General features: G+C 43.0%; 2 protein-coding genes across 3 annotated transcripts; both read left to right on the top strand.

The window, feature by feature from the left end:
* Nucleotides 1-30,223: 30,223 nt before the first annotated feature.
* On the top strand, nucleotides 30,224-31,183 carry LOC137519374 (proto-oncogene Mas-like). Its single transcript, XM_068238329.1, has one exon. It carries the CDS (start codon nucleotides 30,224-30,226, stop codon nucleotides 31,181-31,183), a length of 960 nt encoding a protein of 319 aa, XP_068094430.1.
* A 5,618-nt stretch (nucleotides 31,184-36,801) lies between these two features.
* On the top strand, nucleotides 36,802-66,004 carry RPP40 (ribonuclease P/MRP subunit p40). Of its 2 annotated transcripts, XM_068234612.1 has the most exons (8): nucleotides 36,802-37,009; nucleotides 48,091-48,235; nucleotides 48,990-49,058; nucleotides 52,135-52,230; nucleotides 52,313-52,438; nucleotides 57,398-57,590; nucleotides 60,088-60,222; nucleotides 65,101-66,004. In XM_068234612.1, exons 1-8 carry the CDS (start codon nucleotides 36,893-36,895, stop codon nucleotides 65,297-65,299), a joined length of 1,080 nt encoding a protein of 359 aa, XP_068090713.1. In that variant the 5' UTR covers nucleotides 36,802-36,892; the 3' UTR covers nucleotides 65,300-66,004. The 2 variants fall into 2 exon arrangements, with proteins under 2 accessions (XP_068090713.1, XP_068090714.1); XM_068234613.1 differs by lacking the exon at nucleotides 48,990-49,058.
* Nucleotides 66,005-72,089: the final 6,085 nt, after the last annotated feature.

The raw sequence follows: 72,089 nt of genomic DNA, 5'->3' as shown, positions 1-72,089 counted from the left end.
TTTCCTGGAAAGTTCCTAGCAATATTGCTGTTTGGATTTGTCCCATACTTCCCAGATACTGTCTATCTGGTTGTTTTACCAGCGCATTTAAATATTTGAGAGTCATTTGACAATTTTGAGGTCTCTTATGCTCACAGCATTCCCCTTTGGCTGGAACTTTATGTTTGTCAGGAGTCACAATAATGCATTCATTACGTCTTATGAATCATTTTACCATAGGGGTGGCCAATTGGTTACTTAGGTGGTTATGAGGTGTCCAAATACAGGAATTTTTCCATGTTCAATGTTCCCAAAACTGCCTATTTTTGACCTTATACTAAAAACATGGTTGAAAGTTAGAGCTCTCCAAAATTTCACAGGTTACACCCACTTCACCTGAATTGGTAGGTAACATTGGTGTTGATGCATGAAGCTGCAATAATATTGCTGTGCGTACTGTATTGCACAGTGCGCAGCAATATTACCGTTACTACTGGCAGCAGGTTACCGCAAGTTATGCTACTAGAGTGACTCGCAATTCTCTAGTAACATGAGGGTTGCTATGGTAATGGCCTTATTCATTATTATTATTGATTTATAAAGCAACAACATATTCCATGTACCTTACCATAGCAATGCTTGCAGTACTCTAGTACTGCGGATCATGCTAATAGCGTAACTTGTGGTAACCTGTTGCTGGTAGTAAAAGTAACATAGCTGTCTGCTTCATGCATCAACCCCATGATAAGATAAACATGTGTCAGTAAAGTCCTAGTTCTACTTAGAACTAGGCTGTGAACATATTTTCCTTTTTCTCATTGTAAGGGTGAAGAATTCAAGGCCTCTTTGCAGTTGTACTGCAGTGAAATGGAAGCGTGTACGTTTCACTGATAACTAGTGGCGCTATATAGCGGTTAAAGGTCAGCGTGGCTAAGAAGCACTTCTGAGCGCACAGGACGGATCAAAAAAGTTCAAGAGTTCAAATTTTGTCTGTGTGGGTGCTAAAATACATTTTAAAAACTGTTGCCATTCACAAGAAAGTAAAATCTTTTTTATTGTGATATTAAATCGATTAATTACAAGAAGGTGTCTACACTTTTACAAACTTATGCCTGCACATTAGTATGCATCAATGCATACGAGTGGATGTGGCAAATCACATCCCGTGGCCTCTTTGGGTCTGTACTCACTGGGCCCAACAAGCGATGAACTCAGTCGATCTCAATGTACGTGTCCTGTTGGTTGCCCAATAGCATATTGAATATGCCCATCAGGGAAGGAATGAGATCCATAGCTTTGGTTGCCTCCGGTAATCCGTGGTACCGATTCTCCTGATCATCAATTTTAATGACGATTTCTTGAATCTGAGATGAATAAGTATCTAAGACTTTTTGATGTTCTTGCTGATGTTGCTCCAATCTCTCTAGGCTGCACTCCATCTCTTCCACTCAATGGCCTACTTATTTTATGTGGCGCGTCACATCCTCCAGCTCCCTACGATAGGTGACCTCAATCCTGCTAACATATTGCTTGCAGTTGTCTTTGGTAGGAGGGGCGTTGCTAGCTCCATAGATCAGTGGCACATGCCTCAGATCTATTCTGGGGTGCCCCTAATGTCCCCCAGGCAGAGTCAGCTGTGTTGCCTTAATGGCAGGCATGCTGCAAACTGGGGACATCAATCAGGGGTATGTTGGGTGTTGTGGTGCCTCTATGTGGGCATACTGGGTGCTGTGTTGCCATGTTGGGCACTGTGATGTCTCTATGGGAGCACGCAAGGAGCTGTGGTTCTTCAATGGGGGCATGCTGGGAGTTGTGGTGCATCAATGGGAGGCCAGTGGGAGCATGGGAGTGGGTCCACTAGTAGGTCGGGTAATGCTATGAGGGGACTGCCAGACAACCTGGCAGCAGGCAAGACCAGCCAGCACAGAAGCCAGGTAACTCTGCCTAGTTATGTTTGTTAGACTGCCTATTTATGTGATATACTTTTTGTTTTTGAAGAGGGTGCGCCATCCAACATTTTGCTTGGCAGGCCTACTTAGACAGCTGTTAAGTTCATGTACGTTTGGCTCCACCTGTGACCACACCCACATTATGGTGTGTGGACACACCCATTTCCCGGCAGGAGTGCCCCAGATCTCTTAGGATCCTAGAAACGCCCCTGCTTGGTAGGTAAGGTTTGTATGTAATACATATTGTATGTATGCTGGTACACCTCAATCACAGATTCAGCACCTTCCGAGTGATCAGGAGAAAGCTGGAACAGAGGTCTAAAGACAGGCTGAGAGGATTTGCTAGGAGAGGATGTTGAGGCCCTCTCTGAGCTGGGATGCTTCAGCACCATTTTACGTGTATACAAAGATATTGTTTAGGCGCACGTCACATCCTTCTATATAGTCAGACTTTGCTGTGCAATGATTCCACATACGGTCCAATCACTATAGAGGTTGCAAGACCACCGCCAGGGCACCCGTCAGGGAACAAACTCACCCAATGGATATATGGTAACCGCTGTTAGACTAGTCAATATAAAAGGACATCTCTCAATTAAAGCATCCTACCCGAACTGTGCATCCCCAACATCATGCATACTTGCATATTTGTTAGGGAGTGCTAACTCTGGACTAGCTTCCCTAAGGCCCCTTTTACACTTAATCAGTTGGTGTGCGTTAGTACGCATTGGTACGCGTTAGTACGCGTTTTTTCCATAGCAGTACATTGGGAAGAAGATTTCAGTTAAACCGCGTTAAGTATGAAAGGTGCCATAGGGAAACATGAGCATTACTTTGAAAATCATTTTTCTTTCAGTTATAACTGAGAGCAACTGATTAAGTGTAAAAGGGGCCTTACACTTTTTCCCCTTCTGTTTCTTACTGTGACCCATCTACCAACCTCACTATCCTGACCCACTGCATTCATATTAAATCTTCTGAACAACTTTCAGTTCTTTGTTACTTGGCTTTGCTGACATGGAAGAATCCATTGGTAAAATGAAGGACTTCTCCCAATGTATCCTAAGGCCAGAATAGTTACCGCCATTTTCTACTATGTGTAGAGGTGAGTCAAGAGATGCTCCATCATCTGTGAGATACAGCAACTTGTTGTCTGCATATAAAGACACCTTTTCTCCCCTGCTACCTACAGTTATGCCTTAAACTACAGAGCTGCTGTGCAATCAAATAACAAGATCCTCTATTATGAGTACAAACAGGGCTGGGGACAACAGATAACCCTTGACCTCTTTGGAGGTCAAATGGGGCCAAGATCTGAGAGCCAATTCTTGACTCTAGCTGTTGGGGCTGTTGGGGAAGTGTATAGAAATTAAACCCAACATATGAACCAGTCAAGGAACCAGAATTTTCTTAGTACCTCCCACATAAATGGCCAGCTAAACATATCAAACTCTTTTTCAGCATTGAGTGAAATGATTAGTGGTCCCATTTGGGTGTAGGGGGCATCCAAGTTTGTCATCAGTCTATGGAGAGTAATGTCTGTCCTGCAAGAGCTCCCCATTGGTCCACGGTCCATTGGTCTATTAAACTGACCAATGGAAATCCACCTCAGGGGGGATTCTTATTTCAACAGCCATAACCAGAGTTTAGCATTTATGTATTGCCTAATTTTGTGCATGGATTAATATATTTTTCATAAATTTTGTTCAAATTCTTAGACTGTTAATGGTAAGGTTTTCAAACCTGGTACAGTTGGTCATTGTGTTACTGGGGTTCAAATTCAGAAAAGAGGGTGGAGCCATAAACAGCCAATCAGATGTGTTTCATTCAATGCAAATTATTGATGCCAAAGACCACAAAGCTCACAAACTTGGTCATTGAGTAATTGTGTGTTAAGGTGGCCACTAACGGTCCAATTTCTAGCAAAAAAATCGTTAGAGCGATCAGAAATTCAGATCGGAAGAAAAATCGTTCACTACACCATCAACGATCCAATCTTTGCTTCCTATCAATCACAACCAATCAAGAAAATCCAAATTTTGGTTTGACAAAAATCCAATTGGACGACTATTTTTTTAATCGTTCATAATCGATTGTGCCCATCAAATGAGATTATTTTCAACCACTCCGATCAGAATTTCTAATCACTCGAACAATTTTTCACTAGAAATTGGACCGTTAGTTACCTAGCAACGCCACGGTCATCACTGGGAAGAGACAAATACAAATTTCACTGGGAAAATGTAAGCTGCAGCCATTCTTATGGTGGCCACTAACGATCAAATTTCTAGTGAAAAATCGTTCGAGCGATCAGGTAATTTTGATTGGAAGAAAAAGCGTTCACTACACCATTAACGAAAAAATCTTTGCTTCCTATCTATCACAACCAATAAGAAAATCCAAAGCTCACAAACTTGGTCATTGAGTAATTGTGTGTTAAAGGGAACCTAAACTGAGAGGGATATGGATGTTTCCTTTCAAACAATACCAGTTGCCTGGCAGTTCTGCTGACCTCTTTGGCTGTAGTAGTGGTTGAATCACACCTGAAACAAGCATGCAGCTAATCCAGTCTGACTTCAGTCAAAGCACCTGATCTGTATGCTTGTTGAGGGGCTGTGGCTAAAAGTATTAGAGACACAGGATCAGTAGGATAGTCAAGCAACTGGTATTATTTTAACCTCCTTAGCGGTATGCCCGACACTGTGTCGGGCATACCGCCGGCTGCCCCCAGGAGTCCCCCAGTATAATTTTTAGACATCGCATTGTTTTAATAGCTTCAGCTAGCACTAGGCTAGCTAGCAGTGGTGGCCGGTATCCCCTGATCACTTTTGATCCCCCCCGATCGCCGCTAAATACATAGCTCCCCCTGGATCCAATGATCACGCAGCCTCCCTGCACATCTCCGGTCCTCTCTATGGAGAGGATCAGATCTGCGCATGACATCATGTTCGATCCTCCCCATAGAGAAGAGCGGAGCTGTCCGGGGAGGCTGCGCCGATCGCTGGATGCAGGCTGGGTAATGTATTTAGCGGTGATCGGGGGGATCAAAAGTAATCAGGGGGTGCCGGCCACCACTGCTAGCTACCCTAGTGCTAGCTGAAGCTATTAAAACAATGCGATCTCTAAAAATTATACTGGGGGACTCTCGGCTGCAAACCCTCCTGAGCGGCGTAACGTAAAAGGAAAAATCCATATCCTTCTCAGTTTAGGTTCCCTTTAAGGTGGCCACTTACGGTCCAATTTCTAGAAAAAATCGTTCGAGCGATCAGAAATTCTGATAGGAAGAAAAATCGTTCACTACACCATCAACAAACCAATCTTTGCTTCCTATTTATCACAACCAATCAAGAAAATCCAAATTTTGGTTTGACCAAAATCCAATCGGGCGACTTTTTTTTATAATCGTTCATAATCAATTGTGCCCATCAATGGAGATTATTTACAACCAATCTGATCAGAATTTCTGATCGCTCAAACGATTTTTCACTAAAAATTAGACCATTAGTGGCCACCCTTTATTGAGGGAACCATGAATGCCAACATGGATTGTGACATACTGATGCAAAGCATGATTCCCGCCATTCGGACATGATAACGACCCCAAACATACCTCCAAGACGACCACTGCCTTGCTGAAGAAACTGAGGGTAGAGGTGCTGGATTGGCCAAGCAAGTTTCCATTCCTAAACCCTACTGAGCATCTGTAGGACATCCTCAAACAGAAGGTGGAGGACAAGGCAGTGCTGGAAAATAATGGTAGGCACACCAAATATGGACACTTTGTGCACAATTTTGACATTATTCACCTAGGGGTGTACTCACGCTTGTTGCCAGTGGTTTAGAGATTAATGACTACCAGTATGTGTGGAGTTACTTTGATGGGACAGAAAATATGCACTGCTATACAAGCTGTACACTGAATACTTTATATTAAATCAAAGTGTCATATCTTCAGTGTTGTCCCATGAAAAATTGTGAGCTATCTACTGTATCTATCTATCTATCTATCTATCTATCTATCTATCTATCTATCTCTCTCTCTATATATATATGTATATATATATATACAGTGCTGTCCATCATTATTTACTTTTATTCAACCAGCAAGTAATTTTTTGATGGAAAATTACATAGGTGTCTCCCAAAACATAATAAGACAATGTACAAGAGGCATTATTGTGGAAAAAAAAACATTTCTCAGCTTTTATTTACATTTGAGCAAAAAGTGTCCAATCCAAAATTATTCATACCCTTCTCAATAATCAATAGAAAAGCCTTTACTGGCTATTACAGCAATCAAACGCTTTCTATGATCGCAGACCAGTTTTTTGCATGTCTCCACAAGTATTTTTGTTGCCCATTCATCTTTAGCAATGAGCTCAAAATCTTTCAGGTTGGAGGGTCTTCTTGCCATCACCCAGATCTTTAGCTCTCTCCACAGATTCTCAAATGGAATCAAGTCAGGACTCTGGATGGACCACTCCAAAACGTTAATGTTGTTGTCTGCTAACCATTTCTTCACCACTTTTGCTGTGTGTTTTGGTTCATTGTCACGCTATCATGTCCACTGCTGCCTAAGGGCAAGTTTCTCTGCAGACTACCTGATGTTGTCATTGAGAAATCTCATGTATTGCTCTTTATTCATGGTGCTGTTTACTGTGATTAGGTTCTCTGGTCCACTGGCTGAAAAACACCCCCAAACCAGTAGGTTCCACACCACCATGTTTGACAGTGGGGATAGTGTTCTTTGGGTTAAAGACTTCTCCTCGATTTTTGTTTCATCTATCCATAACACAGAAGACCAGAAGTCTTCTTCTTTGTCCAGATGAGCATTTGCAAGGGCCAAGCGAGCTTTTGCGTGCCTTATCTGGAGAAGTGGCATCCTCCTTGGTCTGCATCCGTGGAACCCAGCAGTGTGCAGTGTCCGTTGGATTATCTGCCTTGAGACATTGTCACCAGCAGAGCCCAGATTTACCAGGATGGCCTTGGTGGTGACCCTTGGATTCTTTTTCACCTCTCTCACTATCCTCCTGGACAGCACAGGTGTCACTTTTGGCTTCCGACCACATCCTTGTATTTTTTTAATAATACTTTGTACTGTAGCCACTGGAATTTGAAAACATTTAGAAATGGTGTTGTAGCCCTTTCCTGACTTGTGAGCAGCCACAGTGCACAGCCGCAGGTCCTCGCCAAGCTCCTTTGTCTTAGCTACGGCTGTCCACAAACCAACTGCAGAGAGCTGCTGTTTTTCACCTGTTGAGTTGATTAAAATAGCTGTTCATAATTAATGAGGGTAATTAGGATGCTTTAGAACAGCTTGGACTATTTGGAATGGTATAGAACTTTGGATTTTCCCACAGACTGTAACAGTTTGTGAAGGGTATGAATAATTTTGGACTGGACACTTTTTGCTCAAATGTAAATAAAAACTGAGATTTTTTTTTTATTGCACAATAATGCCTCTTGTACATCGACTCTTGTACATCTTCAAGTGTGCAATTGTTAGACACATTCCCTTTATTACCCTGTGCTAAGCTGTTGCCTTTTAGTATGCAGGTTTTTTTTTACAGTTTAGACTCACTTTAAAATATTACAGTTTATTAGAATCAATCTAAAGATATCATATCCTATGGTTTATGACTGCTATAGCTATCTCTGCACATGAAGCATTTGGTTCACTTAATTACTTCCTGTGACTTTAGCCTACTGTTATTGACTTATGTAATCTTGTTTTTTCCACTGCCTAGTAAACAAAATAGGGCGATAACAAGCTAATTCTGTGTTCAGCGTCTGAAACTGATTTGGATGGAAACATATGCTGTATTTCTGATTTCACTTTTGTTTGATTGCTCTGGACAATTAAAGTGGTCATATACCTGGGTAGAGCTCGAGGAACAGCAAGTTCCTCAATCCCGTGACAAACAGCTGTAGCACTGCAAATTCTACTCAGCATCTGTGATAACACATTTCAAACAGTGTTCTTTGCATCCTCCTTATGTCTGAACAAAGGGATGATATACATGCACATGCTACAGGGTCATTTTGGTAAACTGTTAAAAAAAAGAGATTTAAAGCTTTAGTTCAGGCTTGTGTTTTGTATGCAATTTGTGTGGAATATACCATAGTCTGCAATCCACAAACGTTTGAAAATTGCATTTTGTTAAAGAATTTTTATTGAAAATGTTTACTTGATATTACAGATACCCCCCCCCCCCCATGCAACCCTCCCACCCCCCCCCCCCCCCCACACACACACACACACACACAAACACACACACCCTCCCTACATCCTCCTCCTGAAACTGCTGGACCCACGATAATAGAACGCGTAGCAAAAGATATCCTACTCGTTATACTCAACTAAAAGGATGACCTAATTTGGCATAAAATGGAAAATTGACATGTCAGGCATTATCTTAATTAGACCATCATTGTGTTCTCTCATAACCAGAACTGGTTACTTAGTACCACCATTACAAATGTATATTATATATCTTGACACACGTATATATACTATATATATATATATATATATATATATATATATATATATATATATATATATATATATATATATATATATATATATATATATATATATATATATATACAGTGGTGTGAAAAACTATTTGCCCCCTTCCTGATTTCTTATTCTTTTGCATGTTTGTCACACTTAAATGTTTCTGCTCATCAAAAACCATTAACTATTAGTCAAAGATAACATAATTGAACACAAAATGCAGTTTTAAATGATGGTTTTTATTATTTAGTGAGAAAAGAAACTCAAAACTTACATGGCCCTGTGTGAAAAAGAATTTGCCCCCTGAACCTAATAACTGGTTGGGCCACCCTTAACAGCAATAACTGCAATCAAGTGTTTGCGATAACTTGCAAAGAGTCTTTTACAGCGCTCTGGAGGACTTTTGGCCCACTCATCTTTGCAGAATTGTTGTAATTCAGCTTTATTTGAGGGTTTTCTAGCATGAACCGCCTTTTTAAGGTCATGCCCCAACATCTCAATAGGATTCAGGTCAGGACTTTGACTACGCCACTCCAAAGTCTTCATTTGTTTTTCTTCAGCCATTCAGAGGTGGATTTGCTTGGGTCATTGTCCTGCTGCAGCACCCAAGATCGCTTCAGCTTGAGTTGAGAAACAGATGGCCGGACATTCTCCTTCAGGATTTTTTGGTAGACAGTAGAATTCATGGTTCCATCTATCACAGCAAACCTTCCTGGTCCTGAAGCAGCAAAACAACCCCAGACCATCACACTACCACCACCATATTTTACTGTTGGTATGATGTTATTTTGCTGAAATGCTGTGTTAGTTCTACGCCAGATGTAACGGGACACGCACCCTCCAAAAAGTTCAACTTTTGTCTCGTCGGTCCACAAGGTATTTTCCCAAAAGACTTGGCAATCATTGAGATGTTTTTAAGCAAAATTGAGACGAGCCTTAATGTTCTTTTTGCTTAAAAGTGGTTTGTGCCTTGAAAATCTGCCATGCAGGCCGTTTTTGCCCAGTCTCTTTCTTATGGTGGAGTCGTGAACACTGACCTTAATTGAGGCAAGTGAGGCCTGCAGTTCTTTAGATGTTGTCTTGGGGTCTTTTGTGGCCTCTCGGATGAGTTTTCTCTGCGCTCTTGGGGTAATTTTGGTCGGCCAGCCACTCCTGGGAAGGTTCAACACTGTTCCATGTTTTAGCCATTTGTGGATAATGGCTCTCACTGTGGTTCGCTGGAGTCCCAAAGCTTTAGAAATGGCTTTATAACCTTTACCAGACTGATAGATCTCAATTACAGTACTTTCAGATTACGCGGTGAAGATGCCGGCAGATACGGGCGACAAGGTGGCAGAACGGGAGAGCCGACAAGGTGCAAAAGGCAGCGATTGGTAGTAGGTGAGTAGGTGAGTAGGTGAGTTGTGCAGCAGTTTTTTTTCTTTTTTACAGAAGATTAAATACAAGAGTATCGTACTTTAAGGAGCAAACACTTCCTGTCATAAAAAAGAACAATTCTCAATAGCATTTTCTTATATTTACTACACTGCACGTTATCAATGATGCCCAGCATACAAGCTTTTAAATGTTGGATTGACTGGGCGTTGTAAGACAGAGGCAAGGTATTGCATAACCGACTTTCAGTATTCATGTACCATCTTACAGTCCCACACACAATGTAGAAATTTTGCACTGGGTGTCCACATTTGTAGCACCCCGAGCTTGTGTTGGTACTCATTTTTGACAATCTGGCAGGTGTGAGATAAGAATGATGGAACCATTTCACCTGGATTAATTTATCATCGCCACTGATCACTATGGACATGTATGTCAGTCCAAACTACTCCCAGTCTGAGGCCTCCATGACACCTGCTTAAGATTACCATTTTAATTTAGCATCATCATACTTTATAAACCCTATATGCCCTAATAGAGTAGTGTAGAACTTAGAAATTGAGGATACCCGATAGACCCATCTGTGCCCTCAGGGCCGGGCTGAGGCAGAGGCGAGAGAGGCTCCAGCCTCAGGGTGCAGTGTAGGAGGGGGCGCACAACTCACTCAGCTATCATTCCTCTATTGTGTCTGAAGCAGAGAGAAATAAGAAAAAGAGATACATGGCAGGGACTGCAAGCCTTAAAACTAGAGATTAAGGTGGTGGGGGCCCTGGGGCGCCTCTTAGTCTAATAGTGATCAGTGTGTGATGACTGGGGTGGGAGGGATGGAGGGTCGCACTTGTCTCAGCCTTGGGTGCTGGAAGACCTTGTCCCAGCTCTGTGTGCCCTAATCGCATTCTGTAGTTGAAAGTAGTGAAACAGGGAATTCATTGTGAAGCTGCTGAAAGGTTTTAAAGCTCCCATCCACAAATACACGGTTAGCATACTTAATGCCATATTTAATCCAAAAGCTCATATCTTCCATTTTCAGGAGCTCAGGAAATTGTCGGTTGTATTGAGTATTGCATTTAAACAATTTCTACAGTATTTCCGAGCTGGCACGGTTTGCAGTGCTGAATTCCTGTCCTAATGACAGATCATGCTTGTCTGGACAATAGTCTATGTTCTATATTTCACATAAAGAGCAAAAGTGAGTGCACACCATAAATATGCCTGTTACTAATACTGTACTTCCTCAAACGGTGCAACATCCGGTTATATAGAGATCCATAATGCAGTACACAACCAAAGACATCCAGGAGCAACATGCTTGTATGATAAAACTTCTCAATCTTTAATCAAACATCTCCTCTTAAAAGAATAGGCAGCATAAAAACGCTTATACTTGTAGGTTCCCAGATGCACAGTTGTAGCAGGTAATATGAAGGTATATAGGAGGTGCGGAGACTGGCAGGACGATTGTTTCGCCCTTTGCTTTATCAAGTCTATGTTCTGTCCCCCCATCCAATCATCACCCACACGGGGTAGTCAAGGAGAAGCTGGGAGGGGGCTCCACCCAGTCTTTATCTGTGAACACAGCAGACCCTACCCACCTCCTTCCTACTACCGATGGGACTGAGTAGAGAGTGGAAGTCAGCATGGCCAGCATGGCATTGGTTAGTGTAACGATCGGTGTCAGCAACCAGAGAGAGAATCTGATCCTTGGCGATCCGCAGTATCCCCAAGAATACAGGTATACCCGATTATTGAGGATCTGCGGAATCGTCAATAATCAGATATGTCTAACCTCTAGACACCAGAGAGAGTGTAAGTGTTTGGTGCAACAGTAACAACTCTGAGTAAAGACCACCAGAGGAGCTGGCGGCCTATACTCCTGAGGAATTCACCCCTGAGCGGTGGGTGATATTCCTGTAGCCTGTGGACCCCTGAGCGAGGGACCAAGGCTGGGATGCAGGAAGCCCTGCTGCTGATATGTAAGGTTTTGCCCTGAACTGGGCTAACGTAACACAGTAATAACACAAACCTACTCTGGGGTGTGAGGTCCGTATTCACAACACCCTAAAACTAGTCTGGAGCATAACATAAATGATAATACAATTCCCTAGTCTTGGGTGTGAGTTCCGTAATCATCAACACCCTGGAACTAGTCTGGAGTATAACATAAATGATAATACAGTTCCCTAGTCTTGGATGTGAGGGCCTTGATCTCAACACCCTGGAACTATGCTAGAGAATACACAGAAGATACACAGTATTCCTAGTCTGGGGTGTGAGGTCCTTGATCTCAACACCCTGGAACTGGTCTAACAAATAATACAATTCAATTAGTACTTTAAACTATCAAGAATCTGACTAAGTGTGGATTCCCAGCTCCAGCCGGTTCTGGTACACTGTCGGGTCTAGCTAAGGTCTGAGTGCCTTCACGCAAGTGTTAGCAATGGCATACAACCAGCAACTGACAAGCAGCAGAATATATAGTTGCTGGACTCTGCCGCCCCGCCCGAGCCATTCAGCCAATTATGAGTCCTGCAGGAATCAGCTGATCTTCCTGATCAGCTGACACTTCCCCTGCTGGTATAAAGGTCCTGAGTTCAGGCCCGTAGCTCTCCATCTGCCTATGTGCACTAACAGACCCAGCCACACCAAGCGCATGCTGCTGCATGCAAACCGCCGCGTTGGACGCGGAAACAGCCGCTTTGCTGTCAGGACATGCGGCGGCTTTTCCGCATTCCACCATACTACCAGACGCGTGTCCATGCGTGCAAACCGCCGCTTTGGACGCGGAGTCAGCCGCCTCGCTCTTGGTCTTGGCATATGCGCCGGCTTTTCTGCGTTTTCTCACAGTTAGTTAAGAGTTCTCAGTGTGTTATTTTAGTTACAGTCATGCGCCGTTAGCACGTGGTGGCAATCAATTGAAATTGTATGTGTATGGTGAATCATTTGGACTCAGAACGCTCCTCTCGGCTAGTCGGTTAATAGATTGTGAATCCACATATGGGCGTCTATTGGGTAAATTGACAGCCAGACTGAGTTTCTGAATCTGAAGCGATTAACCCAATTATGGTTCGGCCCTTGTGGTCTGTGACAAGAGGTAACAGGTTTAATTGCAAAATACTAGTCTTGACAATGAGACAATGGGAGAAATTCAATATTGACAGCAATGGGGTTTATGAAGTTGATACCTCTGAGAGTCTACATAATAATTTATCCTCTTTATGAATAGTATGGTTGCCCTTTCTTTTCCATAGGTATGGTATCTTAAAAGGGTGTGTTTGACTTCTTTTCAAGGTGATTGACTCCTTGCTCATATCTTCTCCCCTATACATTAACAATATTCACAATCAAGGGCCCTCTTTGTTTTTTTGTCTTTCAGCTCATTTTCTTTTGAAAATGTTTTTATAGCTGCATATTTGCTTTATCACCATACTGACATTTCTTCACTAATTCCAGCAAAGAGATTCCAAGTGATTTTTCATTGAACAGTTATTTTTAACATAATGTATTCACAAGTGGTACTTTTTATTATTTTTGAGTACTTCTCTATTATAATTTAGATTTTTTTTTTTTTTTTATATATAATGGGCTATTTTGTTAACATACAACATCTGGGAATACACTATGAGATTTTTTGGCAGATAGATGGTTTAGTAGATAATTTCTGACATGTCCGATCTGATTTTCAATCGTTTCTCTGATCGATTTATCATAGATGTGAATGGAAATCGATCAGAAAAGCAATCGGAAAAACGACAGTAAATCGGACAGTAAATCTGCTGAAAAATCTCATTGTGTATTCCCAGTATTAGAGAATTTCTAAATGGACTGTATTTAGCATATTAAGGAGAAACAGGTTGATGAGAAGTTAGTCATATAAACAGGCACACAAACAATGTTATGTTCTGGATAAGCTATGCTGGGGTGACTCTCAGACATTTAGGTAAAACCTGAAACCACACTTGAAAATATTCTGGGTTGCCCTCAGCAGGCCTGCAAAAATAGATCGCTGTCCCTTAATCAATTACTGTAACGAACGGGGCAGCTGCGGCGAACAGCACCGCCGCCGCAGCTGCCTCCATGCCGCTGCCCGTCCTCTCGGCGTCTGGGACGCCGAGGACGGAATGTTTGTTCTCTCAAGGGGTCACCGTCTTGCGCGGGAGCGTGCACAGATGGGACCTTTATGCAAAGAGGAGGCTCGTCAGCTGACCTGCTGGTCGGCTGACGTCAGAGGAGCCTCACGGCGCCCAGGATTGGCTGGCTGCAGGGGGCGTGCCAGTGAGGTCTCCTCTGCTTCTTAAGCCTCCGGGCTTCATTCAGACACTGTGTGCTGTCGTGAATACTTCTTGTGTTAGCGCTCAGACCTTAGACTAGATCCCAGGTGTTGAAACCAAGGACTTCACACCTAGACTAGGAATTGTTATATTGTATTGATTACATGTCTATGACTCTGGCTAAACTCTGACTCTGATCTCATTTACTGATTCACAGGTTCACACTACCCAGGCTTTAATAGACTCGGGTTCCGAGGTTAATGTCATGTCTAAAAAATTTGCTGATCAATTTGGGTTTCCTCTAACTCCTGTGGGACAACAGGTTAAGATTACGGCTGTGGACGACTCCCTACTGCCGCTTACCATCACTCAGACTCCTGTATTGTTGTGTCAGATTGGGGTTTTGCACAAAGAACAAATGCAGTTTTTGGTTCTTGAGATGTCCACTTCCACCGTCATCCTAGGGATGCCATGGTTAAAGAAGCACTCCCCGGATATTGATTGGAGTACCAGACAGTTGATAAGCTGGTCTCCATACTGCCATGTTCACTGTCTGGAGCAGGTTCCTCTTGCGGCTACTGAGTTACAGGTGCATGAGGCCATTGAGCAGGATCCAGAACCCTCTGAGGAAGAGATCGGGGTAGACTGGGCATCTGAGTTAGCCCCTTTCCAACAGGAGATCCCTGAAGGAAAACCGGAGGGGGTTCTTTTTGTTCCCCTCCAGTTTAGATATAAAGTCTTACAGACATGTCATGCTCATAAAAATACTGGTCACCCTGGGGTGGCTCGTACCCAGGAGCTGTTAAGTCGTAGTGTGTGGTGGCCCTCAATCAATTCGGACTGTAAAAACTTTGTGGGGAGCTGTGCTGTTTGTGCCAGGAGCAAGACGTCTAGGCGGGCTCCTGCTGGTACTTTGCAGGCACTCCCAGTGCCCGAGGAACCTTGGACACATGTGTCCATGGACTTCGTGGGCGAACTGCCTTCCTCTGAGGCTAAAATGGTCATATGGGTGGTAGTCGATAGGTTTAGTAAGATAGCACACTTCATCCCCTTGAATGGACTCCCCTCCGCACATGAACTGGCAGAACTTTTCATACTTCACATCTTCAAACTGCATGGAATTCCCGAAGATGTGGTATCTGATAGGGGAGTCCAGTTCATTTCCCGCTTCTGGAAAGCTTTCTGTCATCAAATGGGGATGAGGTTGTCATTTTCCTCTGGCTACCACCCACAGACTAACGGCCAGACCGAAAGGGTAAACCAGGGTCTTGAACAATTCCTTAGATGCTACGTGGCGGATGCCCAGTCCGATTGGGTTAAGTTTTTACCCTACGCTGAGTTCGCTCACAACAATTTGAGGTCTGCATCGTCGGGGTTTTCTCCCTTCCAGATTGTCACGGGGAGATCACCCAAATTCTCACCGCTGCCAGTGGTGATGTCACCATTTCCAGCTCTGGAACAATGGTCAGAAACCATGAAAAACATCTGGAAAAAGGTGAAGAAAAATTTAAGGAAAGCCTTTTCAGTTCAGAAAAGACAAGCTGACAGAAGACGTTCTGTGGAATGGAAATTCGCACCGGGAGATTTGGTGTGGATTTCCACTCGGCATCTGTCCCTAAGGCAGCCATCTGTTAAATTGGGTCCCAAATTTATAGGGCCCTATCCTGTTTCTAGGAAAGTGAATAATGTTACTTACATGTGTCGCTCCCACCCAGTTTCAGGGGTGGTAGGACGTTTCACGTGTCACTTTTAAAACCTGCTGTATATGTGGATTCCACTCCCCCCCCCCCTGTGGTAGTGAATGGAGAGCCCGAGTACGAAATAGAACAGATCTTGGATTCCCGGCGAGTGCGTAATTCCTTGCAGTATCTGGTTCACTGGCGAGGGTATGGTGCTGAAGAGAGATCTTGGGTGCCACTCTCTCGCATGCATGCGGAGGAACTCAGGGAGGAGTTTCATAGGTTACATCCAGATAGGCCGGGTGGTGCGTGTTCGGAGTCCATGCCTAGAGGGGGGTGGGGTACTGTGACGAACGGGGCAGCTGCAGCGAACAGCACCGCCGCCGCAGCTGCCTCCATGCCGCTGCCCGTCCTCTCGGCGTCTAGGACGCCGAGGATGGAATCTTTGTTCTCTCAAGGGGTCACCGTCTCGCGCGGGCGCGCGCACAGATGGGACCTTTATGCAAAGAGGAGGCTCGTCAGCTGACCTGCTGGTCGGCTGACGTCAGAGGAGCCTCACGGCGCCCAGGATTGGCTGGCTGCAGGGGGCGTGCCAGTGAGGTCTCCTCTGCTTCTTAAGCCTCCGGGCTTCATTCAGACACTGTCTGCTGTCGTGAATACTTCTTGTGTTAGCGCTCAGACCTTAGACTAGATCCCAGGTGTTGAAACCAAGGACTTCACACCTAGACTAGGAATTGTTATATTGTATTGATTACCTGTGTATAACTCTGGTTAAACTCTGACTCTGATCTTGTTTACTGATTCTGTACGTCTGCCTATCTGCCTCAAAGTTGCTGAACCTCTGCCTGATTACCGATTACTCTTCTGCCTCACGATTCTGCTCTGATACTGTCCTCTCTGTTGCCGACCCTTGCCTGTCTGACCATTCTACTCACCAGTGGGCCCTCGCCACTGGTGAGGTGTTAGCTTCTCCAGCTCCTCTGGTGAAGTTATTTGCTAGTGACCAGTGGCTCCTGCTCCTAGGCTGCAGTACAGTCTGATTTGCCTGCTCCTCAGGTTGCAGTACTGTTTGTACCTCCTGCTCCTAGGCTGCAGTACTGTCTGTATCTCCTGCCCCTCAGGCTGCAATACAGTCTCAATCACCTGCCCCTCAGGTGATCTCTAGGCTGTAGTACTGTCTGAATCACCCACTCCTTGGGAGGTTCTATCTCTTCAGTCTTAGTATCTCCAGCTTGCTGGGGTTGGTACTCTAGCCCAGGGCCAGTGTACCGATAGTACCTCACCAGCCCCTCTGGTGAGGTCTCGCCAAACTATTAAAGTTATTGTACTCTAGCACACGGTCAGTGAACCGATAGTACCTCACCAGCCCCTCTGGTGAGGTCTCGCCAAACTATTAAAGTTACGATTACACCAAGCACTACACACTCAGCTCCTTGCGTTGCTATACTGGTATTATTGGTGATTCTGCAGATCACACATAATCAGGTATAGCGTCTGCATTATTGGTGATTCTGCAGATCCCCACATAATCAGACATCTGAGCTGCGACCCCCTACCGTTACAATTACCTTTTTCACCTCTTTGTAAGTGATATTTTCAAGGTTCATAACATACCAATTTAAAACCAAAGTCTTAATTTGACTCTACAGTAAATAAAAATGTGCCTTCTTAAAATAGAAGGTATTTGAAATTATTTATAATAATATATGCGCAAGAAGGACCTTTTACTCAGTGAGTGAATATGCAAATCATTCCATCACATCCTTGAAAAGTCAAGCACTCGTACAGAGCCACTAGTTTACAATGTGGCTATAGCCTATTCATTTTACCGGCCCACACCAATCCAACTTGCAAGTAGGACTAGGGAATAGGAGTTCAACAGAGTACTGAATTAAGTCATGATGACTCAGATCCACCAAGATTTTGTAAAGGGCTGAAAGCTCACTTAATGAAAAAAAGCTATTTTTTAGGCAAGAAAGAACTCCCATGATGCTTCACTTCATCTCAGGGCATGAATTTGCAAATCAGTCCGGTCAGTGTATAGTATGCCTATAACCAAACTAAATTATCAGCCTGAGTTGTGGTCAGACATTTCAGGTCAGCCTTTATCAATGCAAGGTATGTATTGATTTGGCTCTACTGGAAAATGAGAGAGTATCCAGTCACGGTGCAAATGTAGCTTTTTTTTTTTCTTTGTAGAGACTTGCTGCATTTTGTTTGTCTTGTGAGCAAGCATGACTGCAAGGCATATATGCAGAACTTTTCTACATTGGCATTTGATGATGTGAATTATAACTTGGGTATGATTAATACAGCAAGGTCTATGCATCATACTATTTCTATGTTTCAGCTTGTGAGTGGCTTACATTACTAGGCTTAACTTACAGGGACAACAAAGGATGATTTGCATATTCAGCAGTGATGCATCATGAGAGACATCATATGCTCACTCCTATAATTGCAAATACTTTCTGTTTTAAGAAGGAAAACTTTTGGTTTGCATGACATTTTAGTAAGAGGGCTTTTTGGTCCTTTGTAACCCCTTACACACTCCTTGGAGTTCTGGTTCACCTTGAGCTTGCTGGGTAATCTGTAATTATGTGTGTAACGCTCTTACCAGCAAGGGCTCAGGCAGCACTGGGCTACTGCAGGAAGCTTCCTCTTCCAATTTCTGCAGCGGCATCCACGGCCAGCACCCCTGCGGCTGTGACTCAGCATGTGCGTTTCTCCAGCCTCCCCAGGGGGACGCGCCCGTCACAGAGCACTTCTTATAGGTTGAGGAGGCAGGTCGAGTGGGTGTCAGCTGACACACTGGTCAGCTGACACTTTTCTGCTGGAACCTTTGCTGATTGGCCAGTTCCTTTTCTGGGCTGGTCTGTGATCTTTCCCTGAGCTCTGTTCATTCAGTTGCTCACTGCCCGTGATAGCAATCAGTACGCTAGTTTTGCTGAGCACTTTATCACTCCGTGATAATCATATTGTATTTCAATGCGACTTTCATTATTGTATTTCAATGCGACTGCCAGACTGACTTAGATACGACCTTAGCTTTACTGACCACTCTCTCGCCTAGTCTTTTGTACTGCAGCCATCTGATCTAACGTGTATTACCTTAGCCTGTTACCGACTCCAATTCTGCCTAGCCCTCTGTACTGCAGCCATCTGATGTAACGTGTATGAACTTAGCCTGTTACCGACTCCGATTCTGCCTAGCCTTCTGTACTGCAGCCATCTGATCTAACGTGTATGACCTTAGCCTGTTACCGACTCCAATTCTGCCTAGCCCTTTGTACTGCAGCCATCTGATCTAACGTGTATGATCCTAGCCTGTTACTGACTCTGATTCTGCCTAGCTCACCATACTGCAGCCAGCTGATATTGTGTATTGGTCCACATAGCACCTAGCGTGATAATGGGAAGTAGTGATGGCACGAACTGGTCACAAGAGAACAGTTCATGGCTAACATTCGCAAAGTTCAAGTTCGCCCCCATGTTAAAGCATGGAGCGAATGTGAACTTCATGTAACATTCGCTGTTATTCGCTGCAAACGGTTTGCCTAAGAAAAGTTTGTGCTACGAATGGGAAGTAGCGCCTTGTTACATCAGATCTGTTGTTTTATTGCCATGACAGTCAGTTCTGGGGGTTTACTAAGTTATTTAAGAATGTATTTATGTTGCCCAGGTATATTTTTCTGTGTGTGCCAAGAAACATCATTATTTATTATCCTGCAGTTCTCTGCATATCAAGAGCTGGGATCAGCTCCATTGAAATGAAAATGGAAAAGTGCCCAAGTGGGCATCATACTGTGCAGCCTGCCAGCCGCACTATATATGAAACTAGCTGATGGCCCGGCATTGCCCGGGTATGTATATGACTGGTGTTGGCTTCTCCCACTTTTTCTAACCCTAACACACAGTTACTCAATTACTCAATGACCTAGTTTGTGAGCTTTGCGGTCTTTGGCATCAATAATTTGCATTGAAGTGAAACAAAGATTGTCTGTGGCTCCACCCCCTTTTCTGAATTTGAACCCCAGTCACCCAATAACCAACTGTACCAGGCTTGAGGCTTGTGCCATGGCAGCAATAAAATATTCCCCTTGAAAATCAATAGGTGAATTTTGATTGGTTTTTGTAGGCTCCACCCACTTTTCTGAATATTAATCCCAGTCACCCAGTGACCAACTGTGCAAAGTTTGAGAACATTAACAGTTTAAGAATGGCTGCAGTTTACATTTTCACAGTGAAGTTTGTATTTGTGTCCGCCCACTTGTTGGTTATGGGGATAAAAATATCATATATGTTATTCCAGGTAATGTACTATGTGTGCCAAATTTCATTCAAATCCGTTTAGCCATTGTTGCGTGATTGAGTAACAAACATCTAGATTGTAAGCCTTTGGGCAGGGTCCTCCTCCTTTTGTGTCCTACCTGATCATGCACCCCATTACTGTGCACCCATGCTATGCATTTGAGTGAACCTAACTTGCCTAATCTCCATGCTCCCATCCAGTGACTGACTAAGCATTACCTTGTACTCATACTGTGCTGCGTGATCTGGTTTTCTTGTATTCCTGTATTGTCGTATTGCTGTATGTGACCCCTAAATATTGTCTGTAACCTAAATTAATGTCCAGCGCTGTGTAATATGTTGGCACTTTATAAATACAATAAATAATAATAAAACATCTAAACTTTCACATTTATAATACTAGTGAGATAAATGTGGAATGCAGCATGACCAAGTGTCTTTGAGATGCAAAATGGCCATTGCCAGCTCCCGCCTTGTCCCCTGCCACCCACCTCCTCTCCCACAGTGACCTAAGGAGTCCATGTCGGACTGCAAAGAATGGCTTTTTGATGTTGTTGTACCAGTATGGCTTGTGGACACAATAAATTACAATCCACCCAGATGGGAGGTGCATGTATGCTTCTTTTTTCTCGTTGATGACCCAGCTTATGGACTCTTTCTTCTAACGTCAATATGTAGCATACATCAGGGATCTGAGCCAGGACACAGCCAGACAACACCGTGGTCAGAGAGATGTTTCTTATTTATACTTGTTTCGCTGTTGTTTACTACCAAGGGAGTGCTCCCTTATCTGCTTATTCTCTTTCACTTACCTGGGGCTTCTATCGGCCCCCTGCAGACGGTCCTCAAGGATCCTTCGGTCCCTGTACTGCATCTCACTTAACAATTTTATTGTCTAACTAGATGACACCACTGAGCCTGTGTGTCCATGGCAGTGCACGTCCTCGCTCCCACTCACGTCGCCGGAAGAGTCTTGTGCAGGCACAGTATTTCTTCTGTGGACGCAGTGGCGTTCGTCTAGTTAGATGAAAGAAGGATAAGTCTGCAGGGGGCCAGTGGAAGCCCCAGGTAAGTTAAACTTTTTTTTTTTTTTAAAGGTTAAAGAATCCCTTTAAGTACACTATGAAATAAATGTGCTGCATTCATGCAGTGCAATAGCCAATGCACAAGTTTTTTTAAACCTTGTGCACAGGGCGGGTTCTAGACTTTTTGCTGCCTGAAGCAAACTTGTGAGGATGCGCCCCTCCCCCCACAATGCATCACTACTGAATATGCAAATCATCTCTTTATGCCCCCGAAGCTAGGCTTGCATCCAGAACCGCTGGTGTATAGCAAGCCTACAGCTTATACATTTTACAGAGCCACATCAACCCAATGTACTGTTTGACTGTAATGCATTTTTGTGATGTATGGAGAACCTTTACTTTCCTTTTCTCTGACTTTTTCCTTGTATTGTAAAACATGTTATACTTTCTGTCTTGAATTGATAAATTCAATAGAAAGGTTTTATTACAAAAGAAAAGAATATGTGCGTGTAATGCAGAATTAAGTGGAAATGTGCTCAATAGCAACCGATAACAGTAGGCACAAGTATGTACAAATGTGCACAATGTTAACCTTTACAATATCAGTAGTAACACAGAATTAGATGAAAGGGGCACAATATTAACCTTTTATTTACAATAACCTAAAAAAAATAAATCTACAGAGCGATATATCAACAATTACAGTAACTTACTGCCTTTGCCTGTGTAGTGTGTGTATAGCCAAAAACACATTGCTACTACTGTCCCTACACACTCACTGACATTGTCAATGCAATAAAACTATCCCTGTTCTTCTCTCTCTCCTTCAGTAAGTAAATGCAAGAAAAAACTTCATCAAGGAATGAGGATGGCCTAACTGGTTGCTAGGGATAGGCTTTATATGGTCTGATTCCTTTCTAAGAATACCTAGAAACACTACATTGGATGCAGAAAAGAAAACATCCTCACAGTAGGTATTCCTACACTGGGTGTATCTACCATTTAAACTACTGTGTGGTGGTAGATTACACAGCCTTGAGAAAGGCAGGTTACCTGAAAAACAGGTTAGGTGGTCTGCAGTGGCGTAGCTAAGGAGCTGTGGGCCCCGATGCAAGTTTTACAATGGGGCCCCCCATGCACTCTATACATAGCAATTGAAACAGCGCACTAAAAGCTGCCAATGGCAACTACAATGTCAGAGGTGCAAGAAGGGGATGGGGAATAGTTTGTTAATGATTACCACTATTCAAAGTATATATATAAATGATTATTATGAGCACAGGACCAATATAGAGCTAATACTGTAGTTGAGGGAGGGCCATTCGGGGCCCCTCTGGCCCAAGGGCCCCGATGCGGTCGCTACCGCTGCACCCCCTATTGCTACGCCCCTGGTGGTCTGATGTGTAAACCCAGCACGTGGAACTTGGCCCAGGCATTAGGAGGATGCTCGAGAATGTAAGTAGCGGGTACATCCAAGTATATGTGTGGCGTGTGTGTGCCCAAGGTGTGATCTTTAGCTGTTTTCTGCACACATGGCTGATGTATGCTGGACTGCTTCAAAGAAATGGGTTCCATGCAGATTACATGATTCGGACATGCAAAACCAACATAAAAAGCCAGTGCATTTGGACTTTGGACACATAGGCTATATTGGTTTTATATGACGTTCACAGACTATTAAGCACCTTATGAATTATTAACTGTAGGAAGTTCTAAGTAGTTGACCTTTACTCAGCCCATTACCTCTAATGGACACAACTCTATGCCATTTGGCTTTATGCTACTGTTTAACCCTATGCTTGCTGCTAAGCTAAAGTTCTATGCTTTTGCTTAGCTTACTTTGTTTTTTGCATGGTCATATATCTTATAATGATTGAGGGATCAGTTGAAAACTGTTTTCTTTGATAGCTATTTAGCTTGCTATTCATTTTGTCCAGGATTATGCTTGCTTATTCTTTTGCACCTAATATTTCCCAGGAAAACAAATGATGGCTTGCAGACATGAACCTCTATTCAATTAACTTCTCTGTCAAGTTTTCTCAAAGGAAATGTTATTTCACCTGATGAAGAAAACATCTAAAGTGTACCTATAGAAAAAAAAGTGCCCCTATGGGGAACTCACCTCAGGGGAAAACATCTGAATTCTGAGGAGGCTTCCAGTACTGGGACCCTGAAAAGCCACTTGTCGCAGTGTAGCCACGCTTCGGGGTCTTATCACTGGATTAGCCTTTCTGAGGAGGACCCAGAAGTCTGTCCAGCATCCAGAGGCTTACCTCCTGAAGTAAGTAACCAAAATACATTTTAAGCCCCCAGAAAGCAAGAGAATACTAAAAATAAGTTTTATATTATTTACTAGTGACCTTAGCCCATTTAAAAATGGGCTAGGTCTGTCTTTACTTCGCCGCCCACCACGCACATGATGCGCGTGCCCACCTACCGCACGCATGTGACGCGCCCACTCCCACCACCTGCATGCATGCCGCGCACACACACGCCAGCCCCTTCTGGCCTTGTCCTACCCCGGCTCTCGGCAGTGTCTCTGCTTCTGTCCCTGCACATGCGCAGTGCTAAAAAGCACTGACACATGGATGGACGCAGCGACACTTGCCTTTTATTAGGTAGGATTACCCTAATTATGTACTTATTCAATTACCAGGTGCTAAAAATTTTTTATCTCCTACAGGAGAACTCAGGGGGAAAGTTAATTGAATAGGCACATGGTACTTTGCAAGCTTGAGTTTAAAGTGTATTACTGGCCAACTTTTTTTTTTTTGCAAAACATTTTGATAGAGAATATCTCCTGTAGACACTTTACTACATGTAACACTGTATAAGTGACACATATTTTGAGAAAGATGAAGAAATTGCTATCTGTGCCACCATCTTTCTTCCCTTTGTACCCTCCCCTTCATGTACGCGGACAAAGCAAATCCTGAGCATGCTCACTACAGGATGTATGCAGGCATGGCACCGAGCAGATCACCCACAATCCTCTGCACACTTGGAAAGAAAAAACGGCTTGGGTCCTTTTCTTGAGCAGGTGGAACAATGATCGGGCAGGATGGAAGTACGGGACATAGATATTCTTCCTAAAAAAGAAAAATTACTGAGACATCGAGACAACTATTAATTTAGCGCAGGATTATACCATTCATTTTACACAACAAGGTTTCAGTTTAAAGCGAATCTGAAGTGTGAAAAAAAACAAATTAAATATGTACATCAGTAGAGGGAAGCCTCTTCCTCCTTGCAGGCACTCCCCTCCATGCAGTGGCGTACCTAGTGGGAAGCGGGAGGCTGACCACACCGGGTCAGCATGCTAGGGAGATGACCAGAGTCACGGCACATGTCCCTCTGCTTTGCCTGTGTACTGTGAGAATCCGCTCAGCTGCCTGCGCAGGCAGGCAGCCTTTTGACCATTGTTTAGGTTTGCATGCTGCAGGACTCTGGAACAGAGACCTGTCTTTCCATTGCAAGTTCTGGTCTGTTCTGTTCTCTTACTGGGGAATTTGCATACATTCGTTATGCAAATCCCCTACCTGCCTTCTTTGATGACTGGCACTATAAGAGCTTTATGTTTTCCAGAAGGCTTGGCTGGTCATTTCCCTTCCATGGTCTGTTCCTGATGGACACTGCTGGAGTGTCAGCCATTGCTATTTGGTATAGTTAATTCCTGGGGGTTGCTTTAGGCTCCCCTTCCAGCCCAGTCAGGTTGTATTATCTGTATTACCTGTTCTGTCTTGTCTTGCCTGTTGCCATTGTCCTGTCCCAATGGTGGTCGACAGGAAATGGTTCTGATCTCTGTTTTTGGAGTATAGCTGGTGCAGCGGTTGCTACCAGCTATCTCTTCTGTTCTGTCTCCTGGAATCGCGCTAGCTACTTTTCGCTAGTGCTGGGGATCCTTCTGTTCTGTCTTCTGGGATCGCGCTAGCTACTTTTCGCTAGCGCTGGGGATCCTTCTGTTCTGTTTTCTGGGATCGCGCTGGCCACTTTTCGCTAGCGCTGGGGATCCTTCTGTTCTGCTACTCTGTACCTGGATCGCGCTGGCCACTTTTCGCTGGTGCTGTGGATCCTATCTCTCGCTTGTCCCTGTTTTCGTGTGTCTGTCTTGTCCGCTACGCTTGCTGGAGGCTCGGTGAGGTAACCGTTAAGCAAGCGCTCGCGTCCTCTGTTTCATGTTTGTCTGTCGATGGTTAGTTAGGCGTGCTTGTCTCTATTGTGCTTATCACCTGGAGATCGCGCATAACCGCATGCACTGTTGCGAATGAGTGCGGTGTTCGCGGTTAGCTAGCGTTTGTTATTTTCCGTATCTCCTTATTGTATTATTTGCTGTGCCTTTGCTACCCTCGTATTCTATTCTGATCTGCCTTGTGTCATGTCTGGCGATCGCACCTCTTGCGATCGCGTTCCTATTTCATATCTGCTGTTGTGTGTGCGCGGTCGCGGTGTGGTGACTGGATTGGCGCACACACAAAAAACCTGTCCCTGTGCTCAATCTCATTCGCAATCGCCTGTCTTGCGACTGCGTTCTGCGCTTCGTACAATTCCTGTCTGGCATTTGTGGAGGTACAGAGGATTGGTTCCTCTGCACTCCTCAGCGCGATCTGCAGACAGGAATTTCCCTCTACAGGTGCGAAGCACCTTTTGCTGGGTGCCTGCAAATATACGCTTGCGGAGGATTTCCGCCGTGTCAGTGCACGCGTTGTGCGCTGATCACGGAGAAAGTTCCACAATCGTTACATGTACCCCATCTTGCGCTCCCCCAGCAGGGGCAATACAGACTATTGCACGAGCAGAAGCCGTGCTGCTGTTATCTCATCTGTTCTGCTGGAGTCCAGTGATGTCCAGCCCCCTGTCACCACTCATCTCCTCCACTAGTGTCGGCATCTCTACCTGCACTTGTGTAATCTTGTGGTGCAGGAAGAGATGCCTGCACTAGGGGAGGAGCTGAGAAGTGACAAGAGTGACAGGGGTGAAAAACCATTAGACCATCAGGAAGCTTTATTGGGGGAAAGCCACTAGCACCAGGTAAGCTTTATCGGGGTGCCTTCAGAACTGCTTCTTTGTGGCATTTCTCAGAGATTTTAGAGGTACATACCAACACATTAGTACAGTAGATTTATCATCTGCACATCCATAATGCAAATTTGCCCTTCCACCACATCATGGGAGAGATGCTGCTTTCTTATGTGTTTTTTTATGTGGGGGGTTGCTTTGGGAGAGGAACGTTGTCTAATTACCTTTAGGGACACTTTGCCTAACTGCGTTTTGGGAAACTTTGGCCCCCTGCCTACAATGTTAGCTCTGCTATGCCCATTTTTCCCCCTCACTACTTTACTTTTTTGGATGGGGGGGGGGGGGGTTGCCTGTAAATAATTAGCACCAGACATCAAATATCCAAGGTACACCATTGCCTTCATGTACTAGCATGGCTGTACTGCACAGGTGTCAGTAGGGCTATAAGAAAAAGATGACCAGCACCGGCCGTTTCTTAAAAAGCAGGTTGTTTATTCACTCAAATCGATGAAGGTCCCCTCAGACATAGGTTATGCCTTCATTGCAGCCCAATCTGCCCACACAATGGACAGTCACCATTTCGAACGGATCAACCATCCTTTGCCAAGTGATAGCAGTAGGGCTTGCGCCTGTGTAATAGCATGAAACTCACAGAGGAAAAAGGCCTGCAGGAGCATCTCTGTGCTGTTGCACTGGCATGACCCATAGTTTGCGCCTGCACAGTGTGGTTGTGCAAACGGAGGGGAATACAAGCATAATGTCAGCACACCAATATTAGAATTAAAGGATTTATTTAAAGTGTGCATAGATATCCAACATTTCGAAATGCACAGTCAGAGAGCATGGCAACAAGCAATATTCAATATTAATGACAAATATCTTCAGAGGGCGACAGTAGAGGAATGGAGGGATGCAAGAAGACAGGGGAAACCTCTGAACTATCTACTGGTTTCCCTGGACTAAAGTAGGTATCTAACTTTTTCCCCCTTTAAGGTGTACCTGTAAGAAAAAAAGTGCCCCTGGGGGGTACTTATCTCTGGAGGGGGAGGCCTCTGTATCCTAAAGAGGTTTCCCCCATCCTCCGCAGTAGAGAGGATCCAGCTCTGGGACCCTTGCTGGCCTCTTGTCGGCATGCGCGCATGCGCACTATAGGCTTCCCACTCTGTGTCCGGCAGAAATAGCCAAGTTTAATCAGATCCCCTCTGCTGCACAGGTGCAGATGCCTTGAGCCTGCACAGTTGAGCGGACCTAATCAGGCTCAGCTATTTCCACCAGAGCGGACAGGGCTATGTGCGCAGCGGCAACTGGGATTTACTTTTCCGGGGGTCTCAGCACAAGATCGGGCTGGCCAAGGAGGACGGGGGATCCATCTCATTAGCATCCAGAGGCTTCCCCCTACCTAGGTAAGTACCCCCAGGGGAACTTTTTTCCTTACAGGTGTTCTTTAAATCCAAGTTGAATTAGTCATTGAAAGACCAAACTGAAAATGTCTGAATGCATTGCCATACACAATAATATCATCCAAGTAAATAGGTAAGTGTTGAAAGTTTTCATATCTGAAGCAGTACTCTATGGCCTGTTGAAAAGTTGCAGGTGCACATAATCGCCCCTATAAAATTAAGAAGATGAATACAAATAACAACTGTTTGGTAATAGTTCAGCGAAAGGTGCATTTTGTTGCAACAACACTAGATGTCTCTGCTGCACTATGATATCAAATAGCATAACTAAGCTTTCATCCTCAACTTACATTGATTGGTTTATGTATGCCTATACATTTTTCTAGTGATTATGTTGATTATCTGCTCCAATGTACTTGCAGATTACAGTATCTACATAAAACCACACAGTGACAAAAACATAAACACACATATTAGGTACAACATTAAGGAGGGATCCATTACTCACATTTCCAAGACTATCATTTATTAATATCAGGCTAGGTTTACAGTGGTCTGTTGCATAATGCACATATTATAACAAGTGTGAACTGCAATGGAGACCAATCATAGGCATACAAAGCGTGCATCCAGCGAGTTAGAATAACACGATCAGTTACAACACAGTATTGAGAACAGACCCATAGAATTATATGGGCAGTGAGTTGACATGGAGAATTTTTCTGCAACACAACTGATTACTGTGAACAGGACCTGAGACTTTTTGGATTCAAAGACTTGGGACCACCACAAGGGTCTGAATGAAAGTGTGGACTTCTTTTTTAAAATTCACACAATTGTTACAGCTGAGCACTTGTAGAGTAAGGCCAGCTTCACACTGAAGATTGGCGGCAGCGGTGCGGCCCCCTGGCGGCAGCAGTGCGGCCCGGGACCACACCGCCAAAAGCAGGCCTTCAGGGATTACTATGTTAGTACATGGTAACCCCTTGTATGGCAGCTGACAAGCAGGAAGCAACATTTACTTCCGGTGGTCGATGCGATCACGTGCATGGAAGCGTATTGCAACGGACGTCAACGCAGAACCACATAGTAACGTAGATCCATCCGTGCGTCGGGGATCTGGCGAAACCATCACTTCTGCCGCATCTCGCCATACCGCGTCAGTGTGAAAGTCTCTGTAGACTTTCATTGCCCTGTGGTGTGGTGCGGTTAATGGCTGCGGTTAATTACCGCACCACCCCAGTGTGACAGAGTCACTAGGCCCTCTTCATAGATGCAATCAGTTGCATTGCAGAATAATTCTGTATGTCAACTCACTGCCCATACAATCCTATGGCTATGGCCTGTTCACAGTACTGCATTGTAACTAATCGCATTATTCTAACTTGCTGCATGCAGGCTTTGTATTAAAGTCTATGTTCAGTCTGCACTGAAGTTCACAGTCATTATCCTCTTGAGCACCAGAGGCTTATTGCCCCCCCAGTAACCAGGAGATGTTTTACAATTCAGCACTTCGCCACTTTAACAGTTTATTGCTTACTAAATGTATTGCTTACTAAATTGCTTACAGTTTATTGCTTACTAAATATGGAAAACAAACGTTTGCTCTCATAAAACATAAAGTATTTGCGATAATTCAGGTTGGAGTGAGCTCCGAGATGTCTCCCAGTGCATCACTGCTGAAACATGCAAATTATCCATTTTTGGACTTGTAAACCAGCCACACCTCCAGATCCGCTGGAATGCAATGATGTGTCAGCTTTTTAATGTTACAGAGCCACAATAATTCAACATGCATACAGACTGTTTTGGATTGATTGATCCTCATCAGTGCATGGCATTGGAGGAATGTGGCTCTATGGGGTAGGACTTGAATCACCCAGGGTTACAGAGAACCCAGCAAGCTCATGGTGAACCAGAAGTCCTAGAAGTGTGTAAGGGGCTACAAAAGACCAAAAAGCCCTCTTACTAAATTGCTATGGAAAACAAAAGTTTGCTTTCTTAAAGGACATCCGAGGTGAAAATAAACTGTTGAGAAAAACAATTGTATCTATCCTCCTTCTCCTCAAAATGACTTTTTAAGATATCCAACAGTTTTATTTTATCTTTATATCTAGTTTTTAAGTTTTTACAGTTTCATTGTCTCTGCTCAACAACACCTTCATTGAAGTATGCTAGAGCTCAAATGTATGAATTATTGAGCCTTTTTATCTCTTTCCTGCTCCAGGAATCCAGTTGCTAACAGGAAAGTATTTTACGGCTGTAATTACTTATCAGTGAGGGCTATGCCATAGTCTGATCCAGTCTGACCCGGTCCCGACCTGTATAGAAATTGTTACTTGCATACGTGATGTTTAACTCTTTCAGACAGAGAAAGAAAAAAAAGCAACACAGCCTAGTTATTTGTGTGCTTGGCACTATATATAGACAGGTATAGTGCCTTATCATGTCACATGTCACCTTGGTTGTCATTTAAAACAGGAAGTATTTGCAATAATTTCTCGGCGCTCACTCCAACCTGAATTATCGCAAATACTTTCTTGTATAAACAATACTTGTTGATTATATATTTTTCCCATCCCCACACTTTAACTCTTTCTGTGCTGAATTTAAAGCATATAAAAGAAAAAACACAGTAGGAATGAAAATTTCCACCATATCAGAGTGATTCATTATTATTATTTTTTTTTTTGCAGGCCAAGATGCTGAATGAATCAAACACAGAATTCAACAACAATGCTTCAGTGAAGGAAGTGAATGGAACTGAAGATAGTGAATCCATGCATGGGAGAAGCTCTTACATTATGCCCTTGTTAGTTTTTTCCATTGCTCTGTGTCTTACAGGGCTTCTGGGTAATGGGATTGTGTTGTGGTTTCTTTGCCTTAAGATTAAGAGAAACCACTTTACTGTGTATATCCTACACCTTGCTGCTGCTGACTTTACCTTTCTGTTTGGATTATGGGTATGGATGGTATACCTCTTTATGGTTCTAAATGGACTAAGAAGTACAGCTGTTGCTGATGATTACATAGCTCTCTTATTAGGACTGCTGTATAATTTTGGCTTTAATGCTAGTATTTATCTTCTTATGGCAATAGCGATGGAAAGATGTCTTGCTGTTTTATTTCCATTTTGGTATCAATGTCATCGGTCCCAAAACTCCTCAGTCTACGTGTGCATCGGGTCTTGGTTGTTCTCTGTGTTGATAACAGGACTAGAAAATATGATATGTGATAATGGACATCAGTACCATGCTCCAGGCTCGCAAAGCTGCACTAATGTCTACTTCTTCACTACTGCTGTGTACCTCACTGTAGTTCCTATAATGGTACTCTCCAGCCTAACCCTTCTTTTTACAATTCAAACAGCCTCAAAGCACTGCCAATCCACTAAACTCTACATTGTTATTGTCATCAGTGTCACCGTCTTCCTCATTTCTGTGGTGCCTGCAAGGATACTCGGCCTTCTGTTATACTTTAATGTGATGAAGTCAAATGCATTCCTGGTTGAATTCTTCTTTGTCACATCTCTGTGCTCAGCCTTCAATTGCAGTGCTAACCCATATATATATATGGCTGTCGGGCAATGGGGCATGAGGGAATGTTCCATTCAAAAAATATTAGAGAAGGTGTTTAAAGAAGCAATGGAAAGTAGAACATAAACTGGATTTCAATGAAAATATGCATGCTATTCTTTACAACATGAAAGACACAAGTACCATTTACGCATCATTTAGTGTTCATTGCTTTGAGAGCTAATTTGCATAGATGATTGTAGTATCCATAATTCTGGGAGAATTAACTGCCTATTGGCTACCACAGATTTTTTTAAGCAAACTATGGCATAGGAGAAGGAGAGGATCTTTCCTGAGCTTACAATCCAATAGGTGGGGGAACATAGAATACAATATGTAGTGAAAATGGTACTAGGGCTTTTTGGATAGAGGAAGGTGGGTTGGAAAATCAGAAAGGCGGGTTTTGAGGCCTTGATTAGATGTCTTAAAAATAGCAGTAAGCCCAATGGGTTAAAGGAGAGAGTTGCAGAAAGTGGAGGAAGCACTAGAAAAGTCTTGGAGCCATTATGACTAAGGAAGCCATAACTAGGTCATTAGAGTAGGGGAGACAGTGGTTAGGAATATATTTTTGTTAAAGAGGGAACCAGAACAGTGTAGTGATCTTAAAGAGACTCTGTAACAAAAATGTCATCCTGTTTTCTACCATCCTACAAGTTCCTAAACCTATTCTAATGCGCTCTGGCTTACTGCAGCACTTTCTACTATCACGGTCTCTGTAATAAATCAATGTATCTTTCCCCTGTCGAACTTGTCGCCCTGTGTCTGGAAGGCTGCCAACTCTTCAGTGTTGATCTGCTATGCACGCCCCCCTCCAGGCCCCTCTATGCACACTCCCGTGTGTGTGTGTGTGTGTGTGTGTGTGTGTTATTTACATTATCCAGCTTTTCTATGCTCTCTTATCTTTTACAAGCTGCATAAATCCTTTGTTGTGAAAGGAGTCACATGCTGAGGAATTACAGACAGGGGCAGAGCTATCTGCAGGAAGAAAAAATCAGCCTGTAACTCTTCAGTGGGTGAGAGCTGCAGGGAGAAAGAAACACACAAATGATCTCTTGAAATTCAAAAGGAAACCTGTATACAGCCTGCTTGTGTACGGATGCATTTTCTATGTGTGGGCATACTGTACATCAACCTACTTCCTGTTTTGGTGACCATTTTGTTTGTTTATAAACAAACTTTTTAAAACTGTTTTTCACTACTTTTGTGACGGAGGGGAATAGGAGATGTCCCTTAACGCACTGGTATGTTTACTTTTGTGCGATTTTAACAATACAGATTCTCTTTAAGACACAACACAGCAATTTGATTTTATGCTGAAGTGAATTTGATGCCAGTGTAGAGATTTGCAGAGCAGCAGATGAGGAGCAATGAGGATAAATAAGTCTACCTGCAGCATTTATGATAGGTTGCATCATGAGAGTATGGTTATTAGAATGCTAGAGGGATGTTGTATTGGTCACGGTGAAAGCTAATAAGAGCATGTACCAGAAATTTGGGGAAAGGATGTAGGGGAAGGAGGGAGTTTATTTTAGAAATGTTGTCTAGGTACAAGTTGCAGAACATAGAGATGTTTTGGATTTTAGGGTTGAACCAGAGCTTCAATTTAAAGCTAATTTCAAGACATAGTACCTGTGAAGTGGGGGAAATGACCGTTATTTAGAGTTAGAGAGATATAAGGGGAAGTTTTTAAGGTAATGGAGAGCAGATTATTAGATCAGTTTGGTCTTGGTTGAGTTTCAAGTATCTATCAGCCTCTCACAATAATATGGCTGGCTGGCAACATGAAACTTGAAGTCATTGTGGAGAGCAGGACATGCCATGTGGTATCCCTGAGTGTGATTGGACGAGTAAGCAGCATCGGAGAGTACCAAGTCATGTGAGTGCAGCCACCCTTCACTAGACACCCAAATTTACCTGTCCAGCAGTATCTTTTATCTTTCTGTTCTGAATAAAGTTTCATGATGCCTGTGGCAGCTCTCACCACTTGGTGGCAGTGAACTGTGGGAGGGGCAAGGCTTCCCATTCCCCTTGATAGCTGCACTGGAAACAGTAATATACCCTTAGGGCCCTTTTCCACCAGCACGTTTACGCTGGCTGAATCGCAAAGTCGCAAACCCGCTAGCGATTTTACAATCGCTACGGTTTGCTTTTTAACATAAGAATCGCGGTAGGTCATTTCCACTACCGCGATTCGTTTTTACCCGAACGCGAACGCGCGGCGGAGCGATATTTGCAGCGATTTTGCTATGCAGTGCATAGCATAGCAAAATCGCGGCCGCAAAACGTCGGGGAATCGCCGGTTTTGCGATTCAGCAATCGCTAGCGTTCAGCGTGAACGCTAGCGACTGCAGGTGGAAAAGGGCCCAAAATGTATTCTTGTTGCTATATGTTCATTCTTTGAATCTATGAACTAACATTTTATGGTGGCTGCATTTGTCTATTCCTTTAAATGCTCTATTCCTTTAAAAATGTTCTTCTCAATAAAATTTTCTTTTCAAATATGCTATTTGTGTTATAGGTCTATATTTTATTTGCCAGGCTTTTCTCTAGTCCTATTTCTTCATTATCAGCTGTTTCTTATTCTGCATCTGCAGTGTCATCTACTGGTCTTTTTAGGCAGTAATTCTGTTCTAAGCAAATTATTTACAAATTTCTGAAGATAAATTGCCTGTTCTGTTTCTTCATGTTATATCTATACACATTCAAGAGTAAAATACTAAATAGTACTTTAAAAGTGTGCGTTATGTCACCACATCAATCCGAGAGGAACGTCCTTGTCTGTAGCACTCCTTCCCCAGTTCTGGCTGCAGAGGCACCGAGGTTTACCTCAGAAAAAATATTAACAGTTTCATAGCATAGGCTGTTAGACTTACAAGAACCTCTGCCACCATAGGCTGGACCAGGCCTCCATGTATCTTAGAGGGTCACCTCCAACTCCGGAGTGATGATCCTCTAAGATAGGAGCATGATCGTAGAGCACGCGCAAATGACCATGCATGTGTAATTGGTGCAACTGGAGCTCCAGTCGTAGATATTTCTGAGCTGCCAGCAGGAGAACAGAGGGTACCCAGAGAATGCTGAGGGACCTGATACACTACAGTGGGCTGGAAGAAGGTAAGTAAAAGTTATACTTTTCTGCGTAATTAACATGTGGTATATCTGCAAAGGGCTCCACACCATCTTGGTATATATAGAAATGTTATTGAATCTTCATTAAAAGCAGTTTAAAATGCATGGAGGGTGTAAGGGCTAAGGGGCTGAAAAAGATCAAAAGAACTCCTTAGTAAAATACTATGCAAAACAGAAGTTTGCCTTTTTTAAAACACAAGGTATTTGCAATTATTCAGCTTGGAGTGAGCTTTTAGGTATCCCACAGTGCATCACTGCTGAATATGCAAACCATTCCTTTGTTGTCCCTGATAGCTAACACACCTCCAGAACCGCTGTGTCTGCTTGTGATGTGTCTGCTTGTTAATATTACAGAGCCAAACTCATCCAACATGCATACAGACTGTTTCTGATTGGTTCATCCTCATCAGTGCATAGCCTCTCAAGTCTGCTGTCTTGGTGTCACCCTGGACTCTGCTCTCTTCTTCATTTACCACATCCAAAAAGATGTCCTGCAACTTCCACCTCTGATGCATCTCTAAGATCTGCTCCTTCCTGACCTCGGACACTGCAACTCCTCATTCATGCCCTCACCCTCTCCCACCATGATTCACCTAAAACCGTATGCCGCCTTCCCCCCTCCCCCAGTCCATCATTAATGCGGCAGCAAGAATCACTCAATTGTCCCATCGCTCCTCATCTGTGGCTCCTCTCTGTAAATACCCCCACTGGATTCCTTTCTGCTTCAGAATCAGCTTCAAGATACTGTGTCTGGCCTACAAACCCATACACAAGATTTGCCCAACCTACATTTCTGAACTCATCTGCAGAGACATACCTGGCTGCCTAATCCAATCCTGAAGCAACCTACACTTGAGAACCCCATGCATTACTCAAGACTCAAGGACTTCTCTAGAGCACCCCCACTCTCTGAAATCCCTTACCACCCTCTATTAGGCTTACCCCCTCCTTCAACACCATCAAGCAAAACGTACCTGTTCACGCTGACTTACCCTTCTGCACCAATGCCTTAATCCTCTCTGCTGAGCACCCTTTCAATGGTCCCCTACCTAGTGTGTTCCTACTCCTTCCTTTTAGATTGTAAGCCTACTTGATCAAATACCTAATTATAGAGCACCCATCCTATTGATGGACTTGAATTACTTGGTATCCATGAACATTACTCCATTGGCCTCAATTCACTAAGCATTACCGCCTTCGGTAATGCTGAAAACGGCTGATTTTACTGATCACCTTCCTAAATTCCAGTTCACTAACCCAATTATTGCACAGAATTACAATTACTGACTAGTGATGTATACTGACCAGTGCAGTAAATACCTCAAGAAATTGCAATTCACAAAGATTTCTCTAGCTTAGACCAGCTGATAACTCACTCTCTCCATGCTCTCTCCATGCTGTAACATTGACAGACAGCTAATAGGTAGAGCCAGGTAGCCAATAGGGAGAGCCAGGCAGCTAATAGGGAGAGCCGGGCAGCCAATAGGGAGAAGCCAGGCAGCCAATAAGGTAAGCCACACAGCCCTGCTTCTCATCCTGATTTGGTCTGACACCCTGGAAGGCAGGACTTCACTGTAGCAGACTTTTTATGAGGCTTTTCTGCATCCCTTTAGATGTGAAAATCTGTATAGGGTTATACAGAAGAGCTCCCCCTGGTGGCTGCAGCACATCTAAAGAGATGTCAGGGATGCGCTGGACAGAAAACCTGACTCATACACACAAATTCCTGCCTCACCGCTGACCTGCTTCACAGCTGATGAGTCTTACCAAGCAGGACTTAGTGAATTCAAGAATGTTTGTTCAGTAAATTATGGAACTTCAAATGCATGCGGGAAATCTTAAGTGAATTTGGAAAAAAAAAGTGGAAAATAACGAATGCGGTATTTTACCAAACTAAATGATTTTACCGAACTGCCCTTGGTGAATTGGGGCTATTTTGTCATCTTGTACCCTTATATTTCTCGTATGACCTAAGGCTGTCACCCCTACTTATTGATGTCTATAACCTTATTTACTATCCAGCTCTACATTATATGTTGGTGCTTTATAAATAAAATACATGATAATAATAGGTGACCAGAAGCAGACTGCAGCCTAACTCAGTTTGTAAACCACCAGCTATGCACCTATACTTCACTTTATGTGTCACATCACACTCTTAACGCACAACGTGTTTACAACGCCGTTGCGATCCTGGTTTTCCGGTTGTGCAATGCCAACTTACATAATATGAAAGTACAGCAAAACAAGTCATTCAGTTTAAATTTACAAGATGGAATTTCATGTCTGTTGGAGTTCACTTACTAAAGAAGATGGAATTCACTTATTAAAAAAATGGAATTCACTTGTTAAAAAATGATAAGTAAAAACTAATTTATAATTGCAATTAATAACTTATTAGATGCCAGTGACAAATTAATTCAGTTTATTTTCGGTTCAGTCTAAAAAAAACAAAACAAACCTCAAAACACTGCATCAATATAAACCCGCAGTATTCTTTTCCCCCAGCAGATGGCAGAATAGTTCATCTTTATACCAAACAGTAAAGTTACTACAAGCAGGAAACGCGGTTCAGAACCTCCTCTTCCTCATCTGCAGCGAGCAGATAACTCATGTAGCAGTGGGATAGGAGACAGGACGGGATTGTCAGAGTCTCTGAAGGCCAGGATGCTGCCTGCGCTACAGTCATGTCCTCGGCACCTGCTGGTTTGTGAGAAGTCCAGTTTCTTGCAGGAGAAGTCACGCTATAGTGCGCAAGTGGAAACACACTACTACAACTGCGCTGTGAGTACAACACGTGGGTACAGTGCAGGCTGACACTCGTGTGGAGCATCAGAGCTGGGGTTTAGTTTGTCTTATGTATTTTAGATATATGCTCATGCTTTGTACATGTACGTTGTTAAGTGAATTACAACTCAGTACAGAAATAGGTGTGTGTGTAAACAGAGCAGTGCAAGAGTCCTGGTGGAGTATTTTATTGTTGCTTTATGGAAAAAAATGTGTGAGAGAAACAATGTGTTATGAGAGAAAAATTTAAGTGGCCTGATCTGGAACCCGAGGTGAGGAGGATATGGAGGCTGACATGTTTATTTACTTTTAAATAATGCACTTTGTGTGTCTGTCCTGTGAATCCTCTGCCTCTAATGCTGGGAATACACGTTTCGTTTTTGCCTTCGTTTTAGCCTTCGTTTCGATTGTGCCTTTTGTCCTTTTCGTTCCCGAAATAATCGAACGTACGGTTAATATCACCACCCACGGTTTCGTTTTTTTTTTTTTTTCGATTCTGATGGTTTCGTTTTTCCAATAATAGAAGACTGCAAAGAAACGAAACGAAAATCCCTTTTTACAAGGACGGACTAACATAAACGAACATATAATCGATCTGAACAGCCATCAAGCCTACCAATGGCTCGATTAGATGGATAAAGAGAGATAATATCAAACATGTTCGATCACTAGTCGTTCGTTTTTGGGGTCTATTAATCGAAACTATAATGAGATTATGACTATTTTCACAAACGTTTTCAACACTCGATTCGTTTACTGAACGAATCGAAGGCTAAAACGAAGGCAAAAACGAAACGCGTATTCCCAGCATAATACTTTAAACCATAGATTCTGAACAAGCATGCAGATCTGACAAGTTTTAGCTGCATGCTTGTTTCAGGTGTGTGATTTAGACCCTACTGACTATAACGATCAGCAGGACAGCCAGGCAAGTGGTAGTGTTTAAAAGAAAATAAATATGACAGCTTCCATAGGTCTCACACCTTGGATTCCTTTTAAAGCAAAATTCTATTCAACTGTCTGGTTGGCATGATCCTCCCATCAGTTTGCATGCTTCCCATCTTCATCCCTGATAGGTGCATCTTCTCAGTGATCTGGCAGCATGCTATAGAGATGAAGTTGGGGAGTTTGCAGACTGATGGAGGAGCATGCCTTGCATATTCAGAAGTATTCCATGCTACTGCAGGATTGCAACAGCCCTTGGTGCTAGTCTACTTCATGTGACCCAGCAGGATACCTCGTAGGGAAATTCCACTAACATGATTGGGTGGACAGCTCCCTCTCGAACTGCTAAGCTTCCAATTGGTTGTAGTAAACTATGCCCACACTATTTGGCCAGCCGCAACTCTTTGTGCTGTAAGAGCGTGCTGTGATTGGAGAACTGTTCCCTATGAGGGACATGGCATCCTGTCGTTTATCCCAACTGAACCTACCGCAACGCTAATGTGCCCGTACCATATACGCTTATATTTGCATCACATTTGGATGCAATTATACGGTCCCTTGCAATGGACCCAGTGTGAAAGTTGCCTAAGGTGCTAAAGAATGTGCAAACTTGGCCAGACACCATGGCCTCTATGCAATTCCCTTTTTCTCCTAAAGGACAACTGTAGTGAAGCATATATGGAGGCTGCCATGTTTACTTCCTTTTAAGCAATACAAGTTACCTGGCTATCCTACTGTTCCTTTGCCTCTAATACTTTTTTTTTTTTTAAACAAAGACAAGGCTTTATTGATAATGTCAGATATTGTACAGGATAAAGGGAAACGAAGTACAAAAGTATAAAATTGCATCAGGTGCGTGTACAGCAATAAGGAAATACCTGACAACAGAGCAGGTCAAGAACAGAGATACAAATTATAGATGCATAAACAGTACAGACATTTCAAAAAGGGTACATCTAGTGAATGTGGAACTATCACATCTCATTGAGTGGGTGGCATACGACAGATTGAATATAGCGTAGATAATCATATAGGTCTAAGATACAGTTAAAGGGATACTGTAGGGGGGTCAGGGGAAAGTGAGCTGAACTTACCCGGGGCTTCTAATGGTCCCCCGCAGACATCCTGTGTCCGTGCAGCCAGTCAGCGATGCTCCGGCCCCGCCTCCAGTTCACTTCTGGAATTTCGCCTGCGTTGCCGTGTCCTCGCTCCCGCTGATGTCACCAGGAGTGTACTGCGCAGACACAGACCATACTGGGCCTGCGCTGTGCGCTCTTGATGACATCAGCGGGATCGAGGACACGGCAACGCAGGCGCAGTGGTTTTCTGACTTTAAAGTCAGAAATTCCAGAAGTGAACTGGAGGCGGGCCGGAGCATCGGTGACTGGCTGCGCCAACACAGGATGTCTGTGGGGGACCATTAGAAGCCCCGGGTAAGTGTCCATCAGTAGAGAATTCCTTCCGAACACATTTCCACACACCTACAAACTGTCTCAAAATGGTGTTTTCTTGTCTTTTGGGCGGGAGGTGTGTGGAGAGAACCTCTAGCACCAAGCATTCCCTGTGGGGGTTTGGGCCATACCATAGAGTTTCCGGGTTCACTGCATGTGGGACTACAAACAAAGCTGCCAGGTGCTGCAATTGTGAGGCCAAGTAGTACATATGAAAGGAGGGGAAGGCAATACCTCCAAGGTTATTTGAATTTTGTAGCAAAGAGTGTTTTAATTTGGCTCTGCCATTGCCCCAGATGAAGGCCAGGAGAATAGACCTGAGGCGCTTAAAGAATTTTTGGGGGGTTATATATGGGAGATTGATGAAAGAGATATAGCAGTTTAGGTAGCAATACCATTTTAATTAGACTCGTGCGGCCTATCACAGAAAGAGGGAGTTTGGCCCAGGATTTACAACGAGTCTGCACATAGGGAATTAGATTGTATATTTTATCGGTGAGGTATTGCTTGGGGGACGTGAAGATGTGCACTCCAAGATATTTAAAGGATTGCACCACTTGCAAAGGTATTACTGAAGTGGAGGAGGGGTCCCCGGGGTCATCTAACAGGAGTACCACTGACTTAGAACGGTTGACACACAGCCCAGAATAGTAACTTGCTTCATCTATCACATCCAGGGCACAAGAGAGGGAAGGCCCACTGTCCGCCAGATATAGAATTGTATCATCGGCGTACATACTTATTTTGTCTTCTGAGCGGGGGGTTTTTAGGCCCACCACTCCGGGGTGAGTTCTGAGTCTGTGCGCTAAGGGCTCCGCTACCAGGGCGTATAGTAAGGGGGAAAGGGGACATCCCTGCCGTGTTCCTCTTTCCAGGGGGAAAGTGTCTGATATCCAGGAATTTGTGCAGACTCGTGCCAGGGGGTTGGTGTAGAGTAGTTGGACCCATTTACAGAATGTTTCTCCAAACCCAAACCTGGCAAGGACCGCAGACAGGAAGGGCCACTCCACAGAGTCAAAGGCCTTAGCCATGTCTAACGAGGCAATGGCCCTTTTACCTGCATTGCTGTTTTGACATTGCATATTGGAGAAAAGACGGCGTATGTTTATTGCTGTGTTTTTGCCTGGCATGAACCCAGTTTGGTCTGTATGCACTAAAGAAAGTATAACTGAGTTAAGCCTTATGGCAAGAACTTTGGCAAGAACCTTCACATCAGTTGTGAGGAGCGAAATAGGTCTGTAAGATTCACAGAACTGTGGGTCCTTGCCAGGTTTGGGCAAAACAACTATAAGGGCCTCCCTCATTGAACGTGGAAGTTCCATGGTGTCTAATGACTGTTGAAATACTTCTAATAGTGTGGGAGCTATTTCATCTGTATACTTTTTGTAAATTTCGGAGGGGATACCATCTAAACCAGATGCTTTTTTTGTTGGGAAAGCTTGCTATGGCACAGTCTATTTCTTCTAGTGTGAGGGGGCCTTCTAAGAATGTACGTTGTGTCTCAGTGAGTTTTGGTAAATTAAGTTCAGAGAGGTATGCTTCAGCGTCTGATTGTGATGCTAAGGTTTTACTGGAGTATAGATCCGAGTAGTAGTCATAGAAGACTTTATTGATTTTACAGGGAGAGGATACGATGTTGTCCGTCGAGTCTGCTATAAAGGGAATAATTGGAGGGGATGTGTGTGGTTTAGCTAGGTGGGCTAGCAGTGTGCCGGCTTTTTCCCCCATTTCATATCGCATCTGTTTGTTGAAGAATAGTTTACGAAGGGTCATTTCTTTTAGTAGTTCACAGTGCTCACTTTGGGATTTGTCCATTATTCTTTTAGTTTCAGGGTTTGGGTGGGCAGTGTATTGGTTTGTAGCTTGTTTTACTTGAGTGGCCAGTGTTTGCAGCTTGTTTTGGGTGGCAGATTTATGTGAGGTGACCGCTTGTATTAACCACTTCACCCCCCCAGTGCTAAATTTCTCCGTCCCTCTGCGCACCGCTTCACCCCCAGGGACGGAGAAAGGCGCACTTGTTTGTTTACTGGCTGGGAGTGGGCGGGGAACTCTCGCGCACACTCCAGCCAGCCCGCACAGCAGGTTACTAATTGGATGTTAGGAACAAGCGTTCCTAAATCCAATTAGCCTCGCCGATTGCGAGTAGAATGAAGACGGCTTCAAACAAATGCCGTCTTCATTCAAAACAATGCAAGGTAAACAAACTTGCAGCCCGCGATCGCGCGCCCCCGCGACCCGTGCGCGCGCACACACCCCGGCTCTGCAGTACAATGATTGGTTATGGGGACTCTCCAGTCCCCAATAACCAATCATAGTACATCAGTACAGTAATGGAAGCAGCGCTGAAAGGGAAAAATCGCGCTGGTGTTTCAGGGGTAAAACCCCTCAGTTGTGAAATGGTTAAAGCACCTCTGAGGTAGGCCTTAACAGTGTCCCATAGAAGTTTTCTATTCTCCTCATCTCTATAGATAAAGAAGAATTCCTCGATGTGCTTAGGAAGTTTGTCAGCTTTCATAAGTTCCAACCAGAATGGATTAAATTTCCAGTAAGTGAAGGGGGGTTTAAGGCCCCAGTTTAGGGAGACTGTAAGGGGGGAGTGGTCAGAAAGCAACCTCGGTAAAATCTGAGCATCCTCAATCATAGGGGCAAGGCAGGCAGAGCCAAATATGTAGTCCAATCGCGATCTTGTATTGTGGGTGCTGGAGGAATATGTATATGCCAGTTCAGTGGGATGTACATGCCTCCATGTGTCAACCAATTGCATATCTGACATAAGGTTGTAGAAGGTGGTATTTTTATTTCCCTGTGGGGGGTGTCTGTCCCTAGATGCATTGCAGACGTTGTTAAAGTCACCCAACCATAGAGAAGGGACCCCTGGAAACTGTAGCATGAAATTTATACCTTCTTTTAGAGGTGCAGAAGAGTATGGAGGTGGGATATAAAAGGCTAGTATAAGCAAGGGGGTACCGTATACCTCACAGTGAACGAAGATGTATTTGCCCATTGGATCAGCTTGCACTTGGAGTGGATTGAATTGGACACATCTGCCAATAATTAGGGAGACACCTCTAGAGAATTGTGAGTAAGTAGCATGGTACATGGTAGTGTAATGGTTAAGGGCTCTGCCTCTGACACAGGATACCTGGGTTCAAATCTCGGCTCTGCCTGTTCAGTAAGCCAGCACTTATTCAGTAAGGAGTTTCTTGGGCAAGTCTCCCTAACACTGCTACTGCCTACTGAATGCGCTCTAGTGGCTGCCTCGCAAGCGCTTTGAGTCCGACAGGAGAAAGGCGCTATACAAATACTGCAATTATTATTACATCCAGCCAATCCAACTTCTGCGAAGGGCAAGTGTCTTATTACCAGTTAGGTGCGTTTCAGTAAGAACAGTGATATCTGGTTTATACCCCTTTAAGTAGTTCAGGATTGTAGACCGCTTAATTCTATCATTTAGACCTCTAACATTCCAGCAAAGTGCTTTTAGACATCTAGCCATTTGGTTGATTTTTCAGTAGTGTGTTTAAGTGCACCTCGATCATATCCGTATGCCAGAGAACTGCTGTGAGATTACATACCACATCCATATATTATAAAGCCTTGTAACAGAAAACTAAACTAAAACATTGAATGAAAAATAAAAAACCCAAACACCCCATACCACCCGGTTTTGTCAAGGACAAAACTTTTATTCCCAACAACCCCCTATGGAAGATTTCCAGAGGTAGGTGAACGCACTATGACGTGCTGCCCACCCACCCGGGGAAACCCGAAGAGTGGAGAGAAAACACTAAATTAGGATTCCTGTAAAGGGTTACAAACTTAAAGGTACAGATACACACCCAGCACACTGCTATATTCAGGGAATGAAAGTATGGTTAGATATTGCACACATATAATATCTTAGTTTGCAGTAGCGGGGTACTAATATCAGTAAGGTTATATAGCGCAATAGAGTATCAAAACCTTACATAGTGAAAGAAGGATTTAGGTTATTGTATTTGATTGATTCAGAGAGCGATTCAGAAATCCAGTGAGTTCAGGTCAATGGAGACATAGCGTGGAGAGATTTGAAAGCATGCTACAATGCTAGCTGGAGAAGGTTCAGTTCCTTAAATGCTGGTGTCCGTCCAGAAAGGAACCAGGAGGTACTGTGTGTCACTCGGTTGGAGTAGAAAGCATTTTGAGTACGCCATCAATATTTAGTAGGGGTAGATTAAAGGTGCACGTTGAACAAAAAGCAGCATTAGTTTATAGAGGGCAGATTTGTGACTTACTTATGCGGGACAAGGAGCAAAATGGAGGAAAAAGAAAGTCCATGACAGAATGCTGATATAAGGAAAGGCTGTAGCTGATGTGCACAGAGTTTTGCGGCAAATATGGAGGAACAGTACCTTAAGCGATTATAGAAGAAGGTGTCCGGCACATCATTCGGCATCCTCGCGCCTCGGGGAGTTACGCGGAGCTTTATTCTCGTCCAACCACTTGGAGGCCTCCTCCGGTTTTAGAAAGAAGTGCGCACGACCCCCGGCCACCACCCGCAGCTTAGCTGGGTAAATCATTGCGTAGGATATAGCAGCATCACGGAACCTTTTCTTTACATCGAAGAAGCAAGCCAGCTGTTTCTGCACCTCTATGGAATAGTCAGGGTAGAAGGAGAGGCGTGTGTTTTGAAAGTGCACTTCACCTTTTTCCCGGGCTGATTGTAGAACAGTGTCACGGTCCCTATAGTTCAGTAATTTGAAAATGAACGTGCGGGGTGGCGCGCCCGGAGGGGGCACTTTTGGAGTGATACGGTGAGCACGTTCCACGATGAAGGCCTGCGAAAACGTGTCCCGACCAAACAGGTCCATTAGTAGTTGTTCTGTAAATTCGGCGGGTTTTGTCCTTTCAACTTTCTCAGGGAGTCCGACGATTCTGATGTTGGATCGCCGGTTTCGGTTCTCCAGATCGTCATGGCGTTCCCTTTGATGCGTATGTCTGCTTGCGCTGCCGTGAGGTCCGGGCGGAGAGGCCTGATGTCATCTTCCAATGTACTGATGCGCTCTTCCGCACCCGTGACTCGAGCGGAGGTTCTGTAGGTCTTGTCGGAGTAGGGATGTGTCTGTCTTCACCTCCTCAAGTCTGGAGGTTATAGCGGCAAGACTGCCTTGACAGTTAGTTATAGCCTCCATTATCTGGATAAGAGTGGGCGGGGAGGCCTCTTCTTCCTCCGGCGTCACGGCGCCATCTTGTTCTTGAGTACCCATGCGGTATTTCTGAAGTTTCGCAACTGCCTCCGATTGTCTCCTGGACATAGTTTACCTTTGCAGGTTCAGGAGAAGTTGAGCTAGTGGTTGGTGCAAGTTATGGCTCTCTATTGGGTGTGCATATCAGTGTTGTCGGATATTTTAGCGGTGTCTAGGCAGGAGCTCCACCAACCTGCGTCTTCAATCCATGAGCTTCCGGCCACGCCCCTCCTCTAATACTTTTTAGCCATAGCCCCTTAACAAGCATGCAGCAGACCTGACAAGATTAGCTGCATGCTTGTTTCTGGTTTGATTCAGATAATACTGCAGCCAGATCAGGAGGAAGCCAGGCAACTGGTATTGCTCAAAAGGAAATAAATATGGCAGCCTCCATATTCTTCTCACTACAGTTGTCCTTAAATTTTCTCCTAGATGAGATGGGAGATATTTCTTAACCTAGGAAGAGTAAGTAAAACTTTCTTCCCTCATGCTAGGCATTTAAGGCCTCGTTCACACTGCACGCGTTTCCAGCCGCGTTTTGGGAACGTGTGCAAGAGGCCGACACGCACGACACTGCATGCGGTCCGGGAACGCATGCTGCACGCATTTTTTCCAAAAAACGTGCGGCTGTCCCATTCACTTTCAGTGAATGGGTCAGCCACGCAACGCACACAAACGCGGATGGCGTAAGTTCGTACGCGTTTCATTCCGAACGCACAGCCGTCCGCGTTTGTAATGTGAACGGGGCCTAAATCTCCTTCACATATCTAAAATCAATGATGGAATCAATAGAAAATACTGCCTGACCATTAAAAAGAGCCCTATTTTCTCACAGCTGTTTTTTTTTTGTGTGTGTGTGTGAATATAATATCCCTGTCTGCGCTGTCATGTTAACCTTCCAGTGTGAGTGTGATGACACCAAATTTGAAGAGAACCTAAACTGAAAAGGATATGGATTTTTCCTGTTAATATAATACCAGTTGCCTGGCTCTCCTGCTGATCTGTGTCTCTAATACTTTTAGCCACAGCCCCTCAACAAGCATGCAGATCAGGTGTTGTGACTGAAGTCAGACTGGATTAGCTGCATGCTGGTTTCAGGTGTGTGATACAGCCACAGAGATCAGCAGGACTGACAAGCAACTGGTATTGTTTAAAATGAAACATCCATATCCCTCTCAGTTTAGGTTCCCTTTAACATATGTGCTCCCAATGAACACCTGAGACCTTTTAACATAAACAGGTCTCATGACCCCGGAGAGGGAAAATGTTGAATTATGCAAAATGTTGACATTCACTTAGGGGTGCAATCCCTTTTATTGCCAGTGGTTTCGACATTAATAGACGTGTTGAGCAGGGCCGGATTTGTACTTTTTACCGCCCAAGGCCAACTATACCATCTGTATGGTTGTTATCTCTGTGTGCCCCAATGAGAATTCTACTTACTTTCCATCATTAGAGGTCACAGACAATAACTATTTCAGTAATACGCATATAGATTATACGTTTTTTCCTTAAGAACTTTTATGTTATGTGTGCCAGCTCATTAATGATGGACCCATTGTGTCTCCATGTGAGTTAGGCTGATGTGTACCTGCAGCATAGAGCTTACAGGACTTGCAGGGATGACACAAGTACAGGACAGAGCGTTCAAAGGTTAAAGATATCCTTGTAGGTAGGGATGGCTGTATAGAACAGCTTTACTGCCCCTCACTGAGCCGCCCCTAAATTTCTGGTGCCCTAGGCCATGGCCTATGCGGCCTTGCCAGAAATCCGGCCCTGGTGTTGAGTTATTTAGGTGGGATAGCAAATGTACACTGTTGTACACTGACTACTTTACATTGTGTCACTTCTTCAGGGTTGTTCCATGAAAAGATATACAGCAACACACGTACTTGCTTTTGTGAGATACTGTATGTGTCTGTATCAGTACCTTGGACAGAGGATGTGTGTAGTTAGGGAAAACAAGATATTTTAAAATTTATAGTGATTTTTTTTTTTTAAATGAGCTGGAATAGCCCCCTTGTTCAGGCACGTTTTCAGATGGTAGATAAGGTATTGTAGAGTAATGGAAGCTTTAAATTGTGCATTTGATTTTAGGACTTCTCAATTAATATATACTCATGGATAAAATGATTTGCAGATAAGCCTGACAACACTTGTGGCCTAACAGGTTAAATGTAGGGACCTGCCAATAGATGAAAATGTGAGGACCCTCCTTCCCACGCAGAGTGCACATTGGGAGCATACTGGGAGATATTAGTTATCGGTCCTCACTCCAGTCCATGTGTCTCCCCAGCAGCTTCATATTTGCCCTTAGAGCTCCAGACTTACTGCAGTTGCCTGTAGCCTTGTAGAGCTCCAGTTGTATTGTCACATGACTGCAGTTAGCTTGGGGAGTTATAGCGGCAAATGTGAAGCTGCCAGGGAGATGAGTGGGCCATACATGGAGTGAGGACAGGTAGCTAAGAACCTCCAGTACACTTTCAATGCGTGTTTAGAATGGGGGGCTGCAAATATTTCACCCACTGATAAGCAGCAGCACCACCACTTTTAGGCCAAACATTTTATATAAAAAAGGTCAGTTTATCTGCAGGTATGTAAGGTAATTGTCTATAATATATGGACTTAATGCTTCTTCACTTCTGACATCCCACCTAGAGACGAGGGGACTATCTAGCAGGCTACACTGTGCTGGAAAGGTAGCTATTAAAACTCCATTCCATATACTCTGTATGGGGGGGGGGGGGGGGGGGGATGGGGAGGTGTAGAGTCCCACCAGGTACAATGTAATGTAAATATCATTGTCTATAACCGTTTAAGAGAAAGAAGACAGCGAGGCACCACTTTCCTAAAAGCCCTTCAATTCAGCTGGGCAGATACAGTGGCACAAGACAGTAGGGGTGACAGAGCCTAAAGCCCCATCTACACGATACGATTCTTTGTACAATTCAATAACGATTCTATTTACGATCCGTTTAAATCCGACATGTCCGATCGGAATTCGATTCAATTCGATTTGCCATCGTTTTAAAATGGCAAATCGAATTGAATCGAATCGAATTCCGATCGGACATGTCGGATTTAATCAGATCGTAAATAGAATCGTTATTGAATCGTACAAAGAATCGTATCGTGTAGATGGGGCTTAACAGCAGTTTCACAAGTTAGACTTGCTTTGTCAGTGGCAAACATGTAACAGACTGAAGTGCTTTAGCTGCTTCTAGACCAGCGTGGTTGAAATCTACGTCCTGCTTGTGGCTGCGCAGCTCTGACAGGACATAGATTTCAACAATCGGTGGTGTTGGATTGTCTTACTCTTTATGACTTTATTGCTGTTTGGAGATGTGTGATTGAGGCATCCACTGTGGTTTGTGAAGTAAACTACAAGAAAAAGTATTATAACAGACAGGAAAGAGTAAACGTGACCTCAATGTTTTTCTTTTGTTCAACACAACAGGTTTCATTTCTCTTACCAGAATGTGGACATTTACCAGAAAAACTGAAGAGTGCTGTTGATGGTTTTGGGAATTATTATCTTGTAAAAAACCTACCGCTACACGAGTTTATAAAAAAGAAATTCCGGGACACCTTTGTATCAAAAGGTAACAAATGTACAGAGAAGAGATGTCTATGTACGCTTTCAAACTTATTAAATAGCAATCAGAAATGTACAAAGGTCAGTAATCCATTGCAATTTTACCTTTTTGAAGAATGATTGATTGGTTCATATAGCATATTTCTTACTACCTTATTCAATGGGCACTCAAGAACAGGTTGTATAAGAACTGGCCACATCCATATAAAAAAACAGACACCTAGAAGCTAAGAACTGGCACAAAAGGATTATATTTCTCAGTTGCTGAACACTACTCTGCCGTCTTCATCTACTATTTGCCTCCTGGACACTTACCAGGAAATCTGGCATTGGCAAATTTGGACTTCCCACTAAGGCTTACTATTGGGCCATTCGCCTGAGCCAGTAGGAAATGTGGTGTAGTCAGTTGCACTCTAGCCTTGGAACACTAGGTCGCCTGCATAAAACCTTGTGAGCACACTGAAACTTTAACTGGTTCTTCCCTAAAACTGGCCTTAGTCTGTGGTAAGGAAAAATAACTTGGTGGGGAGATCAAAAAATGTGACTTGCGGAAAAATGAACAACCAGGATTTGTCCGAAATATGAGTCATTACTGCATACTGTGAACTTGGCATACATATTCAATAAAGTTTTATAAGTGTAATTTTAAAAGTTGTCTTCATCACATAAATACTGCAGGGTGTAACATTGGGTGTAACCTTGACGGTTTTTCATTTTATTTAGCTGATGATAGATCTCTGCTCTCTATCTTTCATTTGCAGGTTTGTTCTATGCACTTTCTTATAATGCTAGAATTGATCAGGACAATGTTGCAGCACTTTTGCCAACAGGTAATTATTTAGAATCTGAACTTTTTTTTTTTTTTTACATTTTATATATATATATATATATATATATATATATATATATATATATATATATATATATATATATATATATATATATATATATATATATATATATATATATATATATATATATATATATATATATATATATATATATATATATATATACCATTTAGGGGCCATTTCCATTGCATTTTGCAGTCGTGCTGCATTGCGATCATCCTAGCAGCAATTTCCACTTGCTGCTGCTTGCCTGCAGCACAGCCATTGGGAACGGATGAGAATAGCACAAGCCGGCGATTGCCTTCAAGGGAAAACCATTGCGCACTAGTGGGAAATAAGCATTGCGATTTACATGTAAATTAAAGTTCTCGAACGATAAGCTAAACGGCTGCTATCCACTTTTTTAAGTGGATTGCAGCTTGTGGAAAAGGGCCCTAAAGCGTACCTTACATGTATGATAGTACATGTATACATACTGTACCAGTCCTACTTAGAACTTGCTTGTGTTCCCCACTTTTTTCCCCATAAGGCCTGGAACTCACTAGCAACACTTTTCTAAGCCTTTTCTAAGTGCTTTTGGTTTGAAAAGCTCTTTCTAATCTAATGCTATGTGAGTGATCCCACTTGAGGGATGTGATATATATTTTTTTCTGTTTGTTTTTCAAACCCCCATAACCCTACATCAGCAAGAGCTTTTCAAATCACAAGCGTTTAGGGCTTGTTTACACTATGAGCAATTTGAGTTTTTTTTAAGCGCTAGCATTTTTTAAAAGTGATTTACAAGAGCTTGTGTAATGAATTCCTATGTGAGTGTTGTCACATAAGCGATGAGCTTTCTTTCCAATCGCAAACGCGGTCCTGCACCATTTTCTGAGTGTTTGGCTTCAATAGAAGGCATAGGAAAATTGCAACGCGCTTTAAAAGTGCTTGGAAAATTACTTTAAATATATTCAGTTCCAGGTCAAAGAGTTTACTTCCTGATTGTCTGCAAACAAAACCGCTTACAAAAAACTCAAATCTTTTCAGAAAATGCCGGTACAATCATTTCAAAAAGTGCTCACCTTGTAACATTCTAAGCCAAAATACATGAATTATTGACTTTTTTTTTTTTTAATCTTTACCCTGCACTCAGAAGCGATTCTCCAGGCAAGAGAATGGTTGTAATTGCTTAGTGAGGATTACATTGTAGTCCAACTAGGTCCCGACTGAACAAAAACTTGAACGCCTGAAGGTTAACTCCTACAGGAAGAAAAGGAACACGGCCTAGTTATTGGTACGCTTGGCACTGTACATGCACGTCTATCCCTTCATGTCACTTCAGGTACACTTTAGACCGTACCTGAGCTAACATGTGACATGAGCTAAACATGGGTGCATAGTTTACTAGCCATACTAATAGCTTGTTATGCCTTTCAATGCAAGGGGTTGAAAAAAGCAATGCTTTTATCTATTAAAATCAAGCAGTTGAATGCAGCCGTGGCTCTCCTGAAAAGTAAACAAAAGCCACAACACTTATGTTTTGCTTATGAAACACTCCTTCTATCAAGACAGGGCTGTAGTCAAAAGCTATTTTTTTTATTTATTAGAATCGTTCACAGACCATTTGGGACATCCAATGAGTTTTATTTTCTGCCAATCTGATCACATTTATCTGATTACTTGGGTGATTTTTTTGCTAAAAATTGTAGCATTATTTTACTTTAAAGATCCTGCTCTTAAAGGACACCCAAAGTGAAAAATGAACTCATGAAATAAATAATTGTATCTATCCTCCTTCTCCTAAAAATGACTTTTTAAGATCTTCCACAGTTTTTTATTTTATATTTAAATCTACTTTTGAAGTTTTTACTGTTGTTTTTTTTTTCAATGACACCTTCATTGAAGTATGCCAGAGCTAAATCTATGAACTATTGACCCTTTTTTTTAAATCTCTTTCCTGCTCTCAGAAGCCATTTTCTGCTTTTATAGTTGTAATTTCTTATCAGTGAGGGTCACACTGAAGTCTGACCCAGTCCTGAGTCAGTCAGGAATTGCCACTTACGTACCTGATCATGCAGAGAAAGAAAAAAAGGAACACAGCATAGTTATTTGTGTGCTAGGCACTGTAGGCACTGTACATACACATGTCTATCTCATCATGTCACATGTCACCTCAGGTATCCTTTAAGCCTAGGCAATAAAGTACACAGCACAGAGACTTAATGTGACCATACACTGATCAATATTGATTTTTGCCAGACCAATACATTCTATCATTTTAACAAATTGATTGTAAATCAGTTAAAGTTCTGCAGTTTCAATCCATGCAAATCTATTGATATAAGTCAGAATATAAAAAACGTTTGATAAAAGAAAAAAAATGGACCATTTCCGTCAAAAAAATCAAGTGCATTTCAGCCCCTGGCTGTCTTGCGATCTAGTGTTTGTGATTTTAAATTTCTTTTTTGCAGCTTCCAGGATGCGGTTGACAGGTGAGTGGTTAGGGAGAGGACTGTGTGGGAGATGCCTACACGCGGCGGTCCCTGTAAAAAGATGTAATAACGATTGCGTCCAACCGAGCCTCCCACCTGAATGCTAATTTATGCAATTCCTGCTAGGTTTGGTATGGCAGGCAAAGGGTGTATGACCGTACACCCGATTGGCTGATTGGCGCCTGCTGACCAGATAGAGGTAGGAAATTGCTTGAACTGGTAGTGAGCAAATGTGTGTGTTATATTTAGCACATTATTAGCTTGGAGGAGCGGACAAAACGGTTATGACTCCCATCCTGAACAGTTTAAATGATGTCACATCAAAATCAGATCTCGATTCACTGTGTGGAGCACTGATTTCCCCATCAACGACGAACAATCTGAACGCTAATCGGACATGGATCGATTAGTGTATGGCCAACTTATTGATTATGCACATGTGCTTCTCTATACTTGTATAGGCCTTGCCTCTCCTATGATTTTATGATGGATTTAAAGAGTAAAAATTGTACGTGACTTAGAATTTTTAATCTGAGAAGAAAATCTGTGGTTTTACATACTCAACTTTGTTTTTTTCTGTTTAGGGAAGCTTATTTTATCTGTTGATAAAGACACATATGAGGAGTTGGGACTGCAAGGCAAGCCATCTCTGTATTCTGGAAAAATGATAATGCGATATAGTAAGTTATTTACCTTTTTTTTTTTTTCACTCCTTTAGGCATAAATGTGCTACAATGTCATTGTTTTATATGTTCTTTTCAGTTGTAAGCATAGATTTGACAGATGAGGCGCTCTCTCCGGATGGCAAGAAATTTGCGCGCATCAAATGGGCCTTTACTGAAAAGAAGCCTCTGACCTTTGATTTCCTACTTGCATGGGATAGCGGAGGTAATGACTTTGTTAATGTAGAAATAGAAATTCATAATTTAGTACAGTTGCCTATTTTATACACCTGTGAATGCCAGAGGAATTTGGCAGAAAATCTCTCTAGCCCTCTACTAGGATGGGTTTCCATATGCTGTGTTTTGGCTCTAGTGTCCAGCTCCATATGATCTCTGTGCAGGTTATCAGGTTTAACTCCACAATACACGATCAAGTATGAATGGCTCCAAAACAGGGCTGTTGAGTTGGAGTCGGAGTTGGTGGTTTCATAAACTGAGGAGTGAAAGTCGGATGATTTTTGTCCCAACTCCACAGCCTTGCTGCAAAACCAATTACTTTACACTCCTAATGCCTTAAATAAACATATTGTTTAGCAACTCAAAAACAGGTATTGAAGAAAGCAACGTCTCTTATATTTGTCATGAAGTTTTGAATCAGGATGATACCATTTATTCGCTAACTTCAAAATATATGAGTAAGCTTTCGGCTATTGAGCCTTCGTCTGACTGAGTTTGAGTCTGACGAAGGCTCAATAGGAGAAAGCTTACTCTTAGATATTTTGAAGTTAGCCAATAAATGTCATCAGCTCTGATTTCTGTGTGTGTGTGTTATCGTACTACTATGTAGGTGGTTGGTGTTTCTGTATGAGCAGTGGTCACTTGCGGACTAACCACACCATTATTGAGGCAACACCATTGCAGCATAGATGCCCCCATTATTTGTGGCTGATACTTTCAGTTCCCATTATATGTACACCATTAGTGGTGAGAATAGCTACACCCCAGGTTCATCAGGATTGCAGCAGCATTTCCCTGGGGGGATCAGCCAGGACTTCTCACCATTTTGGTGTCTTTATTGTATCTGTGTATTTACCGTATATACTCGCATATAAGCCGACCCGCATATAAGCCGACCCCCCAACTTTTCCCTGAAAAAACAGGGAAAAATGATTGACCCCCATATAAGCCGGGGGTAGGAAATGCTGGATTGGTGCAGCCCCCCAGTGTGTCCCAATATAGCTAGTATAGTGCCCAGTATAGGTAGGTAGTGTCCAGTATAGCTAGTATAGTGCCCAGTATAGCTAGTAAAGTGCCCAGTATAGCTAGTATAGTGCCCAGTATGGGTAGGTAGTGCCTCAGTTTAGCTAGTATAGTGCCCAGTTTAGCTAGTATAGTGTCCCAGTATGGCTAGTATAGTGCCCAGTTTAGCCAGTATAGTGCCCAGTTTAGCCAGTATAGTGCCCAGTTTAGCTAGTATAGTACCCAAGTATGGCTAGTAAAGTGCCCAGTTTAGCCAGTATAGTGCCCAGTTTAGCTAGTATAGTGCCCCAGTATGGCTAGTAAAGTGCCCAGTTTAGCCAGTATAGTGCCCAGTTTAGCTAGTATAGTACCCAAGTATGGCTAGTAAAGTGCCCAGTTTAGCCAGTATAGTGCCCAGCATAGGTGGGTAGTGCTCCCCCCGCGGCCGCCGCTGCTGCTATTACCTTGTTAGACAGCGGCCGCTTCCTAATCCGCGTTCCTCTTCTTTCTCAGAGTGTATCACAGCAGCGCGCCCGGCGCTGCTGCTTTGACGATGCAGGGGGCAGGAAAGAGCGCGGCTCCCTATAGCGGCGATCTGTATCGCCGTTACCAAGGGAACCGCTCTTTCCTGCCCCCTGCATCGTCACAGCAGCAGCGCCGGGCGCGCTGCTGTGATACACTCTGAGAAAGAAGAGGAACGCGGATTAGGAAGCGGCCGCTGTCTAACAAGGTAATAGCAGCAGCGGCCGCGGGGGGAGCGGGGAGGGGGGGGGAGCGGGGCGCGGACCACCCACCACTAGACCACCAGGGAAGACTCGCATACAAGCCGACCCCCCCCCAACTTTTGACCCCCTTTTTGGGGGTCAAAAATTCGGCTTGTATGCGAGTATATACGGTACACTTTTATACTGGTGATAAACATATTCGCCTAGTAGTTGTATCCGTGTGCTCCGCAGCTTCAGCGTTGGGGACTTGTGCTTCACGCTCGCACAAAACCTCTGTTACTGGTTGCTCACATTGGTCATAACCACAACTGGACCAGGTGATCACAAGTGATTGATCCACTTCAGTACATTGCAGGTAAGATCCTAACAGACAAAGGCCTCAATTCACTAAGATCATGCTGGAGATAATAAGGCAAGAGAAAACTTACCTCCACACAGTCAGGCCTAGTGCACACCGGAGCGTTTCCGCTGCTGTTTGCGATCCGCTTGCGGGTGCGGATCCGCTAGGGTAATGTATTTCAATGGGCTGGTGCACACCAGAGCGGGAGGCATTTGCAGAAACGCATACTCCCGGGCTGCTGCAGATTTTGGATTGCGGATGCGTTTCTGCCTCAATGTTAAGTATAGGAAAAACGCAAACCGCTCTGAAAAACGTCACTTCAGAGCGGTTTGCCAGGCGTTTTTTGTTACAGCTTTACTGTAACAATACATGAAATCTACTATACCAAAACCGCTACACAAAACCGCAAAACGCTAGCTGAAACGCTGCAGAAAAATAAGAAAAAGCGTTTCAAAATCTGCTAGCATTTTGCGGATCTGCTAGCGGTTTTTGGTGTGCACCAGGCCTAAGAGAGTTATCTTATCTCTTCATTCCTTAAGTTACCTCTTCTGTAGTTAATTTACCTCTTCTGTAGTTAATTTACCTCTTCTGTAGTTAATTTACCTCTTCTGTAGTTAATTTACCTCTTCTGTAGTTAATTTACCTCTTCTGTAGTTAATTTACCTCCTCTGTAGTTATTTTCACACGCAGTTAATGAACAGCCTGTCTTTAACTCTGGAGTTATTTTAAGGATTAAAGAGTTAAGTCAAAGACAGAAGAGTTATCTTTAGGTTTGCCTGAGGTAAAATGTTTCCTGAATACTACATGCCTTATCACCATGGTAACAACTCTAGAAGAGTTATTAAAGACAGGAGATAAGCTTAGTGAATTGAGGCCATTGTGTATGGTTCTTTATTACCTGTACTACCTTTAGGTGTGTCTTGCTTAATAAATGGAATCATCCTGATTCAAAACGTCTTGCTTTTACTGATGGCTGACATGTTTAATATTCTGCTGCTACTTATATTTCTCAGGAATTGTACTGTTCTAGCTGGATAGTCAAAATCAACTCAACATTTTACATATTGTAACTTTTTATAACTATGCCATTTAACTCGTTCCAATCTCATTGGCGTCAATTCACCAGAGGTTACCAACCTATTTATCTCTTGGGAGGTAATTTACCTTCTGTGATATCTCCAAATAGCAATTCTCCAGAAGTATAGGGGAAAATATCGACAGAGAGAAATGCAAGAGATAAATGTGAGATAAGTATGAGATAAATAAGTGATAGTTTTTCTCCAAATCACAATTCACCAGGGAAGAAAGGGGGTGTGGCAATTCGTTATTTTTTCATCTCTTTATCCCCTGAATGAACCTGGAAATATCATGGTTTTCACACAGCAGCTGCTGCTGTGGAAGATGGAGCCTTTTGAGCTTACTCTGTTAGGCCTGGTGCACACCAAAAACCGCTAGCAGATCCGCAAAATGCTAGCAGATTTTGAAACGCTTTTTCTTATTTTTCTGTAGCGTTTCAGCTAGCATTTTGCGGTTTTGTGAAGCGTTTTTGGTGTAGTAGATTTCATGTATTGTTACAGTAAAGCTGTTACTGAACAGCTACTGTAACAAAAACCACCTGGCAAACCGCTCTGAAGTGCCGTTTTTCAGAGGGGTTTGCGTTTTTCCTATACTTAACATTGAGGCAGAAACGCCTCCGCAATCCAAAATCTGCAGCAGCACGGGAGTATGCGTTTCTGCAAAACGCCTCCCGCTGTGGTGTGCACTAGCCCATTGAAATACATTACCCAAGCGTATCCGCAGCCGCAAGCGGATCGCAAACCGCAGCCGAACCGCTCTGGTGTGCACTAGGCCTTAGAACTTGCTTCTATTAGGAGGAGACGAAGGCGCAGGAGGAGGGTCTGTTTAATCGCCCCTCGTATTTTTCGTGAGAGAACAGTTCTTGATAATTTTACTGAGACAGAGGTGGTGAAGAAGTTCAGACTCACTCGTGACATGATTTGTGATATGATCCGGCAGTAAAAGGCGGGAATACACTGGTCAGGTAGTGGTAAAACTCCGCCTCCTACCCACAATGCTTCACTTTCAAGCTTACAGAGAGGAAAAGTATCCCATGTAAATCATTAATACCGATTACCTAACTCTCTGCTTTCTCACACTTTCCTCATGCATATCTCTCCATTATCCCCTGCTATCAAACACTTTTCTCTCTGTCCTCTCACACTGGTGAATTGACTCCAGAGTGTTAAAATACCTCATGAGATAAACTACCTACCTTTTTTCTCTTAGTAAATCCTCTCTGGTGAATTGACGCCTTTATGAGCAAAGTGCTGCAGGGTGGACATGGGTGATCTCTGCGGGTTGTGCCGGAGGGAGCCACTGGGGTAAACTGTCCGTTGAGAGAACGGGGCTCGCACCAGCTTGCTCGCTCGCTCGCTCTAGTTCCACCCTGCGATGCACGTTCGCCAACCTAATATGCTAATACGCAGTGCATCGTGGTAGGGATCAGAGTGTCAGATTTAGTTTGGCACTTTTTTTTTTTATCCACCCAAGTCCAGTGACACAGGCAGTAGGAGCCCAAATGCCTTTGAGCCCAAACATCTCTTTAATATTGTTTCTACTATGACATTGCTTATACTGGAATGGCTGTGCACTATTTATAATCTGGATATGTAAATGGTTGAACTCGATGGACGTATGTCTTTTTTTCAACCCAAATAACTATGTAACTATACCTGGTCAGGTCTTATTTATTGTATTTATAAAGCACCAACATATTACGCAGCGCTGATCTTGCTTTGTGTCACACAGATACATGTTCTTAAAATATGAATTTCCTCACTGTGTTTTGTATTCAGACTGACATTTTTATTATGTCTTTCAGATGCTTCTACTATAAAGTCTTATTTTTCTACATACATTGTCAAGGAGTGTCAGCCTAAGATCACTTCTGTTATTTCAAAAGATCTGCTCTGCCCTGTATTGAGAAGTAGGGAGCTACATGGAAAACAAGGAGAATGCTGTAGCTCTGTGGAGCTTTTTGAATGGCTGGGGGCCATAAGCAACGACATTAACTGGTAGGTACTTTTCTCTTTTTTTTTTTTTTTTTTTTTTTTTTTTTGTTTGTTTGTTTTGTTTTGCAACTTTAGGATCCAGAAAAAGAAATACATCAATCATCAATAAAATGATTTGTATGTTGAGTGATCTGTGATACTTTGCAAGTTCCTTTCTGTGACTGTTCCCATTTATTTATGTTATACATAACCAAAGGTAGGTGGTTTGGCTCCGTGAAACAGTTGCCCCCACCCCTACAATCTGCACAACTAAAAATTCTATCAGGTGCTATATTTTGTGCTGCAAAAATTTGTGCTGCTTTCATTTAGAAGATAATAGCCTCTCGACTACCTCCTCCTGGATGTCAGCCAGGTTCTTGAAGCTTAACTTTGATAAAATTGAGCTCCTTATTTTCCTGCCCTGTGCTGCGCCACCCCTCCCGGATTTTCATGTCACGACCAACATGACTATCCTCCTTACCTCCCAGGCCCGCTGCTTGGTCGTCACCCTGGTCTCTGCTCTCTCCTTCAGCCCCCACATCCAAAATGTTACTAGAGCCTGCAATCTCCACCACTGCAACATTTCCCATATCTGCCTCTTCCTGACCCCAGATATTACCAACCTTTTCATACATGCCCTCAACATCTCCCGCCATGACTATTGCAATGCGCATTGCACCCCTTCAGTTAGTCATGAATGCTGCAGCTAGACTCATCCATTCTTCTCACCACTCTGCTTCCACTTCTCCCCTCTGCAATGCCCAACACTGGCTCCCTGTCTGCTTCAGGACCATTTTTAAGATTCTGTGCCTAGCCTAGAAATCTGTGCACAAGACATGCCAAACCTTCATCTCAGAGATTGTCCACAGATATACAGTATACCCGCCCTACTGCCCTCCAGTGATCCCCGCCTGACCGCCCCGTACTTTTCTCACTCCCATGCGCGCCTACATGACTTTTCAAGATCTACACCCACCCTGAAATCTACTCCCTGCCAGCCAAGAGCCCACCAAAACAGGGCATAGATTTCAATTAGCGCGGTCTGAAAGTAGTTAAGAATATTCATTGTATAAAATTATGTACTAACACTATGTTTTGGATGTAGGAAATTGCATTGCATAGTGCAAGTATCACACGCTCTGCATCCGATTTGTGATAAAAGTGGTAGTTTGTGTTTGTTGGTTTGATAGAGGAGCTAAATATTTAGATCACTTGATTTTTAACTCCCAGCTAATTCTTATTTCTGGAAAGTCGAGAGCCAAACAAGCTTCAACAAAGTGTTTATTCAAGGGTGTGCACACGTATGCTACCTGCTTATTGTAAGTTGTTAAATAAATATATTTTATTTTTTTACCTAACAGATATGGTTGCATCAGTTGCATTGTACTGGTTTATAGATCACTTTAAAGTAAACCTGGGATGAAATAAGAAAAATTCATTTATTCCTGGGGCTTCCTCCAGCTCCCTTTGGCCTGGTCACTCCATCCCTGCTGTCCTCCATTATTGGTCCCGGTAACTTCGCCCAGTTGGGGCTTACTGCGCATGGGTGGCCCGGCCGTGCGCGCATCCCCATTTGCGGTCCCGAGGCTGGGAGAGTTCTGTGCTTGTGTGGTAGAACACTTCTGGACGTGGGAGCGTGCGTGGCCGCACTGCGCCAATTGGTCGAAGTTACAGGGATCAATAACAGAGGATCGAGGAGGATGACAAGGGAGCGATCAGGCCAAAGGGGGCTGGAGGAAGCCCAAATGATTTTTTTCTTTTTATTTCATCTCGGATACACTTTAAAGGTAATAAGTTTTGAAATGATTTGTGATCCCATTTTTTTTATTTTTTTTTATTTTTTTTTTCAAATCACAAAAACCTGTCGTTTTTAACTGGGGTGTATACACTTTTTTTTTTTTATAACCACTGTAGGTGCTAAACAAAGTACTACTCTATAACAAAGTACTACTCTGCAAGTGTCTTGTTTAAAGAGACACTGAAGCGAAAAAAAAAATATGATATAGTGAATTGGTTGTCTACTATGAATAATTACTAGAAGATTAGCAGCAAAGAAAATATTCTCATATTTTTATTTTCAGGTATATAGTGTTTTTTCTAACATTGCATCATTCTCTAATATGTGCAGATTACACAACACTCAGCATTCAAAATGATTCTTTCAGAGCAGTCTGTGAACTAATGACATCTCCTCTGGTAGAGAAAAAGACATTTGTTTACTTACAGTTGAGATAATAAAAGTCAGAAGACAGCCCTCTCCACGACTTTGAAAGTCATAGAGCTTAATGGCTTTTTTGCATAGAGATAACTGGAGTTTCTTAACTCTTCCTGTACTGGAAACAATTAGACTGATGTATCTGATCTTAATGTTTTATTTCTTAGCTGTACTACACATACAAATCATAATATCATATTTTTTTTTTTCGCTAGTGTCTCTTTAAGTCAGCACTGAAAATTGTCCGCAAAGTGTGTCTCAGAAATGTAACGTGTACATTTTATGTTTCTCTTTTTGCACCACCAGTAACAACCATGCATCCAACTTCGTATCAAGTTTTTGCTGTCCAGAGCCCAACACTGTAATAGAAAAAGCTTATTTATGTACGATAACTGGATTCATAACACCAGGAAAGATATTAAAATTGCTACAGCTGCTCCGGTAAGTCTCACAATTGGATTACGATCAGCAGAAAGTACCATATATCCTCTAGGATAAGCTAATCTCTGAATTTTCTAGCCCGAATACCAAAAGCCACTTATTAACTGGCCCCACTTCGCCCATATATGCATTGCTGCAGGTAGGAACTAACAGCAGTAGAGGGTAAATCTCTGGTACTTCCCAAACCACCCCCCCCAGTATACACTCTACAAGAATCTCGCTCTCCAATGAACAGCCTGCATGAGTGTACCAAATCTATGGATAAGATGGCCTCTGTTTTAAAGGAATTGTCAGGCAAAAAAAAGTGTTTCACTTACCTGGGGCTTCTACCAGTCCCCTGCAGCCATCCTGTGCCCCTGTGGTCACTCACTGCTGCTCCAGTCCCCTGCCGCCAGCTAGTTTCGTTTTTGCCGACCTCGGGGTTGGCAGGCCGCATCGCGTACATTTTTACGCATTCCCGCTGGTGCAGGAACATTAACACATACATTTTTACACGTCAACGGAGCAATACGTAAATTTTTACGCGTTGTACCACTGATGCGTACAAATGCATGCGTTAATGTTCCTGCACCACCGGGAATGAGTAAAAAATGTATGCAATGCAGCCCGCCGACCCCCGAGGTCGGCAAAAACAAAACTAGCTGGTGGCGGGGGACTGGAGCAGCAGTGAGTGACCACAGGGGCACAGGATGGCTGCAGGGGGCTGGTAGAAGCCCCAGGTAAATGAAACACTTTTTTTTTTTTTTTGCCTGACAATTCTTTTTCTTTTAGACAATACCAGTTGCCTGACAGCCCTGCTGATCTATTTGTCTGCAGTAGTGTCTGAATCACACCAGAAACAAACATGCAGCTAATTTTGTCAGATTTGTCAAACGCCCGATATGCTGCATGCTTGTTCAGGGTCTGTGGCTGAAAGTATTAGAGGCAGAGGACAGCCAGGCAACTGGTATTGCTTAAAGAGAATCTGTACTCCTAAAATTCCTACAATAAAAAGCATACCATTCTATTCATTATGTTCTCCTGGGCCCCCTCTGTGCTGTTTCTGCCACTCCCTGCTGCGATCCTGGCTTGTAATTGCCAGTTTTAGGCAGTGTTAACAAACAAAAGACATGGCTGCTAACCAGATTGTCATAGGCTGAGAGGAGCTCAGTCTGTGACTCACACAGAGCCTGCAGGGGTGTGGAGAGGGTGTGTATAGCTTCTATCCTATCACAAGTAGAGCAGCACATTCCTGCTTGAGTGCCTGAGCCCGAAAAAGCCATCAGAGAAAAGATTACATTATATAACAGAGATAATACAGCCACTGTGCAACTAGGAAAGGCTGCATTAAGACAGACCACATTAGAACAGGTATAGAAACTTCTAGGATAGAAGAAATAAGGCTGAAAATTTTGTTACAGAGTCTCTTTAAAAGGAAATAAATATGGCAGCCCCCATATCCCTCTGGTTACGGTTGTCCTTTAAATGCTCGCAGGGATGGAGATGTTCAGATTGGGTGTGGCAGGAAGTGCCAAGATATACAGGCTGTATGAAAGGCTCTGTCTCCAAAGGTTTTTAGGTGGACTCTGGAGGTGACAAAAGTTATTAGATCTTTTTTGCTCTAAGGTTGTGGGAAGTGTGATGCAGTTGCAAAAAAATCCTCCAGGTATCAAGGACCCAGATTGTGCAAGGATTTTTATGTCAATAAGCCAATCTTTAAAATAATTCTCAATTTTATCGGTAGCCAGTAAAGTGAGCGAAGAATTTCTGTTGAGGCAATGGTGGTGTTGGCTTGTTAACAGCCTTGCAGAAGTATTCTGTACTAATTGCAAGTGGTGAAAGTCTTTGTTTGGAAGGCTTGTATAGAGAACATTGCAATAGACCAACCGTTATGTGGTGAAGGCATGAACTAGGGTTGGAAGATCTGCTGGAGGTATGAGGTGCTTAGTTTTTGCAATGTTCCTTAGGAAAGAAGGAAGGGTTTTTTTCATAATCGGGGGGGAAAAATTTAACGTTTGTGTGGTCAGACTTTTGAAATTTAAACAATCAGAAAAATTGATTGCAATTCTTGAATTGAAAAGATATTTTAAAAAATTGTTTAGTGTGTAGCCATCTTTAGTCTGAGAAGAAGTGGGCAAATTTCTCGCACAGGTCCTGTGACGGTCTGATTGGTTGTAGGATGGTGTACACCTAACGTCCTCTGTTCTGGTGTCCAAATAATTCAGTTTAAGACTTTATTACCGAAGTCCTGGTCTTTGTTTGTTCTTTCTGGCAGACTTCAGTGTGGTACTGATGTTTCTCTTGGAGAGCAAAAGTTTCCTCCTTGTACACCTCCTATGAAAGTAAAGGACCACTATCGCGAAAAATTGTAAAATTTAAAATACATGTGTATAAATAAGAAGTATGTTTTTCTTCCAGAGTAAAATGAGCCATAAATTACATTTTTGCTATGTTGCCGTCACTTAGAGTAGGTAGTAGAAATCTGACAAAACCGAGAGGTTTTGGACTAGTCCATCCCACCATAGGGAATTAGCGTGGCGTTAATTGTTTGTTTATAAAGACTCTCCCTGAAAATAATTTATACAGAGATATACACACGTCTCTGCCAGTCACTAAGTGCTTTTGAAAATTAAAGAAAACCCTGAGAATCCCCCATGAGGAGATGGGCTAGTCCAATACCTGTCAGTTCTGTCAGATTTCTACTATATACTGTAAGTTGTAGCAACAAAGTAAAAAAGTAATTTTATGGCTCATTTTACTGTGGAAGAAACATACTTATTTGTATGTGTTTATATGTATTTTAAATTTTACAATTTTTGCAATAGTGGTCCTTTAAAGTTGTGCAGTCTCTTTCTGATTGTAGAGGCATGCACTTTAACATCAACAGTAGAGCCTGCTGTAGATAATGTGGTGACATTTTGTTTTTTTTGTTTTTGTTTGAATCCTATGGTCTGCTCTTGAGGTGAACTTGCTTAGACGGACAGACCTGGGCATGTTCCACTTGTACATTATTTTTCAAACTATGGAATAGCTGGTTACAAAATCATTTTAAACCGCTTACCAGACTTATAAGCTACTACAATCATCTTTTAAAGGCCTCAGACAGCTCTATTGATCTCCCCTTGGTGTTCACTCTCACCTCAACAGTCAGGAACACACCAAACTAAGTGTTTTGAGGTTTAAATAGAGCAAACCTTCTCAAAATTCAAATTAACTACGTTCTAACTATGTGATGCACCTATGTGTAATTTGAGCCATGTTAAGTGGGAATAAATGTGGCGAGCCCTGTATTATTCCTCAGCAGAAATAGCATTTTTGAAAAATTACATTTTGCAGAAGAGTTTGAAAAGTCTTTCTTCTATTTTAATTATTTCGTTATAGTATATGAATCTTCAAGTATTGTTAAGATTGAGATTAAAGTGTACCTGAGACCAAAGAAATCTCATGTTTTATACTTACCCGGGGGGACCTCAAGGGGGCCTTCCACCAGCCCCTTTGAGGTTGTTTGGTTGCTCGCCGTCTCCCTGGGCCGCTCTTGTCTCCCACTGGATGGCCCAGTACTGGCCGAGTTGTGCTTCGTCACCCGGCCGCGTGTGCACCCCTGTTGCACTCATGTGGCCAGGAGTGTTCTGCACCTGGGCAGTAACTACTGCACAGGTGCAGAATGCTCTCAGCCGGGGAGCATGATGTGGAGCACGCACAGGCCGAGCAGCGCATGTGTGACGAAGTGCAACTTGGTCAGAATACTGGGCACTGCAGCAAAAGACAGGAGCGGCTGCAGGAAGCCCCAGGTAAGGATAAATCTTCTTTGGTCTCAAGTTTCCTTTAACCTCCCTGGCGGTCAATTAAATCCGCCAGGGAGGCAGCGCAGCACCATTTTTTAATTTTTTTTAAATCATGTAGCTAGCATAGCACAGGAAATCCCGTTCTGAATGGGATTTCCTTCAGGACTTCCCCTGTCGCCATGGCGATGGGCGCGATGACTTCATCGACGTCGTGACGTCAGAGGGAGTCCTGATCCACCCCTCAGCGCTGCCTGGCACTGATTGGCCAGGCAGCGCACAGGGTCTTGGGTGGGGGGGGGCACCCTCTAACGCGGCGGGTAGCGTCGAATCTGCGCAGAGCGGCGGCGATCGTAAGTAACACGCAGCTAGCACAGTGCTAGCTGCGTGTATAACAAAAAAAATTATGCAAATCGGCCCAGCGGGGCCTGAGAAATCCTCCGCAGCGGCTTACCCAGTGTCCAGCACAGAGTTACCGCTAAGGAGGTTAAAAAGCCCAAGAATGTTACAAAGCCACACTGGCTTTCATAGGGTGTCCTAATTTTGTCACATATCTGTAAAAATATTCTGTGCTTTTATGATGGAAAAATGTCGGACCACCTCCCCAAAAAAATAAAAAAATGAGTTCCGGTCTTGCAAGTGATGACAGGAAGTTTGGGCGCCCATGTAAATATCGGCTGTTAACATTGACCATCCCTATAGCTTTGAGCACTACCCGTCTGTTCTTTCATGTTGCATTTAATGGTTCATTTTTGTATGTTTTACTAAGGTTGGAGAACATTGGCAGATAAATTGTCACAAAAGTATATACTGTAGAGCAATTGACCAGAAACACACATTTTTCTAGTGTAAGACTCTTGAATATGCTGATGCCAGATAAATCATCTATATAATATCACCAAAGTCCATTAATATTCTTAAAAGCATCCACATTTTTCTATAGGTTCTAGCAGTTGGTGTTCATGCTTTACTGGACAGTGTATAACATTTCTTGATCTGACAATTGGAACTTAACTTTTGTACAGTTATGTTTGTAAATCTCTGGTTCAATAGAAATATTTGATATGAATTTTTAAAATGGTAATGTTATAATTAAACAGCTATATTTCTATTGCAGGGAATATTTTCATGAACCAAAGTTGAGCCACTGGGTTTCCCTTATGGTGCATGGATTTGCAGACAGTCCTGTTTCCTGGAGAGAAGGAGAACATGGGTTTTTTAAAGGTGGCGATAATTTGTACAATTTTGTGATCTTTAATAACGAAGACTATTGGCTACAGATGGCTGCTGGGACACATGACTGCTGCCCACCTTAAATGAAAGCCTATACATGTATACTACTTTTATGGCTCATACACATTTGTAAAATCCATATTGCCGAACAGCATTCTTTGGCAGGACTGATGAGGTTAATTACCAGCCTTTTTGAAAGTGGGTACAATAACTCTTAAAAATGCATTTTTCTTCAGCTGGACGGAATTGACTTGCACAGGTGTGAACAAACACAAGTGTTGTGAATTGAACTTGTGCTTTTGCTGCACTTACAGTGTGTTCAAAAGCAGTACAAAGAGCTGGGAGGGCATCTAGTAGCCCTGATATGCCCGTTCCAGTTTTTTCACATTGTAAGTACAAATTCAATTCCAAATCATCTGAAAAACAAAGGGTATAACAATGATGCTCCAAGGAGTTACAAAAGCACTTGCTGGTACATCTTACATGGCAGCATGTGAAAAGTCAGAATTGTACTAATTGTGAGTGTATTGATTATGTGTCATTTGAAAGATCATGAAAGGAATCGTTTTTGGGACACTTAGGGGCACCAGTTATCGGAGAGATGGAGGGAGTTATAGGGTTATATTGGGAGTCCGTAGACCTTACAAGACCTGACTAAAGAAGCAGAAAATAAAATTAATTTAATTTGTACCTTTTTCTTTATGCATAACATTTTGTTGTGTGTGCATTAAATGTGTACTATTTCTGCAATAATGACTGTGATAAAATTTTGTATGTAATCCTGAAAAGTAGACATTTTTAATTTTTTTTTTTTATGCTAGTTACTGTCTCACTTTTGAACATGAAATCCTGACCTGCTGTTTGTTCTAAGTAGTGACCCACTGTGGTGAAAACAAGCAGATGAATAGAGAACATCAAGGGCCCCTTTGAAAATGGCAATAGCTGTGCCTGTATTATTCTCATAAGTACCCACCAGAGTCATTCCATTTTGACTTAAAAATGGCTTTTGTATCATTGATTTACTTCTGATGTCACTTGGCATGCAAATGACACCTACGGTACCTCACAGGATTTTTTTCTCCAAACCTTCCATTATACAGTAAGCTTTGATAAAGAAAGGGTTTCATAAAACTATATATCTATATATATTCGTATAGTTTGTACTGTTTCTTTTTAAATCCATAAAATTGATTTGTTAAGGAAAAAAAATCTTACCACCAAGGGTGAGGAGGACGAGCGAGTACAAGCTCCTTCTCGGCCATGTGGGGCAATCAGAATTATCAGATTCCACACCTCTCTCCATTTCCTGAGAACTGCAGGAATCTATTTTAGTGGAAGAAATGCATACAGCGGATAATCTCACTTCTGGATGTAAGAATTTTGTCCTAGGGCTCTGTTTCGAGGATTCAATGAGAAAAAAACGTATTAATGACTGAGTAGAATGCTCAGGTGCCAAAGTCTACAAATGAGGTCCCCATCTCCTGAAAATGTTCTTGAAACTCTTTTTTTATGAAGACAATGATGCTCCTGCTGAGTGTATTTGCATCTCATTGTCTGATTTGAACTAGAAAATGCGATTGACAAAAAAATCTTCTCCGCCGCTACTAGAGCTAGCTTCACTGCTCTGAGTTCTCGAAAATTGGAGAGGCACTGAGACTCTGACTTGAACCACTTCCCCCTGAAATACTCTGTGACCTACATGAGCACCCGATCCCAAACTAGAATCTGTGGTAAGTATATTCTAATCCGGCTCCTTCCAGAGCCTGCCCCTCACTAAGTTGGATTATCAGTGTCGGAATAGACACTCTGAACTCCAGGGTTTGTGGTCTGCCATCCCATTTGTCCAGAAAGAATTTCCAAAGTCTTCTGAGATGCATGATTGCCCATGGAGTCACCACCATTGTTGCTGACATGGCACTGCCTAATGAGTCGTCTTTTGGTCTGACTCTCAGGAGCCTTGGATCCAAAACTCCTTTTTCTGGACTTATCAAAAGTCCATCCTCTTCCTCTTTTCTGGCCTGTCGAGGGTCGGGACTGACCATTCTTGATCTTACAAAAAAATTATGTCCCTTTTTCTGCTGTGCCTTGGGAAATATTTTCTTTATGTTTGATGTGCTTTCTAGATCTAAATCTAACTCTGGACCAAACAACAAGTCTCTCGTAAAGAGTACTCCACAGAGTGTATTCTTGAAGGTTAAATTACCCTCCCAAGTTTTTAACCACAGAGCCTGGTCAGCCACATTGACCAAAGCCTTCAATCTAGATGTAAAGCAAATGATTTCTGCTGAAGAAAAGTAGCCGCTTTTATTAGAACTGGAATTCAACAATTCTTCAGCACTGGCTCCTGCAGTAATACTAGCTTTTAGCTGGTTAACCCATAAATCCAAAGTCCTGGCTACACAGGTGGAAGCCACCACCAGCCTGAAGGTAGCCCGCAATTGCCTCCCTAAGTCCTTTTAAGTTGTAGCATCAATCTTTTTGTCTAGTGGATCCTTAAAGTGGGATGAAACTCCATATCAAAGGTCAACTGAAATGACAGGTATATGGAGGCTGCCATATTTATTTCCTTTTAAGCAATACTAGTTGCTTAGCCGCCCTGCTGATCCACTGTGTCTAATAATTTTAGCCATAAACCCTAAACAAGCATGCAGCAGATCAGGTGTTACTGACATTGTCAGAACTGACAAGATTAGCTGCATGCTTGTTTCAGGTGTTATTTAGACACTACTGTAGCCAAAGAGATCAGCGGGGCTGCCATGAAACTGGTATTGTTTAAAAGGAAATAAATATGACAGCCTCCATATTCTTCTCACTACAGTTGTCCTTTAACTGAAAAAAAATAAAATCAATAAAAAAGAAATGTATTTAGCTTACCTATCCTGTTGTTTTTCATGTCAGATTTAAGAGAAATTCTATATGAAAAAAGACTATTGCTGGTTTCCATTTTTACTGTTTATCTGTGACGCCAAAAGGGACATCACTTTTGTTTTTGTTTTTTAGCCCAGCTCAGTGTTAAAGCGGAATATAACCCTGCATTTCAACTTTGCTCTAAAACATTATTTACAGTATATTATATGCAACCAGCATTTTTTTTTTTTTTACTAGACCAGCATTGGAAGGGTTACACAGGGCTTTAAAGTCCCTAGAGATTTCTGAAGACGCATCGGAACTTGAGTTAGATACTTTTTGTTTACATAAAGTATCTAAGTGTTTATTGTGACTCATCTCTCTCACTGAGAAGGAGTTGGAGGACAGCCAAAGAGTGTGTAACATTTCTAAATATAGAGAACAAAAGAGAAAGAATGGACCCTATAATGACCGCACCACAAGAATTATAGGAAAATACAAAATCGCCTTTATTGAACCATACAATGATTAAAACCATAAAACAATAGCACAATGTGATCTGCCCTCAATGGTATGAATATATACATGAAACATCAATACATGAATAAATGACGTCCAGCTGGCAACACCAGTAAACAAGGATGAGTGATGGGAAAGAGGGACAATGGATGACCCAGTGAGAGGGATGGGGTATGACCGGATCCTGGCAGCAGAGTGGGACCAGTGTGACAGATGGATGTGAATGGGATGAATAACCGACGTCCCTATCGAGGGATGTGGCCCAAAGGTGAGTGACAAATGGTGGACACAGACAGGCACAGAGGAACTGTGGTGAGACGGTGCTAGAAAGAAATTGAAGCTGACCACTAAAGTAGGTGGTCAAGCGTGCGTCCTGGAGTAACTGTGATAATGGGAACAAGGGAAGCAAAGCAGTGAACCCCGGGAATGGGAGTTCGGAGTGGTGGAAGTGCACAGGCGAAGGAGCTTACCGGTGGATCTGGACGAGAGGGCGTGCGTGCAAGAGCCGTCGCGATTCGGCGCAAAAAGCGGCTTCTTCCGGGCATGCAGTAGCCCGTTCAGCGTGTAGCTATATAGTCGCATAAACTGACGTATAAAATGACGCGTGATGACGCGCAATGACGGCGGCTCGGAGGGGCGGGGTCCGGGGTCAGTAAAAAGTGTGTGGCCACACACGGAGACCAGTCACCACGTGCATAGTGACGTGGATGGCTGTCCCCACCCCGGAAACGCCCACACCAGCCGCGGCCATCATGAATAAGGGAAAGAACGGGCACGAAGTTAAAAACATATATGGTACATATTGTATTACGTGAACAGTGAATACAAAGAGGGGTTGGCTACCAAACTGGGGACTCCACATAGGAATTGGACAATAAAAAATCCTGTATCTAATCTCGAAAATAAAGACCGACTGGCCTAAGTAAGTGGTGTTGTACCTAAATCAGAGCTCATTACAGACACTAGCAGGACAGAATGGATAATGCACACAGCACATTATATGATACATCATGTAATACAGATCCTACACAGTACACACTCGAGTACCATAAAGCATCATGAACTATAGAGCAAAAGCCATAAGCATTAAAGCTGAAGAAAAAAAATAACAGTGAGTTATTTTGGTCTTTTTGGTGAGTTGACCATTGGCTTGTTCACTCACTGTTATTCCAACATGATGTATTCTAGCTATATGTGCTAGTTTGGTAACTGTGCATACATGCACTTGGCTTTCCTGTTAGCTTGTTGTATACAGGGAGATTATTTATTTATACTGTTTGTACCTCTGTTTCCTTTTTAGATTTGGATTCCCCTTTCCTCTTTCTTTTCCATGCATTATCTTGTGGAATACGGCTACTTCAGAGGTTCACTCTGCCTGGATACAGATATCCCGCTGGGTCCTTTGGAGGAGTGTCAATTTGGATTTATTACATCATTGTCATGGACTGATGATTTGATTTTTGCCTTTTTCATTATTATTATTTTTCTTCAGCTTTAATGCTTATGGCTTTTGCTCTATAGTTCATGATGCTTTATGGTACTCGAGTGTGTACTGTGTAGGATCTGTATTACATGATGTATCATATAATGTGCTGTGTGCATTATCCATTCTGTCCTGCTAGTGTCTGTAATGAGCTCTGATTTAGGTACAACACCACTTACTTAGGCCAGTCGGTCTTTATTTTCGAGATTAGATACAGGATTTTTTATTGTCCAATTCCTATGTGGAGTCCCCAGTTTGGTAGCCAACCCCTCTTTGTATTCACTGTTCACGTAATACAATATGTACCATATATGTTTTTAACTTCGTGCCCGTTCTTTCCCTTATTCATGATGGCCGCGGCTGGTGTGGGCGTTTCCGGGGTGGGGACAGCCATCCACGTCACTATGCACGTGGTGACTGGTCTCCGTGTGTGGCCACACACTTTTTACTGACCCCGGACCCCGCCCCTCCGAGCCGCCGTCATTGCGCGTCATCACGCGTCATTTTATACGTCAGTTTATGCGACTATATAGCTACACGCTGAACGGGCTACTGCATGCCCGGAAGAAGCCGCTTTTTGCGGCGAATCGCGACGGCTCTTGCACGCACGCCCTCTCGTCCAGATCCCCTGGTAAGCTCCTTCGCCTGTGCACTTCCACCACTCCGAACTCCCATTCCCGGGGTTCACTGCTTTGCTTCCCTTGTTCCCATTATCACAGTTACTCCAGGACGCACGCTTGACCACCTACTTTAGTGGTCAGCTTCAATTTCTTTCTAGCACCGTCTCACCACAGTTCCTCTGTGCCTGTCTGTGTCCACCATTTGTCACTCACCTTTGGGCCACATCCCTCGATAGGGACGTCGGTTATTCATCCCATTCACATCCATCTGTCACACTGGTCCCACTCTGCTGCCAGGATCCGGTCATACCCCATCCCTCTCACTGGGTCATCCATTGTCCCTCTTTCCCATCACTCATCCTTGTTTACTGGTGTTGCCAGCTGGACGTCATTTATTCATGTATTCATGTTTCATGTATATATTCATACCATTGACCATTGAGGGCAGATCACATTGTGCTATTGTTTTATGGTTTTAATCATTGTATGGTTCAATAAAGGCGATTTTGTATTTTCCTATAATTCTTGTGGTGCGGTCATTATAGGGTCCATTCTTTCTCTTTTGTTCAGGATACAGTGTTCATTGGCCCTTTCTGCACACAGCTATTTTCATTTATTTAGTAAAAACATTTTTGCTTACTTATCAGCCTTTTTACTCTGCATAAGTGATGGTGCTTGTCCATTCTTTTGGCTTGTTACGACATTTCTAAATATATACATATAACTAAATAGAATGTAACTATCTGAACGTCTGCACGGAACTTAAAACCTCTTAACCCTTCCAATGCTGGTCTAGTAAAAAAAAAAATGCTTTTTGCATATAATATGCTGTAAATAATGTTTTAGAGCAAAGTTGAAATGCAGGGTTATATTCCGCTTTAATTTACTGCTTATTTAACAGATTACTTTCCTTCCCACAACAAACATAACCTAGGTAATAGACTTGCATCACTGTGTAAACTCTCAAGACTTGAGAAAGCCGGCTTGTCCGGGGAAACCAGTAGACATGAGCAATTGTCCTGCACAGACGCACTGAGGATGCGCTGCACAGGACGCTCTGCCTTTGATGCCGCTGGAGTACCGGCGGGCTACTTACTACACATCCCACCAGTGGGGCCGAGAGTGTGACCAGAGTGGAGAGAGGAGGTCCCTACATCTAGCCGGTGGTATTATCTAAGCAAAATCATCGGAGATGTGATAACTGACATGGTGAGACCTTTCCATGCTTTTCCTTTAATACACTCATGGTAAACTGGATGGGGACTGTGCAGCTCTTGATGAGTGAGATTGTTGATACCCTGCAAATATTGGATTTATGCCTACTTATGGGCATATTTATAAGTGGATATATGTAATATTCCATCAACTCTGATTGTCATGGAATGGAACAGTGATTCAATGTGG

Source organism: Hyperolius riggenbachi, chromosome 5, assembly GCF_040937935.1.
Source record: "Hyperolius riggenbachi isolate aHypRig1 chromosome 5, aHypRig1.pri, whole genome shotgun sequence".
NCBI classification, from domain to species: domain Eukaryota; kingdom Metazoa; phylum Chordata; class Amphibia; order Anura; family Hyperoliidae; genus Hyperolius; species Hyperolius riggenbachi.
Note: the sequence above shows the minus strand (reverse complement) of the source record. Positions and strands in the feature narration are given on the sequence as shown.

What these genes read in the sequence shown, in the direction of transcription:
- LOC137519374 (XM_068238329.1), top strand. Translation starts at nt 30,224, where the DNA reads ATGCTGAATGAATCAAACACAGAATTCAACAACAATGCTTCAGTGAAG.
- RPP40 (XM_068234612.1), top strand. Translation starts at nt 36,893, where the DNA reads ATGCTGCCTGCGCTACAGTCATGTCCTCGGCACCTGCTGGTTTGTGAG. An exon ending in GGACACCTTTGTATCAAAAG is followed by an intron (nt 48,236 to 48,989) that starts GTAACAAATGTA and finishes TTTCATTTGCAG; the next exon opens with GTTTGTTCTATGCACTTTCT. An exon ending in ACTTGCATGGGATAGCGGAG is followed by an intron (nt 52,439 to 57,397) that starts GTAATGACTTTG and finishes TATGTCTTTCAG; the next exon opens with ATGCTTCTACTATAAAGTCT.